Here is a 72,089-nt window from a genome sequence, read left to right on the forward strand (position 1 = left end):
TCCTCTGGTTGGTCGGGGCGCCCGTTCAGGGGGGGAGGGGAACTGGGGGGAATAGCGTGATCCTCCCACGCGCTTTGTCCCCCTGGCGAAACTCCTCACTGTCAGGTGAAAAGAAGCGTCTGGCGACACCACATGTATCGGAGGCAGAGGTGGCAAATCCAGGTCCAGAAAGTAAAAGTCCTAACCATGTATTTGCTCCACCCATGTGCTAAACCACTTGATTCTAATCAACCCCACTCGTCAGCTTGATAGGGGTAATGAAATCAGCTGATTTAGTACACGGGTGGAAGAAAAACATGGTTTGGATTTGTACTTTCTGGACCTGGCTTTGCCATCTCTGATCGGAGGAGGCATGTGGTAGTCTGCAGCCCTCCCCGGATCGGCAGAGGGGGTGGAGCAGCGACCGGGACGGCTCGGGAAGTGTGGGGTAATTGGCCAAGTACAATTGGGGAGAAAAGGGGGGGAAATAGCCACACACACAAAAAGAAAAGAAATGGATCTCAGTATTTTAGCTAAGATAACTTCACTGTAGATCAAGGAATGTAAAATGTTGAGTATGGCATAGGAAGATGAACTTGTAGGGGGGTGGAAGTTAAGTCTGGATGGGGCAACACTAAGGTGGTGAATGTATTGAAATGGCATCAAACTGGGTCCAGTTATTCTGTCAATTTTGGGGTTAGGATGAACGATAACTGGAACAGGCTGCTTCCTCTCTGTAAAATCGACATGCCCAACTGGACTATACTATGTGTTAATACACAGCACCCCCTAGAGGATAATCCAGTCGAGCCCTTGTGTTACATAGTATGTGTGTGTGTGTGTGTGTGTGTGTGTGTGTGTGTGTGTGTGTGTGTGTGTGTGTGTGTGTGTGTGTGTGTGTGTGTGTGTGTGTGTGTGCAGGCTAAAGGCTACACTAGGCAGGGTTGAGAGGGAGACTCAGTGACTTTATAGCCCTGGTAATCTGGATTAAAACCCACAGAGACAGCATTAAACACCACCAGCTGGACATTACACACACACACACACACACACACACACACACACACACACACACACACACACACACACACACACGGGAAAGGGTATGACTGTGTGACCATGTGTATGTTTGTGTGTGTGTGCGTGATTGCTTAATTAAGAAGTATATGGCATTATATGGATTTATAAACGTGTACTTGCTGCATATTTGTGTACTAATGTGGGCAGTTTTCTGTATTCCCGTGCTGGACTAAGAAACATTTGGCTCTTTTTTTTTTTTGTCCAACATCCCCTATAATCTGGATCATTTGGATGAATGAAATATGCGGTACGCTGAAATGTATTTAAATGTCATCTGAGGTTTGTTCAAAGCACGTACTGCTCACGCTGCCACGCACAAAGAATTACTGCAGGCTGCGTAATGAGCTGGGTGGTTTTAGTAACACCTGGAAACAGGGACGGTCCAACAGCCACCAACAGCCAAGAGTATTCTGCATGTCCGAAAACTCCACAAACAAGTTTCCAACGTTTGCGCGTTTTCTGCTTCTTGAGAAGCAAGGGGGGAGGGTGATGGCTGATGAAGGATGATGGGAAGGAGGAAGGGAGTGAGGAGGGAGAGAAGGATACGTGCCCAGCAAGAGTATTAGGTTTGATTGGATTGGGGTTTGGGATTTGTGTATTAAACTGAGATTACCATGTGATCCAGCGTTTCACAAGCAAATCCACACACAACAGTGGGGTAGAGAGGCGGGGGGGTTAGGAGCATACTGACCCCTGCATACTGCCACGTGGCACAAGGCCTGAGCAGAGACCAAGTCACTGACAGACTGTTGTCAGGCTGATCTGATCTGATCTGCCTGGCCTGTGTTGTGTTGTGTTGTGTTGTCTTGTGTTGTGTTGTCTCGTGCTGTGTTGTGTTGTCTTGTGCTGTGTTGTGCTGTGCTGTGCTGTACTGTGTTGTGTTATGTTGTCTTGTCTTGTCTTGTCTTGTGCTGTGCTGTGCTGTGTTGTCTTGTGCTGTGTCGTGTCGTGTCGTGTTGTCTCGTCTCATCTCGTCTTGTGTCATGTCGGTCATGCTGTGTTGTCTTGTGCTGTGTTGTGTTTTGTTGTGTTGTGTTGTATTGTATTGTGTTGTTTTGTGTCATGTTGTGTCATGTCGTGTCATGCTGTGTTGTGTTGTGTTGTGTTGTGTCGTGTTGTGTCACGTCATGGCGTGTTGTGCTGTGCTGTGTTGTGTCGTGTTGTATTGTGTTGTGTTGCGCTGTGTCGTGTTGTGTCATATCGTGTCGTGCTGAGTTGTGTCGTGTTGTGTTGTGTCATGTTGTGTCGTGTCATGACGTGTTGTGCTGTGCTGTGTCATGTTTTGTCGTGTCATATCGTGTCGTGCTGAGTTGTGTTGTGTCGTGTCACGTCGTGTCGTGTTGTGCTGTGCTGTGTTGTGTCGTGTTGTGTCATGCTGTATGTTTTCTTTGGTCACCTTTCACTGATGCTCTTCCTTGTTGTGTGATGTTGTAATCTGAAAGTAGATTTTGGCGTGTGCCATGCATCGGCATTAAGTGCTTTCCATCTGGGTGTTTTTATCTCAGTTTTGTAGTTTTGAGTAAAAAAGTCAACACAAGTGGTGCAATGAATTGTAATGGAAACACATTTGCCAAATAAAAAATGAAATGCCAATAGAATTTAATTGCAAGATCGGCTGTTTCTGCATCTTAATGTCGTGTGGACAGAGAGTTGAATAAAAACCTTTGTCTGATAAACAAAACCTAAAAACATAATATTATATGGGAAACAGCCTCGTAATGCAGCTAACTAGCAACATTTGGCAATAGGTATGTTAATTAAAGGTAATGACAAGCCTGGGACTATATGTGGACTACACCCTGGACTAATGTGGTCATCAGCTGACCTAAAACAGCACTAACAACCAGACCAGTGTTCCTCATAAAACGTGTTGTGACTCAACTCTTGACAGACGGTCTTTCTCCTGGGCATTGAACTGGGGATATGTGAGACACTAGGTCACGAGGGCCCGTGCGCTGGGTTTTATTTGTTTACACAGATCTGATGCAAACGCGCCTTAACTTGTGTGACTTTTGCGACATTTTATGATGTTTTTGAAGTTCCTCTGAACGTTGGATGAGAACACGACCACTGACGCACACATGCTTGAACATCGAGGTCGCCTGTGTCCCAGAGGAGTGTCACATTTGCGGACCCACAATGACACAGCAGTACATGAAGACATCTAGAGATGGAAACAAGAGAAACAAAACAAACAGAAAATCCTCAGTAAAGGGTGTCCGGGTAGCGTGGCGGTCTATTCCGTTGCCTATCAACGCGGGGATCACCAGTTTGAATCCCCGTCCTGGTTGCTGCACTAGCGCCTCCTCTGGTCGGTCGTGACGCCTGTTTGGGGGGGGGGTAGCATGATCCCCCCACATGCTACTTTCCCCTTGTGAAACTCCTCACTGTCAGGTGAAAAGAAGTGGCTGGCGACCCCACATGTATCGGAGGAGGCATGTGGTAGTCTGCAGCCCTCCCCAGATCGGCAGAGGGGGTGGAGCAGCGACCGGGATGGCTCAGAAGAGTGGAGTAATTGCAATTGTGGAGGAAAAGGAGGAAGAAAAGAAAAGAGAATCCTCATCATGTATCCACTTCTTATTTTCTGCTCTGTCTTCCATCTGGTGCTTTGTCTGTGTGCATATTGTGTCCGCTGCTTTGTTTCCGCTGCTGTTTGGTTTGGCGTGGCGTCACGTTAATAGGCAATCTTCCCTGCTCAGTCAGTCAGCAGTGATCATACGTATTACCGAGTGCAAAGGTCAATGCACGGCTGAGATTTTGGCGGTGTGCACATCTGTGACACTGCAAGCCTTTGCACGCCATGGTCTCCCAGAAATCTCCTGTCTAAGCAGCTGTGTGGAGACACCTTCCCAGAAGCATACCCAGACCTTAACTCGTTGCAGTGTGGTGTGAGACACTGCATTGCAATACAGTCCATTGTGCCAAGTAGTAGTGTCGGATAATGTTACAATGCATTGCCGTACTTTGCACCGTATTGTAATACACCCTGCTGTTACTCCGCCGTTATAACCTGCTCTTACTCTAGTTTCTCTTTCTCTGCCCCATTATTACCATTAGTTTGCCGCCATTCTATTCTGTGCCGTTCTGTTGTATCCACTGTAGCGGAGCCTTGAAAGTCCTCCTGGTTGACAGTAATCCCGCTGGCCCTGACCCCACTGTGGAGCATTAGGCTGGAAGTCTTTATTCAAAGGACCATAATGCATTTTATCGACCTAGAAATAGAAGTCAGCCAAAGCATCCGTTGGTATTTGTGTTTAAACATGCTTGTGTGAGTGAGTGTGTGTGTGTGTGTGTGTGTGTGTGTGTGCGCGCGTGAGCTTGTGTTTGAATGCGCAGAAGGATCGGGGAAACATAATGAACAACGGAAATCGAGACTCAGTGTAGGAGGTTGTGTGACAGCTCTCTCATAAGCCATTGAAATGAATCAGTCCATTGTGATCTCTCGCTCTCTCTCTCCTTTCATCAGGAGTAACAGTTTTGGACCTACAGAGCGGTATCACTGATGTGCTGTCAGTAATGCAAGGTCTGTGGGTATATTAGGCCAAAGGGCCAGCTGGACAGACGGACAATCAGACACACAGATACACTTCAAAGATAGACATAGATAGAATCTATCTATCTATCTATCTATCTATCTATCTATCTATCTATCTATCTATCTATCTATCTATCTATCTATCTATCTATCTATCTATCTATCTATCTATCTATCTATCTATCTATCTATCTATCTATCTATCTATCTATCTATCTATCTATCTGTCTATCTGTCTATCTATCTGTCTATCTATCTGTCTATCTATCTATCTCATACACACAAAGTGAGGCAGACGGTGGGATGATCGATGGTGCTCCAGGTGTCCATTGAGATGCTGCTGGTGGAAGGCTGTTGTCAGCTGTAGGCCACAAGATTACTTCCAGGGGCTTTCTGCTCCAACACCTTTCCCTTCAAAATCCTTGTGTGCGTGTGCGTGTGCGTGTGCGTGTGCGTGCCAACACAGACATCCACATGCCCATACAAGCCCTGTTACATTATTCTCCAGGCAGACATACAAAAATGGACGTGGTTCTTAATTTCTGATTTTTCAAACTATCCCGCACGTCTCTGTGTGTCCTCCCTCCGCTCCCTTTGTGCCTTCTTCCCCCTCAAGTTGACACCGTTAGGTCAACACTGCCACACTGAACATTAACTTCAGAAAGACTCCTGCCGGCCAAAGTTTGGTCAGTCTGTTGCCCACCTATTGACCTCCTGAATTCAGTCTCTGTGATGGTCCGCTTAGCTTTAGCTTCATCTGTCGCTTTGCCTAATCTCCAACTGTCTGAGCTGTTCAAATATTAACCAAGGGCGATTCCTGTCTCGTTCTCTGAAAGGGCCTATGTGACAGGTCTGACACCAGAGAATGAAAGGCAAGGTAATGCATTAAAAAAGTCTGGAGCAACGAGAATCAGCATGGCAAGACTGATTTCCACCTCCAGCCTACTCCCACTGGGGAGATGAACAGTTGTATTTCAAATCGTTTTATACTGTCTGTTTCATGAAATAACATAATTTCAGTGGATTCAGGCAGCGAGTGTTATCATTTCGGCGCTCATCGATGGGTGTTACAAAATACCATTCGAAAATCACCTCTTTTTTTTGGATCAATTGTTTCAACCCCTCTTTTTTTGTCCTTTCAAATGGTGAAGTGGTCTCTTGTTTTAAAATGAAACCCTTCAAAAGTTGTCCATGTTAGTCTCTTGGAAGCAGTAGTTAAAGCGATACTCCGGTATACTTTAACCTAAGCCCTACTTTGTTATCATTAGAGAATCGAATGGAGCAATTGGTAGCAGAATCTTTTATAAAAAAGACTCAGTATTGGGCAAGCTAGCATCAGCTGACTGCCGTGCAACCCAGCTGCAATGCCAAATAAGCGCTCACCAAATAATACACACTAAAAAGCGCTTTTTCTGGCGCTAACAGGCTCAAAATGTTTTGAAAAGTGTTTGAAAACACATTTCCATTATGAAAAGACAACCCCAGTACAGTCAGTAAGCATAGTGATAGACCTTTTTTTAAGCATTTATCTTCTTCTTCTTCTTCTTTTTTTTTCTTTTTTTTTGCACTTCTCTTCAACTCTCTCACGCTTCAACTGTTGTCTTCCTGCAGCAACTCCCTCCTCATGGGATTACAGAGTGAGACTTAAGCTCCGGGTTAGAAATAGACTGATATCTATATAATTCCATTATTGACATTATGGTTCAGGCTGTTTAGACTTGCTCTCATAACATTCTGAGACTGTTAGTGTCAAAATAAATATAAGAAAAATAAAGTCCTCTTTTAGAGGACGTTATTTGGTGAGTGTTATTGCCCCGAAGGATTACGTTGAAGCTCAGCGGTGGGCTGACGCTAGCTTGCTTGATGCTGAATTGGTTTAAGATATTCTGCTACCCATTGCCTGGTTTGACTCCTAAGGATAGGAAAATGGGGATTATGTTTAAAAAAAAAATATCGGAGTTTTCCTTTAATTGATTTCTGGTGGATGGACGGGACTGGGAGAACTGGTAGTTGGTAGGTAGGTACTGTAACCGGTTATTTTCTTGCCCGGTGCGGGATTTGATACGGGTTATATTGCACCACAAGGCGACAACACTAACCGCTCGGCTAAAGGGTCAGACTCGTTAGCTAGGGGGCTATCGTGTCTTATTAGTGGTTTACAATACTAAGGTAGATATAACTTAGACATATATACTTATCTATACAGGTAGATACTAAGCAGTAAGAAACCATTAGAAGGGTAGAACACTTTTACTGAAGGGCTTGGCTGGAAGACAGACTATTATGCCTACAAAGGTAAAAAATAGAGTAAATGCAGCCAGGTTGAAACACAAAAAGGCTGTCAGAAAAACTGAGAAGCTGAGGGGCAATGTCAGGCGACAAACAGCCCTAACACCTAACTGATAAAAAGAGAGGGAGAGGCTATGTATGATTAAAGGAGAGTGACAAAACACTGTATATATTTAACTCTTTACATTTTTATATTTTTCTTTCATCACTTATTTTTAATTGTTTTTATCATAATCCTCGTTTTATCAGCTCTTATTCTCTATGTTTTAATTATGCTCTTGTGATTTTATCCTGACCGTGTTTTACCTTTTTCTGTGGAGCGGATCTGGCATTATGTCCGATCAGTTTATTGTTTGCTGTGTGAACTATTAATAACACACGTTAGTCCCTAGGTAACGAATCTGACCCTTTAGACGAGCGGTTAGTGATGTCGCCTTGTGGAGCAATACACCCGCTTCGAATCCCGCACCGGGCAAGAAAATATCTGGTTACAGTTGTCTTTTTTTGTTTGTTTTTTTAATCATGACTATGTGCATTATTTTATCCTGTTGTGTAAGGCACCTTGTAACGATGTTTAGAAAGGTACGATATAAATAACATCTATTAATTATTATTATTATTATTATATTTTATTTTTTATTGTTCTGGAAAGTTTTTTGTGGTTTAATTTTCTACAATCAAGAAAGAGATAGTCATGAGCCACGTTTCCATTAATCGTCAAGTGAATTTTAATCGAACTTTCGAAATATCGTAACCACAAAAAAAAGAAGAAAGAAACAAACAAACAAACAAACAAAAATGCGAATTAGCTGCGTTTCCGTTAGCTGGTTTGGAGCAAATAAGCTAGGCTAACCATAGCGTAGTCTCGCCAGAGGGTGGCGGTATAGGCTACGTCACGCATGGCGGTAATAAACAGAGTAGAAGTAGATGTTGCGAACCGGAAACAAAACCAGTCGCGTTGAGCATCTACGAGAAAAATAAAATGGAGCGGTGTCTTTGTTTCATTTGAGAAAGTTGTTCTTTCATGCCAGCTGTAATTGGCCATGTTTCATGCTGTCCGGAGACGAAGAAGCAGAAACATACGTACGTACGATGTGGGAATATCCGGGAAGACGCCGACAGCAGACGCAGCCAATCAGTCACACGAGTCAAGTTAAATGTTCGCCACGTCAGAACTTATTCGGCAAAGGTGTTTGCGTATCCCATTTAGCGCATTAACGCTTTTTTGAAAAAGGCAAAAACCACCTCAAGCGAGCGTAAAAACCTTTTTCAATTCAGTTCAATTTATTGTCATTAAAAACAATGTGCAGGTGCAGGTTAAAAACGAAATAAGGGCTGCGGCTTCGCCAAACAGTGCAAGACAGACAAACATAGTATAAGATATATACAGATGAAGACTAAAAGCTAAAGAGTGGGTGGCCAGGTTCAGGGTAACAGCTTGGGGAAAGAAGCTGTTTTTGAGCCTGGTGTGCGGGCTCTGAGGCTCCTGTAGCGCCTCCCAGAGTGCAGGGGGGAGAACAGTCCATGGTTGGGGTGGGTGGGATCTCTGCTGATGCTGAGACCCCTTCGAAAGCAGCGTTTGTGATAAATGTCTTTTCTGGCTGGGAGCTGGGCACCGGTGATATGCTGGGCGGCCTTGACGACCTGCTGCAGAGCTTTCTGGTCTACTGATGTGCAGTTGCCGTACCACACTGAGATGCAGCTGGTCAGGATGCTCTCTATGGTGCAGTGGTAGAAGTTGGAGACACTTTGGGTGGATAGACGGGTGCTCCTCAGGAAATGCAGGCGTTGTTGGGCCTTTTCACAAAGGCCTGGGTGTTTGATGTCCAGGAAAGGTCCTCGGTGATGTGGACTCCAAGGAATTTAAAGCTAGAGACACACTCCACTTCCACCCCATTGAAATTGAAGTTTTTTCGAATTTTGCCCTTTCCATAAACCTTTTCGAATGTGATACTTCAAAATAAGCATAAAAATACGTTAGGACATGGTCAGACAAAGTGACCATTTAACTTGTTGCTTTTCCATAGCAAAGATGAAAAAAATATCCCATCCATCCATTATCCAAACCGCTTATCCTGCTCTCAGGGTCACGGGAGCCTATCCCAGCAGTCATTGGGCGGCAGGCAGGGAGACACCCTGGACAGGCCACCAGGTCATCACAGGGCCAACACAGACACACACACACATATTCACACCTAGGGACAATTTAGTACGGCCGATTCACTGACCTACATGTCTTTGGACTGTGGGAGGAAACTGGAGCACCCAGAGGAAACCCACGCAGACATGGGGAGAACATGCAAACACCACACAAAAGATGACCCGGGACGACCCCCATGTTTGGACTACCCCAGGGCTCGAACCAGGACCTTCCTACTGTGAAGCAACCGCGCTAACCACTGCGCCACCGTGCCGCGTACATACAGTAATGGCTCAATAATCATCTGAGGTCACAAATGCAATTCATTTTTCCTATTATAATTTTTCAAAAGTTGACTCTAGGTGGGTGTACATGGCAGTTTTGTGCAAAATAAAAGCATTTTTAAACAAAGTCGACAAAACACAAAGCTGGGTTTTCTCCTCTCATGATAAGGCGATGGATCTCCAAGACCTGATACTAAGTGTTGGCACGGTGCTTTCGATTGCATGCACTGCAATCGCCATGGTAGTGTTTAATCAAAGGCGACGAGGGCATGTGATGCATGCACTGACGGAAAGGCAAACCCTTATACCTGGCAGCGGCCACATATCAGGGATTTATGGGAGGTCATTGTCCGCAATGATTTTACAGAGGTCTCGTGGATCCAAAACTATAGAATAACTTGCTTAACATTTGGTTAGTTATGCAAGGCAATAGGACCCCTCGTGGCAGCTGCGTATCATGCCCGAGGTAGCCAGGTCCAATCGAGAAGCGCATAGCCATCGCTCTGGCCACCTTGACTTAAATGTTAAAAATATGTTGGGATAAGCAGCTTGGATAATGGATGGATGGATGGATGGATAGATGTTTCCATTTCAATTTTGTCAAATAATCTGAAAAACCACCTCATGCGAGCATATAATCGTTTCTGCAATATATGAGTGTTTTCAAAATTCACAATTCAATTACTTGTATTTCATTTCACAATTTCAAATTGTGCATCAAGCAGGTTAATGGAAACCCGCTTAGTGTGTGCTATAATAGTGTGTTTTATTTTTGTAGTCTTGACATAAATTTGGTAGACACAAATACATAAGTATACAGTATGTGGGTCATTTTGTAATCAGATAACCTGATTTGAGACCTCTCTCTCTCTCTCTCTCCCTCTCTCCCATTTGTCCTCTGTTCAATGTGCTCTTTATTTCCCCCCAACATCAATCCAGCCATTGAACCGTGATTCTTCTGGGTCCATCTTCTATCCCAATGGCAGGCGCTAATCCAAGCTGAGAGAGAGAGAGAGAGAGAGAGAGAGAGAGAGAGAGAGAGAGAGAGAGAGAGAGAGAGAGAGAGAGAGAGAGAGAGAGAGAGAGAGAGAGAGAGAGAGAGAGAGAGAGAGAGAGAGAGAGAGAGAGAGAGAGAGAGAGAGAGAGAGAGATGGAACATGAACAGAGAGAAATAGAAAGACGGATAAAGAAAAAAACCAAACGGACTCGGTTAAATGGAGGAGATGATGGAGAGATAGGCAAAGAATGACAGAAAGGGAGAGCGAGAGAGAGACAGAGAAATGGAAAGGAGACATACGGACTGACACAGTCCAGCAGACAGAGAGCTATGGGGACATTTGGAGGATACATGAGGTAGTTACGAACCTATTTGGGTTTCTTCTACAGGAGCGACCGAGTGTCACTAATGGCAAAGAGGGGGCTGGTAAACACATTTCTGTGTCGGTACAACGCTGCTGAAAAACAAATTAAACTCTCTCCTCACATTTCACACTCTCTCAACCTTTCTCCCACTATCTTTCACAATTACTCTTTTTTTTTCAGGCCACTCTCAACTCTCACTTCTCACTCTTTCTCAGTTGTCCTTTCTCTGGCCATCTCCCCCTCCCTCCCCCTCTGTATTGTATCTGTCTCGCTATCGCTCGCTCCTCGTTCATCTTCCTGCTCCTACTCTCTCTCTCTCTCTCTCTCTCTGCCACTCTGTCCATCTGAAACGGGGGGGTGGGTGGCCCATATGTGTGGGTCCGACTGGCTGGATCATGCTCCTGTTGTTGGTGCTAAAGCAGTACTGTATGAGCCCTGCCATGCCCAGCCTGGCCCAGCATGGCCCTGCCCTGCCCTGCCCACCGCATCCTGGGACATGCGGCCAGTTGGCGCAATGTTTTGGAGTTGTTGTTGAAGCTTTTGGGTTCTTGTGTGGACTTGCTGCCTCCTGCAATGAGGCTGTCTGGATTAGCAGTGCAGAACAAGAGAATAGTGGATGAATTCTACCTCACAAGACGGCCAGAGAGAAAATGGAAATGATTTGGAAAAAAAACTTGGTACTTGCAAAAAGTGGTTATGTCATATGCAACGAGATGCTCATGGCTGACCGAGGTGAAGTGTGTTCATTCATACCTGGAAACACGCGTACACACACGCCTCAGTGACACCCAAACACAAACAGACATGAGAGGAAGGCTGAGAGACAGAGAAAAAGAATGGGAGTAATAGAAAAAGAAAGCAAGGAAAACACGAGAGTGAGTGGCTAACCTTTAGTTTACACCCTGAAATAGCTTCAACTTGCTCCCTTCATGGAATGATATAAAATGGCTCCACAACGCCCCTTGGCCATCAAATAGAAGCATGAATGCTACGCACCGATTCTCCAGAGGCGTCCTCTAAATTGCGCATACATAGCTGCTTCTGAGTGTTTGCGAGTGTGTGGGCGGTTTGCCCACCTTTTCACACCAACATCGTTGAACTCATAGAAGATGAGGGTTGAGTATTACTTTGTGGGGTGAATGGAATGTCCTTTCACAGCATACAAAGACTCAGGGTCCCTTGTATGTATAGTATGTTGTGTTTTCCTTCAAAGGGGTCAGAACCCAAGGTCACCCATTGTCAAAGGCGTTTCTGGCAATGTTCAGCCTTGGCTACAATTGTTAAGTACCGCTGAGCCCATAACATAATAGCCCGTTAGACAAGGTAGAAAAAAGGGAAACTCAATAACATATCCTACAAGTTGTTAGGGTTTAAAGTTGGATCGCTCGAAAAAACACTGGGCCTCATGCATCAGTCATTCGGACACACATGTTTGTTCTTTCACATGCGTGGGGTTTTTTTTAGCCCTTGAGTTTGTCTCAGAGGCCAGTGTAGAACATGGGTAACCCCTGACTTTAGACCCCCAATAGGCTAACACAGGTCTTTGCAAGCCTGGGTGATGGGTTGCAAGAGGTAGCCAATAGATATTAGGGGGAAGGGATTACAAAACCCATCAGGCATTGCTTCTGCCCGTCAGACAAACTGGAGAGCTAAAAAAAATTCCATGGGTGTGTAAGAACAAATGTGTCCATACCAACGATTGATGGATGAGGCCCATAGATCTTTCTCAGAGACGTGGGCTGACCTCACTCTCGCTGAAAAAACCCTCGTCCAACCAGAAAAAACATGGATGGTCCAGTCACTTCCTCTGACACTGATACGAGATCTGTGCTATGTAGAGGAGAAGCAGATTTGCAAACAGTGTGTGTGTAACTGGCCCTCCTGACCTGCACATCCACCCTTCCAGCACCTCTCATTTGACTCCTTCTGTGGGGGAAGAGAAAGTGAGAGGTGGAGCAGTCTGAAGCAGTCAGGAGGAGATTATTTGGGTGGGAGTGAGTGAGTGTCCATGCATGTTTATGTGTGTGTGTGTGTGTGTGTGTGTGTGTGTGTGTGTGTGTGTGTGTGTGTGTGTGTGTGTGTGTGTGTGTGTTCAAAGAGGGGGGTGACATATTATAACTATTTGGGGGTGCCATGCCTTATTCCAGCGAGGCCTGTTCTACTTTTTCTTGCTTTGACACCAGGTCAAACTGATGTTGATGTAGCAATGTCACAAAGCCACCGTTAACATCATACCCAGTGCTCCCCTTCCTCCCTGCTCCACCCTCCCCAGTTCTCATCACACTCCAGATACATTCTGTTAACAGCAAAGGTGACAAAAAAATGCACTAAACACACAGCTAGGGAGGACTTTGTGTGTGTGTGTGTGTGTGTGTGTGTGTGTGTGTGTGTGTGTGTGTGTGTGTGTGTGTGTGTGTGTGTGTGTGTGTGTGTGTGTGTGTGTGTGCCTGTATTTAGCAAGGTGACACTTTGGAGTAACCATGCGCTTCTATGGGAGCTTATGGCTGTGTGTGAGGGGTTGCATGGGTCACTAAGTCACTAACTACTGCCTTGGGAAAGCCGGGAGGAGCTGCTGGTGTGTACAAGGTGCAGGCACCAACAACTACACTGTCACTGTATACTGATTTGCCAGCACGTGCATGAATGCGTGTGTGTGTGTGTGTGTGTGTGTGTGTGTGTGTGTGTGTGTGTGTGTGTGTGTGTGTGTGTGTGTGTGATACTAACCTCTTCTTGGACATTAATTCTACCAAGGAACATTAGTAACAGAGCAGAACACTCCCATCTGCCGGTACTCTGTCCTTAGATTCATCTCTCCGCCCCCAACCACCTCTCTCCCCCCTGTCTGTGTGTGTGTATGTGTGTGTCTCTCGCTCATTCACTGTCTCTTGTTCCTTCTTCCAAACTTGATCTTCACTCCGACTGTAGCCTGTGGCATTTCTGGCCATTGTGGCGTCCTAGGTGAGATCGCCGCCACCCCCCCCCCCCCCAAAAAGCACCATCTTCAGGGGAAATAACACTTTTTTAATTTGTCTATTATAAACGGGAAATAAATAAAAGTGCGACAGCAGGTGTGCAAAAAAGTAAACTAAAATGGAGATTCGACACATTGTATGCAGTTATATAATAAATAAGTAAAAATGATAAAATAATAAACGAAATATTTACTAATGTGCAGTCAAATATTTAACAGCTGCGTCTTTCACATTATCTCATTCATAACAAATAAGTCTTAATGTGTGTTACTTGTTTTATTTTTATAATAATCAAAAATACATATAGATTGAATTGCCTCCAAAATATTTTTTTTTTAAGGGGCGCAACCCCCCCCCCCCCACACACACACACACACACAGGTCACCCTAGGCGACCACCTCGGTTGCCTATGGCTGGAAATGCCCCTGCCTGTATGTTTTTACCATCAAGGTGCATTGCTCGCCTCTGCGTTTCATGCACTGGCATGCTGTCTGCTTCCTCCTCTCCTCATTCTGTCGTTCCTGCCACCTGTTCTTCTTGACTTCTCTCCATGTACTGTAGCCTCCCCAGCGGGCTGCCATCCTCCCTCACAACGCGCACGCAGCCACAGATTAGTGTTTTTCCGCCAAAACGCTGCCACCAACAATTCTCTCTGTCCTCATCCCCAGGCAACGGCTCTCTTTGTGCCTTTACTCCTCTGCCAGTTTGTCTGTCACTCCTCTTTCTCTCCTCCCCGTGTTTCCGGTGCGGGGGAACAGCCGAGCAAAGCAAAATAATAAATGTTATCACAACAGCCATTGAATTCTGGGAGATAAGAAATTCATTAGGAGCCGGCTTGCTAATGACGTGCAAAGAGAGGAAATTATGGGAAGGACAAAAGGGTGGAAGGAAGGGGGGAGGGGGCTTGCATGCTAACCCAATTGGCATGTGACCTAAGTCAAGGGATGAAACAAGTCAACCTTGGCATGACAAATCTCTCTCCCTCTCTTTCTCTCTCTCACGTTTAATCTCTGAATCGATGCTCCTTTCTCTCTTTCTTTTTCTCTCTTTTCCTGTCTTCCTCTCTTACTGAAATTAGTCATCATACACGTAAAACAAGACCACGGGGAAATCGAGGCGGTTAGTCGCAGCTCTCTTTCTCTCAGCCTCTTACGTGAGCTCACGGCTTGCATTCTCCTCAAGGTTGCTCAGAGAGCACGCCTCCATTGACTGATCGTGGAAGCTCACTGCCGACTTGCATTCATGGGACCAGACTCTGTGCTGCGGACGTGAAGACTGACTGCGCAACATGCGAGGACAGGATGGACGTGGGAAATTCAGCTGTGGGACCTCAGTTATCCACCTGTCCCCCGGAACAAAAGAGACGTTTTAAATTGAGAACAAAATAACACCAGTCCATCTGTGGCACATCAAAAACGGCATAATCCAAACGTCAGAGCCTCTGCACGCTTAACATTTCTCTTGCACACACACACACATGTGCACATGTGTATACACACACACACGTATCCACCATCTGGTGCCCGTCCATCCCATGTTATACACCCCCACCTACCGAAATACACACATGCACACACACACATGCAAACATACACTCAGGCCCCCAGCACATTGCTGGATTACCCCCTTTAGTATTTACATTTGCAAATCCAGCCAGGGCCTCTGATAGGGGCCATCTGTAATCTGAAGGTTATATCTGCAGCATGCGAGTGTGTGTGTGTGTGTGTGTGTGTGTGTGTGTGTGTGTCTGTAATTTGTTCCCGCTCAGCGCTGGGACAGTATCAGCGTCCACGACATCTGTTCAACACAGAGCCAACAGGGCCGAGAGCATCATCAGCATTATGAAGCCCTGGGACGATGGAGTCACACATGCACTCGTTGGCACACATGGGCGTGCACGCACACAGACACACATACATACACGCACATGTGCGCCCATACAAACATACATACACACACATGAATGCTTACGCATGTTCATGTGTGCTCAGACATATATGCTACTTTGTGCTCATGCACACGTGGATGTGGAACCACAAACACTGAATTCACACAGATTGCCGACATGTTTCCGATAAAGGTGTATGTGGAATCCACCTTCATGCATAAACGGGTGTGTACAAAGCTCATTGATTTTTTTTTTTGTGTGTGTGTGTTTGAGCGAGTGTTCTGTTCCTGCACAATCGCCCACAAGTCACTAACACACACACTCGCACACATCTATATGTTGTCAGCCACAATCGAATCATCTCCCTTCCACTCAAAGTGACACCGCACCAGGGAAAGGAAAGCCTCCCAGGGTAAGCATCGGAGTCTGACAAGCCAGCACGCTCAGCCAGGGGAGACGCAACTGAACAGGAGGGATCAAGCAGGAGAAGAGGGGGACAAAGAGAGACTAAAATGAATTTACAACCCGAACCCCTTCAGGGGCCGTAGCGCTGTCCCACGTGGCGGAGGTGGAGTGATGATTGTCTCCGTTCCCTGCGAAAAAAAAAGTGATGATTGTGAAGGAGCTGAGCGCCATTTCCTGTCTGGCACAGGAAGAGCCCATCTGTAGCTGAGTTCTGCCTCCTTTGTTGTTATTGTTACTGGGGCTATAATTGCTCTCGTTGCTGTTGTTGTTATTGTTGAAGTGTCACTTGTGCTGAGGAGGTGATGAGCGAGAGGCTTGAGAATGGCCTGTTCGAGGATCATTCCGACAGGATTTATTGGTGTTGATAAACATGCACTCTTCATCGGTCTGTGTTCTTGCCCTCCTCATCCATCTGTGGTCTTGCCCTTTCTTTTGGCATCACACGACGCACCTAATGTAACAGGATTAGAAACAAACACAAGAATGTGAAAGACACACAAATGGTCATTCCATAAGTTAGCTCGGCAATGTAAAATATTGAGGATGCAACTAATGGTTACTTGGCTCACAAAAAGATGAATATTCATGACGATAATGAGCTAACACAATGAGCTAATAAACACAAATGTTGGGTGGCCATGCAACCACAGACACACAGCACATCTCTTGGATTGAACACCCTGCACGGGGAGCGCTCGGGTTTTCTGGCTTTGAGAAAAATCAACAGACACGTTGAGGTTACAGGGCAGCCTCCCAAATGGCGGCGCTATCCCTGCCACCCCGTCACGGGGCAGTGTCGTAGTTTATCGTGGGTGCTGTGTTGTGGGTCACTGAGGGGACAGTTTGAAATGGCCGTTGACACGGGAGTTTACGACTTGGATTGGGAGGAAATGGGTATGAACAGTGGAGAGAGGACTGCAAAAGGGAAACTAGTGAGACCTAATCTGGCAGCCCGCCCCTACAACTGTTGCTGCCGATAGCCCGCTGGCGAAGCAGGAGGAAGCCGCTCTTCGTCACCATGACAACGGATACATGACGCAGGGAGAGAGAAAACGTGTCCGTCGAAACTTGGAGATGACTGCGTTGGCTCGTCTTTCTGGCATGAACGCACACGCACACACTTTTGTACGCACGCAAAAGCACGCACACACATACACACACAAAGACAGGATGTCATACTGACACTGACTACATGCACACACACACACACACACACACACACAAGCACATACTTAAGAAGCGCATGTTGACTCATCACACACATGTACACTGTGGTGATGCAATTGCACACAACATGCACATGCATTCATATGCACACACACACACACACCACACACATTCTCATGTACACACACAAGCATACAAAGCCTTCATATTTCATTTGGGTCATTTGGAAAATCTGTCTCCGAAAAGCAAATCTCTTGCTGAATCCCATGCTTGTTCGACTGAACAACATAATAACATTTTCCTCATAATGATGTGACTATGAGCCCCATGGGGCTGGTGCAACAGACAGCCTAAAAGCACAAGAGAGAGAACAGCAATCCAAGTGTAAACTTAAAAAAGAATACCCCAGGGCCAGAGACTGTCGCAGTGACACTCGAGGCGAGCGTCTGCATGTACCATAGGAAATACATGAAGGCATCCGAGGATATTGGAGCAGAAACGAGAGAACGCGTGAGTCTTCCATAACACACAGCAGTGCTTGACACATTTCCACTCAAATCAAGTGGTATGCCGGTACTGTCTGTGTACAACTAATCTCCCCAAACGTCAAAACTTATTGGCCCAAATCGCAAACCCCGGGTGTCCAGACAATGTTAAATATAATCTGTCTTGCTGGTGTGACCTTTCACACTCCCGTTCGCCGTTCTGCTCACTGTGGCCTACTTGTAGCACAAAAGTAAAAAATGATTTCCAGTCTGACAATGAGCTGTGCACTTTCAGAATAACCAATAGATACGCATTACGAGCTCAAAAAGGGGTTACCATACGGGTAACTCTGTTCTGCATGAGGCTCACAGGCAAGACAGAACATTGACCATGCGTTGCTGAAACCTTTATCCACCAAAGCTGAATCAGGAGAGCTGACGTATACAAGGGACTGAGCACCACCTAGTGGCGGATTATGCTCCGTTAAACCTTTCATATGACTTCTGTCACTGACAGCGTCTCTTGGCAAGGGGTTTACCTTTTTACAGGCTCCCAGCTGATATTTAAATCATCACGTACTCCAAGTTTGGTTCCAAAGTTTTATGTTTCATGACATCTAAAACTTTCATGGAGAAGAAATTTAAAAAAAAAACTCATTAAAGTGATGGGTAATACTTCATGACAGCTAGGGTAGATTTTAGTCATTTAGATTATCACCTTTTGACGTTATACAAGACCCCTAGCAGCTATGGGACCTGAGGCTGTGTGATTTGTAATGGATAAATCTCTGCCATCCCATTTTTCTTCTTCTTTATAACAGTGAAATAAAGTAGAGACTGTTAAGACGACATTGTTTCTGTGTCCACCTAACAAAGCAGCACTGACTTATTTACCACAGAGGTTATGGGCCAGTAAAGGCAACACTGGAGTTAGAAGTATGACATCATATCTCATCATATACAAAACAGAGCCAAGTGTAGGTTTCAGAGGTCACATTTGACCCTAGGCAAAATGCTGAGCACCCACTAGTGCTGTTCTGACTGCTGACCTCGTGCACAGGGGTAAGCCATAGAGAATTGTTCTTATGGGACCAAATGAAATGCCATGTTCAGTGTATTATTTGTATTTTTCTGAGTATGCCGACTCAAAGATGCATGCTGGATAAAACATCTGTGCATGCACATTTGCACGCAGGCATGAACACAGGCGCAATCACACATGGAAACAGACACACATATATACACATGCATGCACTTGCATATACAAGCAGACACATGCATACACACATACCACGTACCCATGCACACAAATACAGACATGCAAACAGACACACCCATATAAACAGACACACACAAGCAAATCACAAGTCTGATGGTGTTTTTCCACTGTCATCCATTGGCAGGGATGTCCTCACTGCCACAGGGGTGTCTGTGGTGAGAACCAGCAGGTGTGACCACAGTCAGTGGTCCAAGCAGAATAATGATTGCCTCAGAGGAAAGACCCATACTCATAACTCATGACCACACAAAAGACACACATGCTCGCGGACATAAGCAATATCGCAGTTTATCTTCTTCCCATACACACACATGCAGTGAGGGAGAGAGGGAGATAGGCAACGTGATGGGAGGATGAGGGAGACTGAAGGGTGTGAGAACAAAAGAGAGAGAGAGAGAGAGAGAAACAAAGATTGTCACAGTGCAAGCATCCCCTGTCTCTTCTGGTGTACACAACTTACATTAAGGGGCAGTTGTAGATTTCCGAAGGGAGTGTAAAGAAATAATACCTTTCATTTCCACCCTCAGAAATTGGAAAAGTTCAGTGGTAAAAAAAAGGGAACAAAAGATACACAACATGGCCAATAGTAAGTTGGCACCCCTTCAAATTAGTGGGTTCGGTTATTTCAGCCACATCCATTGCTAATAGGTGCGTAACATGAGGCACACAGCCATGCAGTCTCCGTAGACAAATAGTGGCAGTAGAACGGGTCGTACTGGGGAGCTCAGTGACTTTCAACGTGGCTCTCAGGATGCTGTAACGTTTAGTACTGTCGCGGTTTTTCTATAGCCCGGATAACTATGGATGGAGGCGGGGACTTTTAGGTGCGACAAACCGGGCTTCACCACCGTTAGCTAGATAGCTGCGCCAATGCTAGGGCTAGCCTGCTAGTTAGCTAGTTAGCCGTGTGCTAATGGGTTAGCAAGCTCACCTTGGGACCAGGGCTGGTGATGGAACAGGGTGGCTGAGCTCTAGGCGGGGCGGGAGATGGATGGCTGCTCTCCGGGGTGCGTGTCTCTCTCTCTCTGTACTCTGGCTCCGGTGTGACCGGGTGAATGTCTCTCTCAGTCTCTCTGGGGAAGCTCTCGGGGGTAGTCAGCTAGCTACAGGTACCGAGGCAGTCTGCTGCTAACACTACCACTGCTAGCCACCGTATCTACTGTCTAGCCCAGGATACGCTAGGTTTCCCTGCTCTATCCCACGCTAAGGTGACAGTCTACGATATGGTTACTAAAGAGTTCTGGCGCTTTGTCTCTCCCGCGGTGTCTAATATAGTTGCGTCTGTGACAGCGCGAGCTAACCTGTGATTGGTCCTCTAGCTGCACGAGCCCAGTGCAACATTCCAAGTACATCCCCAGGCATTTCCCACTACACTGCCCCCCTCCAGCACTGTTGAGTCCCTTCAACATAAATGAACAACAGACTACAAAGATCAGTCTGATTAATCTAACACGATAAACGGGACAGAACACCCGCGAAATGAACTAGGCCCGGAACAAAGGGCGTCAAACAAATGTGGGTGGTCGCTATCCATACTGGACTCTTGTGACTAGCCTAGTAACCCCCAAGTCAACTAGTCACGTCCGTCAAAGTTAGTCTAGGAGCCAGGCGGGCCTCCGGACTGGCCGGCCCCGTCTGGTGGTGTACGGGAGATGGGACTCAGCGGCGTCGGCTTCGTCTCCTTCTGGGCCAGGGGCGTTGGGCTGCCCGCCCGGAGCACAGGCTGCTGTCCCGCGACGTTGGGTGATTGTCGACTCGCCTGAAGAGTAGCTGGCAGCAGTGTGTTGGAGCGGCTGGAACCGAGCCGGGGAGCCTGGTGTGCTGGGTCCTCCATCGTCGTTTGCGTGGAACAGGTCCTCCAGCCGGAGATCAAGGTCTTCATCGATCTCCTCCTGCTCTGTCACTCCTTCGTACTCCTCTGTTCTCTGCGCCCCCGGCTCCTCCATGTCAGCAGCGGGAGGACCTCCTTCAGGTGTTTCCTGCGGCCCTATGGCTGGTGCTGGAGCAGACAACAGAGCATGGCGCCTCCGCTGATCCTCATCCAACCCTTCACTGGCGGACTCATACAGGGACGACAGATGGTCGGGCAGACCCATAGTTGGTGACGACTCCATCCGTCGGACTGTGGCTGGTTCATTTTTTCGGCTCATGTCGTCCTCTTGTGGGGCCTGAAGCTCCTCTTCCGCCTCCACTAGCACGCCGAGGCAGGCTCCTTTCTTCAGCCTAACTTCTTTCGGCATCAGGTTACACAGTCGCACAGGGACGTGTGGGGCAACGTTGACCAACACACTGCCAGATGAAACTCCCTCGGTGAGGCCAGCAGGCTCCAGGACGGCGGAGATACCTGCCTTGGGGCTTTCCACCACACCCCAGACATCCTGCTCGCTCTCCGCTGATAGTGTCAAAGAGTCCTGCAGCAGTACGCGAGAGACGGCGTACTCCCCCACGGACGTACCCACGATAACTGTGGCCACTGGCTCCCCTTCGACGTAGACCTGGCCTCCCCCGGATACAGTGACATGAGCGGCCAACATGAGATCTAGGCCCAGGAGGAAGGGGTCGCGGATGGGCGCGACGAACACATCCCATTCGATGGTCTTGGGGCCCAAGCGGATGGTCACCCTATACTTCGGGGTTTCAGCCATGTCTTTACCCTCTTCAGCGTTACGCAGAATGGCGATTCCGACGCTCGGCTGGTCGGCCAGATTTAATCGTTGGAATGTGTCTCGGGACATCACCGTGGCTTCGGCCCCTGTGTCAACGATGCACTTCAGCTGCAGGCTGTTCACGGTGATGGGAATGACGAGACTGGGTCCATTCCCCGAGGCTCGGCCGAGATTGACTGATGGCTGCTCGCTGACCTTCCTCGGAGCCCTCGGACTTGGTGACCGTGAGTTACACTCTCGCTTGAAATGGCCCTCCTCTCCACACTGGTAACAGGTCCCTTTGCTGCGGGAACTTGGGCTCGGGGACCGCTGCGCGCGTTGCCCCGTGTGCGCGTAGGTAGCCCGCTCAAGCGTCCTTCCCCGTTCCACTCCTACTTGTTCTTTGGCCATGTACCGCTCGATGTTTAAGAGCACCTTGTTAATGTTGTCGATGCCACTGGCCAGGGTCTTGAGCTCGGGGTGCTCATGCTGTCTCCTACCGGCGGAGGACTTGGAGAGCTATCGCGACGCCGCTCGTCTTCCCATGCTACTCGCCGGATTCTCCCTTTTCCTTCAACCTCTCGCCCCAGCGTCGCTTTAAAGTCATACTCGCGTGCCTCAACCTTCCTGATTGCTTCAGCTAGTGTTTTGGGTTCTGCCCCCAGGACTTCATACGCGATGTTTTGGTTCTTCAGCCCGCGCAGAAAGGCTTCTGCAGCGTAGGCCTCCTGCAGTGTAACACCAACCTGCGGGTATGCCAGTGTGACAAGTCTCCTCACTTCCTCGCCAAACTCATAGAGGGTCATCTCTCTGGCCTGCTTAACCTCGCTGAGTTTACGGCGCGCAGTTCCCTCAGGCAGCTCTTTACCGTAGCGGCGGCGTAACTGGGTGATGAGCGCGTGGTAGTCATCTTTTATCGGAGCCGGCTGCGCGATGACAAAAGACATGGCGTTGTCCCTCAGTCGGAGATACAAGGCGTCCAAACAGGTCTCGTCGGTCCAGCCCCTCTTTCTCGCCATCCGTTCGAATGGTCCAACGAAACTATCCCAGTCGCCCTTACCATCAAAAGTGGCGAGGAGCTTGATGTCATTTTCGTGTCCTCGGTCGGGACCTTGTGAGCTTCGGTTGCCGCTCCGACTTTGAAGGTCTCCTGTCTGGCTCTGTTGACCTCTAGAGGAACCTGCCTGCCCTCCAACGCTGTCATCCAGCAGGTTTCGGCCGCCGTTGCTGTCCAGGGACATTTGGCCACCCTGCATCCCGTCGGGGGGTGGTACTGCAGTCGCTCCATTTTTTCCACCATGACCGATCGGAGTGCTGGTAAGTGGTGCGGGCTCACTGGGTCCATTTCCTGTATAGCGCAGGGCTGCTGGGGCCGCTTTGCTGCTCGGCCTGGCTGGCGTCTCCTCGTTGCGCCGGTCGCTCAAGTTAGCCACTGCGGCCATAGCTGCTGGCAACAGGTGATCAGCGCCGTCTCGCTGTCTGGCCCCTGGGTTCTCCCGGGCCGGGGTGAACTGCGAGAGTAGGCTCATGTCTTGCACCGTTCTGCTAGTTCGTTCTCCGAGCACAGCCCCTGCCGACCCTACACCACTATCGCTTTGAGGGCTACTAGGAGAAACCCCTTGCTTCACTACTTGAGCGATGGGCGACAAACCGGGAGGCTCACCTTGGATATCTGAACGATGACGGGCCCAATCGGTGCGCTGAATGGGAGGTGTGGGGGGACGAGATCGCTTAGCCACCGCTTCCGCTAGTCCATCGATACGCGCTGTGAGGGCCTCCATCTGCATCTCTATCTGGCGTTGCATCTTAACCTGGGTCTGGCGTTCCATGTTTTCCATCTGGCGTTGCATCTGAACCTGGGTCTGGTTCATGGTTTCCATCTGCGCCAGGAGGAGCTTCATCCAGGCGTGCTCTCCGGGGTCTTCTGTCCCCACACCAGCACCATCCAGACTCAACTCAGACTGTTCTTTTACATTTTCTTTGTCCTGTGACATTTTTATTTTTCCACTGATTTACGTGACTACTGAAGAAATTACAGTGCTTCACAAAATGGCTGACTCACTCAGTTGCTAGCTAGCTATAGCGATGCCGCCAAAAAGCTGCTAAATGCTGCTTTGAAATGCTGCAGAATGTCAATGCTAATTAGCTAGCGCCACTGGACGTCCTTTTGTGCACTTTCAGGGTGAAACTCGGTGAAAAACAATATCCTCACAGTGTGAATGGCGTTGAGAAACTAATGAGTCTTTTTATTCACTTTTTCGTTTGGGTTCCACTTCATAAAGAAGTTTCTTATTCACTTTTTTCGTTGGGGTTCTACTTCACGAAGAAGTACAAAATGGCTTCTTGCTAGCTGGGTCAGCTCACAGTGTGCAGGCTGAATTATGCCGCCATGTGACCGGGGCAGGATCCTCCGGTGTTGAGATTATGGCGAATCCCAACCTTTTATCCCACTTCTGACACCACTTGTCGCGGTTTTTCTATAGCCCGGATAACTATGGATGGAGGCGGGGACTTTTAGGTGCGACAAACCGGGCTTCACCACCGTTAGCTAGATAGCTGCGCCAATGCTAGGGCTAGCCTGCTAGTTAGCTAGTTAGCCGTGTGCTAATGGGTTAGCAAGCTCACCTTGGGACCAGGGCTGGTGATGGAACAGGGCGGCTGAGCTCTAGGCGGGGCGGGAGATGGATGGCTGCTCTCCGGGGTGCGTGTCTCTCTCTCTCTCTCTCTGTACTCTGGCTCCGGTGTGACCGGGTGAATGTCTCTCTCAGTCTCTCTGGGGAAGCTCTCGGGGGTAGTCAGCTAGCTACAGGTACCGAGGCAGTCTGCTGCTAACACTACCACTGCTAGCCACCGTATCTACTGTCTAGCCCAGGATACGCTAGGTTTCCCTGCTCTATCCCACGCTAAGGTGACAGTCTACGATATGGTTACTAAAGAGTTCTGGCGCTTTGTCTCTCCCGCGGTGTCTAATATAGTTGCGTCTGTGACAGCGCGAGCTAACCTGTGATTGGTCCTCTAGCTGCACGAGCCCAGTGCAACATTCCAAGTACATCCCCAGGCATTTCCCACTACAGTACTACCGGGTGAAGGGGCGACTGCTACATTATCCATAACGCACTAACGGGATGAAGCGGAAGTGGTTAATCTAACGGGACCGCGCGGTCTACCGCGAGTGTGTGTATAGCAAGACGAAATAACCGCGCAGAGGAATCAAACTCCCAGACAACTGAGTGCGCCTAGCATTCTTTTTTATTAGACAGGCAGCCACAACAGATGCCACCTTTCCAACGAGTCAGCTGGTCAAACTTCAGCCCTGCTAGATCTGTCCCGGTCAACTGTAAGTCTTCTTAGTGTGACGTGGAAACGTCTCGGAGCACCAACAGCTCAGCCGTGAAGTGGTAGGCCACGCAAGACCACAGAACGGGACCGCCGAGTTGCAACACTCACCACCGAGTCAGCAGAAGAACTGTTCATGAAACCCAGCTGAGACCGAGCAGCCGCTTACATTTCATATACGTAGGTGTAGTAGTTTGGTCTAAGAAAAATAATTCCTGGTCCGCGGTGGTGTAGTGGTCTAAGCATCGGCTTTGTGTCGATGCAGTTGCCCACCGGGGACCGGTCTCGTCAGATCCGACTATGGCCGGACTCGATGAAGCAGCAATAGTCGGCAACGCTGTCTTCGGGAGGGGGGCGGAGTCGGCTTGTGTTCGTCACATGGATGCGTCTGTGTGTGTGTCGGAAAAAGCAGTGGTTCGGCCTGGAGTCGCCTCGCCACTTCTTCGAGACTGCCGGCCGGAGAGATGCAGCTGGCGAACGCATGCAAGACGGGGGCGGGTGTTTGAGCTAAAATAGGAGATCGATTGGCTACTGAACTGGGAGAAAAGGGGGAAAACATTCAGAAATAAATAAATAAAATGGTTCCTACACGAAACTGCTCACAACAAGGTCTGTGGATTATCTTGAGTAACCGGGTCATGATTTATGGAAAGAGACATTGCTGTTGAGTTTTTTCTCAATGTTATTTCCCCGCTTTGAGCAACACAACCCGGGCGCCATCCACTTCCATTGCATTGGCGAGGAGGCAGACGTCTCCACAGCCGATATCTCCGAAACTCGGCAACTCGCACCAAAACGATCTAGATGGATATACAGCACTAAAGAGGTAAGAGGAAACACATACATTTTTAAAAATTATTTTTGGGGGTGAACTTTCCCTTTAAGATCTTGATTACATACCACGTGAGCAACAACCACTTCCTCGCGCATATCGTTTTGATCTGGTGGGCTATCAGCGGCTTTCTCTGAAAACAGCATGCCGCGTTTGCAACCGTGAGAAAAATGATTTAAGTATTCAGATTAATAATGAACACACCGAGACAAGTGACAGCTCTTTAACGAGGTGTGGGGCGCAGATTGAAGGCCCGGGTATCTCAGGAAGTACTTTTACACACATAGTCATCCTCTCCTCCGTCTTGTTTCTGCAGCTCACATGCGACGTGTGTGCAGGTCTGCACGCCAAACGGTTGCTGCAGTTTAAGCAGTAGTGCGCACTCTCTCTCACCCTGATACGCATCTGAAAAGGAATAGGATGAGGAGGGAAGCAACTGGCGGGAGGCAACTGGTTATCAAACATTTTGCTTATCAACTGTCAAATCTTGTTAACCGGTTTATGCTTCATACATTTATTTATTGTACCGCCCAGCAGTCTTATGAAATAAATACATACATATGACCATTCCATCATAAGTCAGTAATAGTATCGCTTACACTGACTTATGGTTTCATGTTGACGTCCTCACAAGGTGCAGAGTGCTGAATTTTATGATAAAATATAATCTATATATATAAATTTATCTACAATACGTTTACCATGTAAATTTAATCACGCGATTTAATAATAGATACAATGTATTTGAATGTAATCATATGCACAACACAGCCTATTTCATAGCTTGCATTATCCCCTTGCAATGAATGTAAGTAAGGTCCTGTTTTCCCTGCAGTGTCCCTGTCTCCGTGGGTGTTAAATAAGCAACGCCAGCCATCGTTTCTTTGTTGCTATGATTTAGGATGAGAAGTTAAGACATTTGACTGACAGTATGTACACCGCCTACGATCTGTCTTAACGTAGGTATGTCATGTGTTGACGTGTGGGTCAAACAAACTGGCAACGACAGTTATATCAATAGCTTCATACATCTAAGTTCACAATAATAGGGGTCGTCACGGTGCAGGTCAGCTCCAGTACAGCACAGCACAGCTTTGGTGTGTGTGTGGGGGTGGGGGGTGGGGCATCTACCGACTAGTCAGAGGCTTCCTGGGACAGCTGAAAAATAGACCTGTTCCCCATGAGCCGTCACGAGGCAGATCTGGGCTAACAGGGGGCTGTAGTCCCCGGAGGGGGTAGCGCTGGTGTCAAAATGTCCAACAGCACCAGTCTCAGCTGATATTGCAGCCAGAGCCCGGAGGTGACCACTCCTGAAGATATGAAAAGTATGGAACCGCCTGTGTCAAGAGCCCTTTAGATATGCCTGCTGGCTCCACAATTTAAAAAGCAATCAAAAGGTCTGCGACTCAGGTTTGAAATCTGCCTGTCACAAAGTGGGTGTGTGACTTCAGTGTTTGTTGTGAGCTGAAACCTTAGGTGGAGAAGATTCTACAGTCATTTCAGTCAATGCTATTGTTTTTTCAATGGATTTTTTTTTTTTACTGGGGGGCGGGGGCAGTATCCATCCATCCATCGATTATCCAAGCCGATTATCCCAATTTGGGTCGCGGGATGCTGGAGCCTATCCCAGCAGTCACTGGGCGGCAGGCAGGGAGACACCCTGGACAGGCTGCCAGTCCGTCACAGGGCCGATTCAGCACTGCATAATTTATTGTGTGCAATGATAACATCACAGTGAATAGAATTACTCGCTGTCGCTTGACCCACATAAAAACTCAAGAGGAGGGAAATGGTAGACATGCAATCAGTGTATACGCAGGTGTTGTTCAGCAGGATTTTGAGAGGAACTACAGAGACGGAAGCAGATGCTTCCTATCAATTCAGTTTCCCATTTTCACATTTGGTTTGATCCTAACATGCATACCTTTTATACCAGTTAGCCTGAAGTGACTGCAGCTTTTACTAGTATTTGTCAAAAATATGTTGCTTTGGACTTTTCTTAGTTGCTTTTTATCTCTGAGTGCAGGTAAGGACAATTCCTTTGGTGGATATGATAATGGAGACCACTTGGTCATATGCAGATCTGAAATGTAGGCATAGCATTATTCATCATTTATGTGTGTCTTGGAAAGGGCATTTCCACAACTCCTTAAGAAAACAATATAACATTTACGCTTTACAACAAAGGTTACACATTTGATCTGTCTTTTACAGGTCAGGAAATAATGACAATGCTCAGAAATCAAACCGACCAAATTCATGATCTTGGTGCTTCTGGTAAGACAGAGGTCTTATTCTTCTGTGGCTCTGATTCTTCTGTTCATTGCCATCAAAGGTTACAATGTGCTGAACATGGGGATCTGAATGTTATACTCGTACAACTCATCCCTTCCCCACACTCTGTCCTTCCTAGAAATGCTATCTTCTCTGGAGGTGGTGGCCACACCTTGGTACCCAATTGTATTTGAAGGTCAAAGTGTAAACCTGCATTGCCGTGCCTCCACCCATCCCCCATCTGTCAACTGGTCCTGGCACAGGTTGGACAACCAGAAGGGCTGGCAAGAGGTGGACACAAGGAGGGACCTGACCCTCACCAAGGCCGAGGAGAGTGGGCAATATCATTGCTGTGCCTCAAGCAGTATAAAAGGGGTCTGGCAAGAAGAGCAAAGCACCAACCACACAGTCTATATAATCCCTCTGCCCAAAACTGGTTGGTAGTCTACTTTCATTTGGTGTGATGAAATCTCAAATGCATAATGTCATGTCAAATAATTCTATGCGCATAGATAGAATGCATTAGCATATGTTCGGTCAGTTTTTACCAAGTGATTTTAATCTTGATCAGGCTTGCCATTACAGCATGTTTCCTGTGATATTTTTTTTCTTTCTTTCTTTTTTTTTTTCTTTTTGGTCTCCTTACTTAGTTGGTGATAAATTAGGGGAAGCAGCTTTCTATCTGTCTTTGTTGGCTTGCATCATCCTCTTCACCTTTGCCCTTTGGCACCTTTGCCCTTTGGTGTGGCAAAGACTCAATGGGGGAGTACCTCTACAGTCCCTTACTGCCACCAATAACCCCGCTAAAGGTGAGGGACACCAGACCGGGTTTCCATGTTTAGTCATCAGTTGGGATTTGACAAAGGACTTTTAGTATGTTTACAGAGTCCCTTGTTTTCCCTTGTTTCCCTGATCCATCCCATCTCATCCACAGGTTCTGGTGGACCTGCAAAGGCACCAACGTAAGTATGTCATAGTGAGTACCTGGCGAGCAGGTCAGCATGTTTAACATCCTTCCGGTCTGATGAAGTATGTGTTTTTGCCACTAGAGGGAGCCTGGTGCACAGTAGGGGTGCAGCAGAGGTGTACATGAACTACACAAGCAGCAGCAAAGCCTACGCTGACCTGGATCCCAACTGCATAACCGAAGAGAATGCGTATTCCATCCTTTCCTAAAAACAGCAAGGTTGTGGAAATGCTATGGAGGAGCGGAGAGAGGACACGAGAACATATTGGTGCTCACCAACAGTCCCTGGTCAGATAGTGTATAGATATAATATGTGACATTTTGCTTTAATCTTCTTTGAGTGGCAGATGGATGGCGTTTGTATCATAGATCATGACAAGGAGAACTAGAAAGACTACTCCAGTGCTCAAGTAGAGCACAAGTAGAGAGATGAGTCAATTAAAGGTACAATCCTTAATTCAAAAGGGCACCTACTCCCAAATTGATTGACAGGTCTCGGTTCAGGGACAACACTAAACAACGGCAAAATCTAAGTTTCTAATGTTTTCTTAAGCTGTAAAAGGTTTGTTTACATCTGTATGTGTGCAAAAATTGGAGAAAACCAATTACAATTGGTTGACAAAGACACAAAATGCTTGTTTTCCATCTATAACTTAAACGCTTCAATTATATAATCCATTATCCGAACCACTTGTCCTGCTCTTAGGGTCGCGGGGATGCTGAAGCCTATCCAGCAGTCATTGGGCGGCGGGGGGGAGACACCCTGGACAGGCCGCCAGACTAACGCACAGGGCCGACATACACACACACACCCCCACACACATTCATACCTAGGGACATTTTAGTATGGCCGATTCACCTGACCTACATGTCTTTGGACTGTGGGAGGAAACCAGAACCCCCAGAGGTAACCCACGCAGACACGGGGAGAACAAGCAAACTCCACACAGAGGAGGACCCGGGACGACCCCCAAGGTTGGACCACCCCGGGGCTCGAACCCAGGACCTTCTTGCTGTGAGGCGACCGCACTGTGCGACCAGGCCGCCCTCAATTATATATAATAATAATAATGATAATAATAATATAATAATAAATCAAACTTATATAGCACTTTTCTAACACTCAAAGTCGCTTTAATAAACGGTGAAACAAGACAACATAAACACAACAGACATACAGGGGTGGATGGGAAGGGGGGGGCTGGCTAGGAGAAGCGGCAGCCACACATGACACCAGCAGTACTCTCCCACTTAAACACATACAAAACAGTATGTAAACAAGCCCATTTCAGTTTTATGTTGCCAAATAAATCACATAATGGGCATTTAATGATCATTTCTTCTAGTAGATGAAAAGATTGCCGACACTTTTTAACTACCCTGATGCTTCTGATGAACGCCACGTCTCTCACACTAACTAGGTTTACACGAAGAGAGAGATATCAAAAATAGATTTCTTTAGGAAATAAGACCCAGTACATCTCTTACATTGTGTGTGTGTGTGTGTGTATAAATCTGTCCAAATAAGAAAAAGTTGATAAAGTGTTGAAGTTATTAAAGAAATAAATAACTTACTGAAGCAACTTTTGCACAATGTTTTATCAGTGTAAAAGGCATACAGTTTAATCAAAGCAAATACGTCGGTAAGGTAACAGGCCCATGATAGCAGGTCAGGTCCATCGTAGATTAGCTCAATTACAATACACTGTACAAAAAACAAAAATCACAATGCTATACAACCTCAGGTAAGAAGAGAAGAGAAGATGAGAGAAAGAAGAGAAGTGGAGAGAAGAAGAGATGAGAAGTAGATAGCTCGTTCATAACATGAGATGTCGTACAACATCTCCTACTATAAAGCATTGATGATACCACAAGCTGAAATATTTACTCTTTCGACCCTTTTTGATTTTGTCTTTGTACTTTTAAATATTTCATTCCCAGCACCAACACTGGGTCATGTGTTTGAGAATGATAAAACTGATTATGTACTTGAGAAGCAATGTCACAATGTCTGAGGAAACATATGACCAAACATTAACTGCTGACACTAGCTCCCCAACAGTGGTTAAAACACACCCTGGCAAAACCATTTCCAATGCAACGTCTGAACAGAAAAATATCGTCTGTAAACCTGTGTATGCCACTGACTACACAGTGGATTACCTTGTACAGGATGATACCTGTAGTACTGGAATGGGCAACAGGTGGTGCAGATTTCTCATCAGCTGATTCCGATGTGTGATACAATAATTTGTGTTCCTGTTTTGCCAATGCTGCAAAAGTGTTCAGTTCAGTACTTCTGCAATAGAAACTTCTGCTTTCAGTGGAACATTTTTCTGATGTAATAAACTGGTGCAATTCATACCACTCCCATTTTTCAACAATACAGTCTAGCAAGATGTTTGGGAGGTAACTATGTACAGCTTAGTTCACATAAACACAGTGAAGCTCTCCAGAGCTCAGCTGTAAATGACAAATAACAAATAGCTTGCACTAATATGACAGAAACCAACATTTTTAAAGCACTTAAATATCCTGAGACTTTTCAGATATATTTTCAGATAATAAATTCAATATAATGGCCAGGGTGATTAAGCAATATTAAGCATTTTACGGTCATGGATTTACCTCTGTTGCTATACCCTCCAAATGTTTCCCAGTGTAAAGTACATGTTGTAACCTTCAAAAACTGCCAAAATGAGAGAACAGAGGAATCTCTTTCACATACAAGAGAAAAGACGGTTAGACTCTCTATACATCCTGCTCTGTTCGACCGCTTTGCTTCTTTCTGGCTCTATTGGTGTCCACTGGCCAACTTCTGACTTTGGCCCTTGCTCTCCATGGATATCTGAGCAGTCCCTGTGTTTGAGCAAGAGTCCTGCTTCATAATCTTTCTAATGTGGGCCAAAAGGAACATCCTAAATTTCCTCGTGGCAAAGAAGTAAACCACAGGATCGAGGATACAGTTGACTCCCATGAGAACAAGTGTGATCTGATGGGCATCACTGAGGGCCTGGTGAGTCTCCTGGCTCCATGTCGTGCTGCCCCAGCCCTCCTTGATCTTTAGCACTGCCAAGGTCCAGGGGCCTTGAATGATGTGGTGAGGAACGAAGCACACGACAAACACTCCCACCACAGCGCACAGCATTTGGAGAGCCCTCCGTTTCACACCTCTGGGTCTAGTGGAGGAGAAAGCCCTGCTCTTTTTGCGTTCACTGGATAGAATTGTTGACGACCTGATTACTGGCTGAGCTGGAGACTGAGCTAGCAAGGCGCGAGCAATGAGGAGGTTAAAAACCACTATGATGAAGAAGACTATGAAAAACAATCCAATTATAGTGAAATGTGTGGCTGCCACGGCCTTCTTACTCCCGTCGCTTTTCCTCTGGTACCCCTCAAAACAGCGCGTTACATTCATCTCATCCTTATTGATCCCCGGATTCAACAGGAAAGGCACCGATGCCCCCAATGTCAGCAGCCAGATGGTTGCAGTCACGACAATCCCACGGCACCTGTGGTCTGAAGAGGCTGCATCTAGTGGCCGTGTGACAGCCCAGTAGCGGTTAATACTGATGGCTCCGAGGAAGAGGATGGAACAGTAGGTGTTGATGAAGAACATCGAGCCGGTCACTCGGCACAGGAAGTCGTGGTAGATCCAGTCACCATGGCGAGAGTAGTAGTCAATCCAGAAGGGAAGAACACAGACGAATAGGAAGTCCGCTATGGTCAAACTTGTCATGTAGATACGGATCTCGCCCAAGCTTCTGGCCTCACGGAGACGGCGGAGGACAAACAGGACATAGCAGTTTAAAAAGAAACCAAGGATAAAGATGACGCTGTAGGAAATGGAGAAGAGTCTGTAACGAAATTCAGAATCCAGAAAGCTGCTGTTGCTGGAAGCTGTGGGATCTCCTGTTTCACCCAGGGATCCAAGCAATACTTCTGTGGCCTCAAAGGACTGGTTTTCACGTAAATCCAGCATTATTGTCTGTGGGAGGTAAAGCACATCATAAACAGTAAACAAAAAAAGAAAAAGAATAGTGTCAAAATGTCCTGTCACATCAAAGCACTCTGGTGGCTCTGTCCTGAAGTGGGCAGTAATTTCTAGGACAAACTCATTCCAATGATTATCAAAAATGGTATATAATTTTTTTTTTTAGCTTTAGTATTAGCTATAATAGATAAACTTCATCCCAAGATGCAATCTTCTGAACAAGAACTGCATCCTCCATGATGCCAACGCTGCCATAAACATGCCACAAGTAACGATCTGGCAGCTGTAAAGAGCATTGTAATGGTGTCTGCCGGAGGCAACAGCTTTATCTGTAACAACGCGTCATCCTAATAGGAGATACAACGGAGGAACCTGCAGCCATCAGAATCAATACAACTAGTGATTATCACGCACATAAACATGGACCTCTATGACCATGTTTATGTGCGTGATAATCGGTCCGAGTAACATGATCCTCCCACGCGCTACGACCCCCTGGCGAAACCCCTCACTGTCAGGTGAAAAGAAGCGGCTGGCGACTCCACATGTATCGGGGGAGGCATGTGGTAGTCTGCAGCCCTCCCTGGATTGGCAGAGGGGGTTGGAGCAGTGACTGGGATGGCTCGGAAGAGTGGGGTAATTGGCTGGGTACAATTGGGGAGGAAAAAGGGGGGGGATCCACACACACACACACACACACACACACACACACACACACACACACACAAAATCACTCCTTTCTAAGCCCGGTTGTTTTTGTGTGTCAAAGGGTGTCTGATGATGGCTCAAAACTGTAATACCGAGGAACACCAATTAAACACTCTTCAAAATAAATTCCCAGCCCTGCAAGTGTGGCAGAGTGCAAAATTCAGTTCATGTGGTAAACTGCGCCAGGGTGTTGATCACAGGAGTGAGTTTTGACTCATCCAACCCCACCACTCATTACTCGTTCTTCTTTTTCGCATTCACAAACAAAACATTAGAGCACAAAAGGATGTAATTTGGATTTGTGAACGCCCACTACCTACCCAGCCAATGGCTCACCGCACGTCACTGCTACGGACGCAGTCGGCCATGTCTGCTGGTGGGAAGCCTAATGCAATCTGGAAAGTATTTAGTCTTCAATCAAAAGGAAATCAGACACTTGCTACAGTTTAGAGGAAAGCTCACATGACAGTCTCACTTGAGAATTTGTTACCTGTTATGTGAACCGTCAACAATCACCTATTCCTACACGCCACTGTGTTGTCTCGCTCGCCTGTCCATCCTCACAGAAGGATCCCTGCTCCAATGCTGTTCCTGGGCTTTCTCCCATTTTTCTCCCAACCATTGTGGTTTACTGTATCTACCTGTGTCTCCCACTGTCTATGTAGAGCCCTCTGAGGCTACAATTAGGATTTAGGTTGATCCAAATAAACTTGATTCCACTCACGTGATCTTAGGTATTAGGACAGTCTGGATCATGAATCACTGCACTCTGTATTGTTCATTTATTTGACCATATCTGAACCACTGTGTGGAGGTATGGGGTAATGCATACAAAACCAACTTACAACCATTATGTATACTACAAGAAAGAGCCATAAGAATAGTTAATAATGTAGGGTATCGTGAACACACCAAAAAAGCCATTTTTAAAGTCAAGTGCCTTGAAGTTCAGTGATTTAGCAGAAGTTTTAACACAGCACAAATAATGTTCAAAGCAAGAAATAATCTACTACCGAATAATATACAAAAATATTCTCAGATAGAGAAGGGGCATATAATTTGAGAGGGAAATCAAACTTCACAAAACTATGTGTTCAAACAACTTTGAAGAGCATGGGCATTTCCATTAGTTATCCTGCTCTCAGGGATGCTGGAGCCTATCCCAGCAGTCACTGGGCGGCGGCGGGGGGGGGGCACCCTGGACAGGCCGCCAGGCCATCACAGGGCCCACACGCACACACAAACATTCATACCTAGGGACAATTTAGTATGGCCAATTCACCTGACCTACATGTCTTTGGACTGTGGGGGGAAACCGGAGCCCCCAGGAAGAAACCCACGCAGACACGGGGAGAACATGCAAACTCCACACAGAGGACGACCCACCAAGGTTGGACTACCTGGAGCTTGAACCCAGGACCTTCTTGCTGTGAGGCCACCGTGCCACCCTGGCATTTCAATATGTAGGTGAAAACTGTGGAACAGTCCGAACATGGAACTCAAGCAAAGTCTACAAACATTACGCAGTTCAAGAAGAAGTACACAGGACTGATTATCGAGAGATATAGGGATGACGAGGAGTTGTGTCTATGTTTTATTTATCCTTAAACATTTCTTATTACTTTTTTTTTCCTTCATTTTTCTTTCTATGACACTGAGTGGATATTTGGGTTGTACGTAGCATTGAGATCTGTTTATTCTTGGTACGTGACATTGGGACGTGTTTTTAGTTTTCGTTTTTCTCATTCTCTCGTTCTCTCATGTGGGTTTTTTTCTCTCTTTTTTTCCCTCCTGTTGTTCACAGTAGTTGAGTTTGTATTGTGCAGCACAACTTGCATTGAATTTGAGCTATACAGTACAGCGGGAATTGAGTTTGAAATGTATAGTAGCTGAATTAATGTAAGAGTAGGTGAGAAGGAGTAGGAAAAGAAATGTGTGTACTTCCTCCTACTCCTTTTCAAACATGTAACAAATAATCTGAGCATACAGAGGTCTGTTCGCTGAGTTTGATGTGTGAATTTGTTGATCACTTCAGATTATTGGCAATGGCTTATCTGTATGTTATATCCGGCTTATTAAATCATCATTCGTTCGTTCGTTCATACATGAATCTGTCGCTCAAAAGTTTGGTAAGACCATGACTGTGCACATCTAAAGAATTTAAGGAATTTAAGTAAAGTTCTAAGACGACAACGTTGTGTAAGCAGTGTCAAAATTTCCAGCTAGCTTATCATTTCACACTATATGTGGTAAAAAAAAAAAGAAAAAAGAAAAAAAAGACTATGACTGACCCACATGTCGTGTAAAAGACCTCTCTCTCTCACAGAAGCACTGGTGTTGTGTCATTTTACACAGTGCTGATAGAAATGCACAACCCTTTAGTATCCTATACACAGGGTTAGGGAGGGGGCTTTCAAAGCCAAATTGCTTGCAAAATGTGAAGGATTCAACTTCAAGATTTAATGTCCAACAGTACGTACAAAAATGCAATAGCAGATGTACTGATAACAGTAGCTGTCGTAGAGGCTGGACTGACTGATGGTTGACTGCTGTCGTAAAGTGAGTTGTAACATGATGAGACAGAGTAAAAGCTGCACAACCGATTGTGAGACTATTATTTACATATAAATCATTATAGCAGACTTTCAGGCTTTGCCTATGTCATTGACGGCACACCTGATGTGATAAAGTCAAGTCAAGTTTATTTATATAGCACATTTAAAACAACCACAGTTGAAGCAAAGTGCTGCACAAGCTTAAAATACTGTAAGGTGCATGGATAAGTAGACACGCTAGCCCTTGGCTAATGGGTCGGACCCTTTAGTCAACTGGTTAACATTGTGGCTTGCGGGGTGGGAGATATGGGTTCGCGTCCCGGCTGTGGCGGTTCTCGAACTGCCCCCTGAATTCTCTACAATATAAAATAAGTGACACATATGAGTATAAAATATATATGTAAAAAGGACATAATAAAGGTGCTGTCATGCCAATACTACTAGATAGAGCTATTGTTACTTCATCTCATTTTCGTTTTGTATATCTTAAATGTAATCCATTATTATTACAGCCGCTCCCTCTCTTCATTCACTCTTTACACTGCTCTCTGTCGCTACCCGATCTAAGTCAATGGTGCGCAAGCATGACTCACATCTACGGTTGACTTAGATTGGGCAGCGATGGTGAAAACATTATGTATTCAGGTATGAGACTTGAAAATAAACAAGAAGTCGAGCTTGTTTCGCAAATCAGCAAATCGTTCACTGCTGATCTCGGCACAGGAGACCTGGAGGAACACTGGATGAACAAAAAATAATAACCTTTGTCAGGGACGGTGGATAATGTAGGCTAAAGAAAGCTAAGCCTTCCCTAACTGCTGGTTATTGTAAATCCTACACAGCCATGTGTCCCCCTTTTACAGACAGTCTGGTTTCTCAGCTCCCTGTCCGGCATTCGGCGCAACGTCTGGACGGACGCCTATTTGTCCTCCTTTTGATGGTATTGAATAAAAATCAAGCACGCTCGTAAATTCCCTCTCAGAGTGCACTTTGTTATACTGTGTCTTATTGGCTACTGTGAAAGAAGTCTGCGTTTTTATTGGCTAATGGTGTGTGCGGCCACTCTGAAAGTACGTATTTACAATTACAGTTATTTTCAACATCAATATTATTATTTTGCACGTTATTGGCTGATGTACCTGTCAAATCAATGATCTTGTATTTCATTGGTTTAATGTGTAAATGCTCGCATTAATGAGTAAATGCTTACTGAAAAAGTCAGTCAGGTAGGTACAGCTTTGTGCTGCGCACTGCGACGAATACCCACACGGCCAATAGAAGCAAGGCAGCCAACCAGGCATAGGAGGCGGCAAAGTTAATATTGTGTGTGTCAGAATTTCCTGAATTGCACAACACAAGTTTATGATTGTATAGAGATATCGGGAAGAAAGCCCTTGGTTGGAAATATGTTTCCAACCAAGTAGGCATATCAGGTGTGTTTTAATAGTCAGATAGCGCGTATCCCACTTCTGACACCAATGTAGCGAATTCGGCGGGCAACCACAGGAACTGCCGCAGCCGGGACGTGAACCCGTATCTCCCGCACCGCGGGAGACAACGTTAACCAGTGGACTAAAGGGTCCGACCCGTTAGCCAACGTGTCTACTTACCCATGTACGTTACACTACCCCCCCTTCGAGAAAGCGCGTATCCCACTTCTGACACCAATGTAGCAAATTCGGGGGGCAACCACAGGAACTGCCGCAGCCGGGACGTGAACCCGTATCTCCCACAGCGCGGGAGACATCGCTAACCGCTTGACTAAAGGGTTGGACCCTTTTGTCCACTGGTTAACGCTGTCGCTTACGGTGTGGGAGACACGGGTTCGCGTCCCGGCTATGGCGGTCCCGGGCTGCCCCCTTAATTCGCTACAGTATCAACAATAAAAATATCTCATAGGCTTGTCCATATTAATCTGGGGGAAATGACCCTTTGTTGACAACTCGCCTGCTGAACTGCCATCAGCTGAGGAAGCACTTTGGGCAGTATCAGGGGCAGGTGTTGTTGCTGCTGTTCCTTCAACAGCGCTCCTGGGGAAATAGTTGATGGAACAGGATAAGTTTATTTTATTAACATAACTTATAGCAAACTCAAATAACTCAGAGCAAATAATCAAAACAGCACCCAAAACAACAAGTCTTGCTAATTAAGTAAATTAGCTAATTGAGGTGCAATGATGATGGAATATAACTGCAGACCGCAAAATGATAATGTACATAATGGAAGGCTGTTATCAGGAGCAGGTCTATGAAACAGAAGTTCTATTTCATAATGGAACCATGCTAGTCACATACTAATGGAATATCATTCCACCTGGTGCTAGGATAGGTCGAGGATCAAAGGATAGGCTATCCCATTAGTATGTGACTCAACAATGTCTTAGTTCATAAAACCATGGTTATGTAACCTTCGTTTCCATTAATTACAGAAAAAATAGCCTAATCAGCAACAAGTTATTTCGCACAGAAGAAAAATCTTGACAGTCTAACAGTAAGTTGCATTATAATATGTTGAAAACTATCAAGGACGTGATTCAAAAAGCCATGTCATCACAATTTCGTGGAGATATGCAGGCTAACTCCAAGGCAGTGGGAGCTGAAAGACCAAGCACGTGGAGATGTTACAAATGTGGGAAAGAGGGACATATAAAGCGCGACTGTCCAAGTTGGAAAAAGAAAAAGAAAACCCACAAGGCCAAAAGAATGATGTGTAAAGATGCAAAAGATTCGTCTGAAAGTGCCTTTGTCGCTAAAGAGGCGACCCCGACTGAGAGGCCACAACAGGTTGAATGGTTGATTGATTCAGGAGCATCAAAGCACATGACATGTGATAAAGAAATTCTTCAAAACTACCAGCAATTCTCAAAAGCACAGTCTGTGAAACTCGATGACAGCAGTGTCATTGACGCCCTAGGACTTGGCAATGTCAAAATGAGAATGACTTTCAAAGTAAGTGATGTAAAAAATTTCACAATGTATGGCGTGCTGTATGTTCCAAAGCTATCTGGGAATCTATTCTCAGTGGGAGCTGCTGCCAGAAAAGGAAATACGGTGCAGTTCAAGAAGTCTCGCTGAACTCTTCAAGGAATGGGAACACAAAGATCTGACGGGCTGTACAAGCTGGACGTTGAAGGAAGTTCGTCTGTCTGTCATGGTGCATCAAGTGCATCGGTAGCAGCCAACCTGTGGCACCAGCGCCTGGGTCACACCACCAAGCTGAAGGAACTAAAAGATCTGGTGAACGGAGTGGACTTCTCTACAGAGAAAGAGGTTCCTTTCTGTGAAGGATGTATGGAAGGCAAGCTGTCTAGAAAGCCATACAAGCCAGTTGGAGAAATCCGTTCCAAACGCAAGTTGCAGCTCATCCATAGTGACTTCTGTGGTCCCATGCAGACTGAATCTATAGGTGGAGCAAAATATTTTGTGACTTTTATCGATGATTACTCTAGATGCTGCAAGGTATACTTCTGAAACAGAAGAGTGAAGTCCTTAGCAAATTCAGGGAATTTGAGAAAACATTCTCCAATGAGTGTGGGCAGAACGTCATGAGAACAGACAACACATCAAAGGAGTTTCAAGAATATTTGAAGACTCAAGGTATCCACCATGAGATGACTGTACCTCACTCACCACAGCAAAATGGTGTCGCAGAAAGAAAAAATAGGACATTAATTGAAGCAGCTAGAAGTATGCTGTCTCGTGCTAAGTTGCCAGAGATGTAATGGGCAGAGGCTGTAGCAACCGCAGCTTACATACAGAACAGGCTGCCCACATCTGTCCTGAAGCAAGAGACACCGTACGAGAGATGGTGTGGCAAAAAGCCGGACATGAGTCACATGAGAGTGTTTGGCTGTGTTGCTTATGCACATATCCCAGATATAAAGAGAAGAAAACTGGACAAGAAGGCTGTGAAGCTTCGTTTCATGGGATATGCAAACAATGCCAAAGGCTATCGCCTGTTTGATGAAGAGAAAAGGAGGATTCTAATTCGTCGTGATGTCATCTTTAATGAATCAGACTTCGACTGGAAACAGGAAGTGGAAGTGACCTGCTCAGAGAACGAGGTAACCATGAACACAGATGAGAGTGGAACACCAGATGACGAGGTCACTGTCGATGAAGCTGCTAGAGAAGGTGGCAGAATCAGAAGGGCTCCTAGGAGATGTGAATATGATGAGTTTGCAGATATAGTGACTGTTTTTTTTTAATTTAACCTTTATTTAACCAGGAGGATCCCTTTGAGATTACAAACCTCTTTTTCACGGGAGACCTGGCCAAGATAGGCAACACAGTTACACTATCATGTTGATCATTATGCCAAGCACACTGAAAGAAGCAATGATGAGTACTAATGCCCAACAAATGACATGAAGGCAGATATCTTGACCAAGCCACTGACTAAACAGAAGTTTGAATATCTTAGGAGAGAGATTGGGCTTTTCCCTATGTAATTCTGTTTACTGTAATAGGCACTGTTTTTCTGTTGAAAATGGTAAGAAAGCTGTAAGCAAGGTAAAAGGAGTAAGAAAAGGAATCTTGCAAGTTTTTTTTCAGTTTAAAGATTTATTATCTTGACATTATTTGTGAAGGAGAGCACGGCTCTTAGTAATATAATTTAGTGTGAAGTGCCTTAATGCCCTTGTAAAATTTAGTGGGAGTGTTGTAATACAGTAATTTGACAATGGCTGTCGCTAATGCGCTGTACTGTCTAGTGTCTGCTTGTAGTTCCGGTTTGACTGTCTGAATAAACACGTGAAATAACAATATCCTGTCCTCTGTGTAAGTGCTTTCCTAAATATCCCCTTTAAGATGGCTGATCCCAGCAATCTTTGATTAATTTTGATGAACTCCCTTCCACCTTTGAACACATGATGACACTTTACAGCAAGAGGAAGTCATTATCAGGAAGGTGGGTTTTTTTTCCCAATGCACATTTACAAGATTTAATTCTGTGATTTTTTTTCAAGCTTTGAGTAAAGAAAGTTGTTTAAACTGTTCTTGCAAGGTTATGAAAATGTCTGAAGTGCACTGTAATATTTGCTAGTAAAATTTGATTCGCTAATGTCCATTACGGCTTTCCGTAGTGCCACAACAAAGTCACGTGATGTACGTAACAACGTCAGTCGAATCCGGTCGGTGAATAAACACCCAGCACGAGAGAAGTCGTCCTTGCTTTATTGATGTTATAAGTTAACATAGCCAGAGGGCACAGATCATTACATGGTGTCAGAGTAGCGGAGTTTAAATACCCAATATGGATTCGTACGGCGTTCCAGCTCCACGGATGGACTGGGAATCGGCGAACTTACCTGAAGCATGGAGACGATTTCGACAAACAACGGAGCTAATGTTCAAGGGCCCCCTGCGCGGGAAGAACGAAGAGGAGAAATGCAGCTACCTCTTGCTCTGGATAGGGGGAAAAGGGCGCGATGTGCACAACACTTGGACACTCAGCAGAGAACAAGCCAAGAAGCTAGAAACGTACTACGATAAGTACACTGAGTACATCACCCCCCAAGCAAACCCGATTTATGCCAGATATACATTTCATGAAAAGATGCAGGGAGAGAGTGAATCTTCGAACAATTTGTAACTGAGCTAAAGCTTCTAGTCAAAGACTGTGGCTACCCAAATACCGACGAGATGGTCAGGGACCGCATCGTGTTTGCCACCAACTCACCCAGAGTGAGAGAAAAGCTACTTAGCCAGGGAGCTGAGCTAACGCTAGAAAAAGCCATAGATGTAGCCCGCTCACACGAGCTAGCAAAGCAACAGCTAAAGTCTATGGGCCAGGGCAGCACGCATGAAACGGTGCACGCAGTAGGCAGAAAGACTTACAAACCGAACGCACCCAAAGCAGCTAACGCTAACTTCAGACAAAGGGAGGGTAACGTTAGCACCGCCGCTAGGGCGTGTAGCTATTGTGGAGGGCTACACGGCGCTAAAGCCACTTGCCCAGCTAAGGGTAAACAATGCATTAAATGCAAGAAGCTCAATCATTTTGCTAAAGTATGCAAGTCTAGCTCCCAGGGACAGACAAAGTACTACCGCGGCACAGTACATGCCGTCGGAGAGAACCCAGAAGAGTACACCACTGACAGAGAACAGGAAGAACTGTACTTCGACAACATTACAGTGGAGAGCACCGCTGTGGGAGAACAGACAGAGCTGTACATAGACTGCATCTCAATAGAGAATAACGGGAAAAGCAACGAGCAGGCCTACGTAGAGGTTGGAATAGGCACACTTCCACAGAAGGTAAAGTTCAAACTAGACACTGGGGCACAGGCCAATACTATTCCCACCAACCTGTTCCAGGCGCTGTTCAAAAATGTGACACTGAAACCAGCAATACACAGACTCACTGAATATGGAGGAGGCGCGCTGAGCGTGAAAGGCACATGCAAACTCAGATGTAAGTACAGAGACAATGCAATGATGCTGGACTTTTACGTCATTGACACAAACCCCCCACCAGTCATGGCAATGAAAACATGCCGTGACCTAAACTTGGTAAAAATAGTGATGGCTGTGAGCGAGGAAAACAATGTCACATCACAGAGCATAATGGATGAGTATGCAGATGTTTTCCAGGGAATAGGAGAGTTCCCAGGCGAGTGCACATTCCGCGTCACACCAGATGCAACGCCGGTCGTCTGCCCGCCACGCAGAATCCCCATCGCCCTACGCAGCAAACTGAGGGACGAGCTTGACAGCATGGAGAAAGGCGGTATAATCTGTAAGGTAACAGAACCCACAGAATGGGTGAACGCACTCGTCGTTGTTGAGAAGCCAAAGACAGGCAAACTTAGAGTGTGTTTAGACCCCAGAGTTCTTAACAACGTGATACAACGACCTCACTACCCCCTCCCAACGCTGGAGGACGCCACCACAAAGCTCGCTGGAGCTGAGTACTTTAGCGTGTTAGATGCGCGGTCAGGCTATTGGGGCATCAAACTGAGCACTGAATCCTCAATGTTGACGACATTTAACAGTGTTTGGCAGGTATCGTTTCCCCAGACTGCCCTTCGGAATCGTGTCCGCCCAAGACGAGTTCCAGAGATGCGTGGATGAAACATATGAAGGACTGGACGGTGTGACGGCCATAGTGGACGACATACTAGTGTTTGGCAAGACTAAAGAGGAACATGACCAGCGTCTCAGAGCGATGCTGAAGCGCACAAGGGAGCGAGGGGTGAGGCTCAACCCCGACAAGTGTCACATATGCGTGTCTCTGGAGGCCTCTGGAGGCAATACTAAAAAAGCCACTGGCAGCAGCACCACCCCGGCTGCAACGGATGATCCTGGCGCTCCAAAAATACGACATCCAAATCATCCACCGCCCCGGTAAGGACATACCGGTGGCCGACACACTGTCACGCAAGTCAATAGAACACGACAGTGACCTACAGGAAGGGATGGAGGCCCAAGTGCACACAGTCCTCAGCAACATCCCTGTGAGCGACACAAGACTCACAGAAATCAAGCAGGAAACAGCGCAAGATCCACAGCTCACCGCACTCAGACGAGCCACACTCACTGGCTGGCCAGACACAAAGAAAAAGTGCCCGCCCAGCATCCAGGAATACTGGAACCACAGAGCAGAAATCTCAGAAATGGATGGTATCCTGTTCAAAGGTGACAGAATCATTGTCCCCCAAAAGCTTCGCAAGGACATGATACAGTGCATCCATGCCGGCCACCTCGGCGTGGAAAAAAGCAAATGCCGAGCAAGAGACTTACTGTTCTGGCCTGGCATGGGGAAACAGATCGAGGATGCGGTAGCAGACTGCAGCATATGCCAAGAACGGCGCAGCACAAATGCAAAGGAACCAATGATGTCACACGTCATACCCGAGCGGCCGTGCCGAGTGATAGGCACAGACCTATTCACATGGAACTCACAGGACTTCATAGTCACTGTAGACTACTACTCCAGATTCTTCGAGCTAGAGAGCCTTTACAGCTGCACCTCATCTGCCGTCATCATGAAGCTGAAAGCAGCAATGGCTCGACACGGAATCCCCGAGACTATCATCAGCGACAACGGTCCGTGCTACAGCTCTGGTGAGTTCCGCAACTTCTCACAGACATGGGGTTTCTCACACACCACCACAAGCCCCCACTACCCACAGAGCAACAGCCTCTCCGAGAAGACTGTCCAGACGGCCAAACGCATCCTGGACAAAGCCAAAGCTGAGAACAAAGACCCCTACATGAGCTTACTGGAGTATTGCAACACACCGGTGAACAACCTGAAATCACCAGCACAGCTACTGATGAGTCGGAGGCTGCGGTCCATTCTCCCATCAACAGCAAAACACCTGCAGCCACAGATTGCCAGTCAGGAGGATGTTCACAAAAGGAGAGAGGTATGTCAACAGCGCCAGCAGGCGTACTACAACCGAACAGCCAAACCTCTGCCCCACCTGCCCGCAGGCACACCAATCCGCTTCCGGCAGGAGGATGGATCCTGGAGACCTGCAACTGTGGAAAGACCAGCGAACACAGACAGGAGCTACCACATCCAAACCAAAGAAGGTCAGATCTACCGACGCAACCGTCAACACCTGCGACAAAGCAGAGTGAACACTCACACTACACACACACACACTTCACAGCAGACTGTTACCAGCGCTAACAACAACACACAAGCCCATCAGCAAGAGCATGCTGAACCTCCAGACACGAACAATCAGCGACAACCAGACACACAGCCTGGTTACACCACGAGGTCAGGTCGCACGATCAAACCAAGACAAGTCCTTGACTTATGAATGTTAAAAAAAGAGAGAATTATACACCTACCTGTACTCTTCCTGAAATGTTAATGCACTACTAGTGATGGAAAAGAAATGTTCACACTTATGTAACGGGGGCAGTCCTATGCTGTTCTCTGCTGGTCAGCCTGCTGCACGCCCGTCACTCTCATCATTAGCTCTGCGTTGTGTTCTATTTTCGGTGGGATCCCAGGTGTTGTGGGGGGCCCTCAGTCTCTCATCATCATCATCATCATCATGATCAAGGAAGGAGGGGGGCACACAGGACTCTATTTGGCTCACCTTGCCATTTATTTTGGTTTCAAACCCTTCGACAAACGTCCAGTCCTCCAGCGGGAGCGGTGTTTCTTACGGACGTGGGGGTCTAAGTTCAACCACTGCCCGGACTTCACTCGTGTGCGTTAGAAGGAGAAACCGTCCACGGGACTCCGATGTAAGAAAGGATAAACAAGTATTTTATCCCACAGCTTGCAGTATCTTCTTACAGGGATACTCAAGGTTACGTTCTCCTCAACCAGCAAAACTGTCCTACGGTAAGAAACACGCGTGGCTCGGCTCTATCGCTGCTTGAGACTCCTCCCACAAAACAAAAATGGCCTCTCCCGCGTTCCCTCTTCCGTGTACCCACAAGACCTCTCTCTTAAAGCGACAGTACATGTATATGACGGTCGTTGGAAAACATACATAAAAGTAAATAATGACATAAAATAAAATGTAGTAAACACAAATAACAGCACACAGACAGGATTTGGTGATATTTCATACTCAAACAAAATAAAATAAAAACATTAATTTTAACCTGGTTACACTTACCTCTTCCAGAAATGTTCATGCACTACTAGTGATGGAAAAGAAATGTTCATACTTACCTGTTCCTGAAATGTTAATGCATTACTTGTGATGAAAAGAAATGTTTACAGCGTTCACTTACCTTGTGTACCTACCTGCTATGTTTTGAAAAGAAATGTTTACAGCGTTCACTTACCTTGTGTACCTACCTGCTGTGTTTGCAGTTACCAGTAATGAAATGGGAAAAAAAAGAAGAAATGTTATTACGGTGTCACATTTAGACAGTGAAGGAAATGTTTTGCACTACTTTGTTGCAGTCCAGTTATATAAGAGTTCTACTTTCATATTCTTTCTTATTAAGATTATTTGCTTATAAACGTGCTCAACGTGGTCTGTATCCCTGCAGAGAAAGCAGCACTTTTCAGAAAAAGGGAGATGTCATTTTTGCTAGTAATATTTGATTCGCTAATGTCCCTTACGGCTTTCCGTAGCACCACAACAAAGTCACGTGATGTACGTAACAACGTCAGTCGGAATCCGGTCGGTGAATAAACACCCAGCATGAGAGAAGTCGTCCTTGCTTTATTAATGTTATAAGTTAACATGGCCAGAGGGCACAGATCATTACATGTACCAACATTAATGCCTCCCAATTTGTAATAATTGTACACTATTGTAACAGGTTATTTTCTTGCCCGGTGCGGGATTCGAAACGAGGTGTACTGCACCACAAGGCGACATCACTAACCGCTCGGCTAAAGGGTCAGACCCGTTTGCCAGGGACTAACGTGTCTTATTAGTAGTTTACAGTCGTCACCCTCCCCGGAAGCGCGCCCTCGCGCTTTGTCATTCCGCGCTCCGAAGAGACTTCTGAAGATCTGCACATTTCCGGATCCCACCGCTGCCACCAATGGAACCGGTTATTTTCTTGCCCGGTGCGGGATTCGATACGGGGTGTACTGCACCACAAGGCGACATCACTAACCGCTCGGCTAAAGGTTCAGAAATCTGAGATTAGCTCCCATGTAACAACGCCATTCAGAATGTAACATGTAGCGTTCACCGCTATTAAAGATCACACTTACAGAAGTTATAGCCGAACGTTATCTTTATTCTCGGCTGTCGTCGGCCGCGGCCACGCCACACAGAACGCCATTGTCTAAACAACTCACAGGTCGTCTCTCTCTAACGAAAAACAACAAAACCAAAAATATAGCCGTAATAGGCGATTGACGGGGTCAAAGCTTGTAGTGCCCCTACGTGTCCGATCTGTTTCATATTTGGTACATGGCTTCTATGTGCCACAAAGAATAAGTCTGTCAAATTTCATGAAGATCGGCCATTCACACTAGAAAATATTAGCTACTGGATTTTGATTGGCTGTTTGGCGGCCATTTTGGTAATCTAGCCAATCGGCACTTTAGGCAATGTAGCCAAATGGGTCCAAGTATAAGTATACCAAATTTCAGATTTTTAGTTCAAGCGGTTTTTGTGATACTGACATGTGTCAGTTGTAGCTCCCCCTATGGACGAAATTTCACAAAATGTGGCGTGCTTCCAAAGAATGTTGTGATTGTGCGTGACAAGTTTTGTTAAGTTTGGACAATCACATCACTAGATATCGGCAATAGAATCACTATTACATTACAGTCATTTAGCCGACGCTTTTATCCAAAGCAACTTACAATAAGTGCATTTAACGTAGGAAATCAGGAGAACTACTAGTCATCAGAGGTCATAAGTGCATCTAAACAACCATCTAAGAGCAAAACCAGTGCTAAAGTAAAAGTGCAAGGATGATATTTTTTTTTAAAAGAGTGAATACAATAAGTGCTAAGAACAAGTAACCGGGTAGTAGTTCTTGAAGAGGTGAGTTTTCAACCTGCGCCGAAAGATGGACAGCGACTCCACTGTACTGACATCAGTGGGGAGTTCATTCCACCACTGTGGGGCCAGGACAGGAAAGAGCCGTGACCAGGTTGATCGGCAGCAAAGGCCTCCGAGCAATGGGGCAACCAGGCGTCCTGAGACAGCAGAGCAAAGTGGTCAGGCGGGGGTGTAGGGCTTGACCATGGCCTGGAGATAGGAAGGAGCTGTTCCTTTCACTGCCCTGTAGGCTAGCACCAGAGTCTTAAACTGGATGCGAGCAGCTACTGGGAGCCAGTGTAGGGACATGAGAAGGGGAGTTGTGTGGGAGAACTTAGGGCAGTTGAACACCAGACGAGCTGCAGCTTTCTGAACAAGCTCCAGAGGTCTGATGGCCGACGCCAGGGCGCAGGCAAGGAGGGAGTTGCCGTAGTCCAGCCGGGAGATGGCCAGAGCCTGGATGAGCACCTGTGCCATCTCGTCGGTGAGGAATGGGCGAATCCTCCTGATGTTATAGAGGAGAAATCTGCAGGAGCGAGCAACCGATGCAACGTTTGCAGCAAACGACAGTTGGTCATCCAGGATCACACCCAGATTCCTCACAGTCCGAGTTGACGTCACCACGGTGTTGTCAATGGTGATGGCAAGGTCTCGGTGCGGGCAACCTTTCCCCGGGAGGAACATAAGCTCTGTCTTGTCCAGATTGAGCTTCAGGTGGTGTGTCGCCATCCACTCCGAGATGTCAGTCAAGTACGCAGCAATGCATGTCTCTACTTGTGTGTCAGAGGGAGGAAAGGACAAGATCAGCTGGGTGTCATCAGCATAAAAATGGTAAGAGAAGTCATGCGAGCGAATAACAGAACCCAGGGATGTGGTGTACAGGGAGAAAAGGAGAGGACCCAGAACCCAACCCTGTGGAACGCCTGTAGTCAGTCTGCGAGGCTCCGACACAGATCCCCTCCATGTCATCTGGTAGGAGCGACCCGTCAGGTAGGTTGCAAACATTGAGAGTGCAGAGCCTGTGACACCCAGCCCCTCGAGGGTAGAGAGGAGGATCTGGTGGTCCTGACAGGTCCAGGAGTATCAGAACAGAGGAGAGAGAGTTTGCTCTCGCAGAGTGCAGCGATTCTGTCACTGCAAGGAGGGCCATCTCTGTCGAGTGACCCACCCTGAACCCAGACTGCTTGGGGTCCAGGAGGTTGTTCTGGTGGAGGTACAAAGAAAGTTGGTTAAAGACAGCACGTTCGGAATTTTTCGATTGAAAGGGTAGAAGAGAAACTGGTCTGTAGTTTTTGACATCAGAGGGGTTAAGTGATGGTTTCTTGAGAAGGGGGGTGACTCTAGCAGTCTTGAAGGCAGATGGAAAACATCCTGCCTGGAGGGAGGTGTTGATGAGGTGGGTTAGATAGGGGAGGAGTTCAGGTGCTATAGACTGAAGAAGAGGGGAGGGGACCGGGTCAAGGGAGCATGTGGTGGGGCGACTGGATGTGATGAAGTTTAGAACCTCATCGGGGGAGAGGGGAGCGAGGTGGGATAGGGTGGGACGTGGAGAGGTGAGGGAGGGTAAAGAGGGTGGGATAGTGCAAGCAGCACTAACCGGGTGGTGAGAAAAGGAGGATCTGATGTCGTTTACCTTCTTGTCAAAGAAGTTAGCGAAGTCATCAGGGAGAAGGGAGGAAGTAGGAGGAGGAGGTGGGGGTTGAAGAAGTGTAGAGAAGGTTTCAAATAGTTTCCTAGGATTAGAGGCAGAGGATAGGATTTTAGAGTGATAGAAGGCAGCCTTAGCAGCAGAAAGGGAGGAGGGAAAGTTGAAAGAAGAGATTGGAAGTTGAGAAGGTCATCTGGGAGTTTGCCTTTTCTCCATTTGCGCTCTGCCACTCTCAGGCTCCGTCTGTCAGTACGTAATGAGTCGGTCAGCCAAGGGGCAGGTGGAGTTGGACGTGCAGGTCTGGAGGTGAGGGGACAGAGATTGTCCAGAGAAGAGGAGAGGGTAGAAAGAAGAAGATCAGTAGCAGTGTCAGGGTGTAGGAGAGAGAAAGATTCAGGTGTAGGGAGGATAGAGGTAACAGAGGAAGAAAGATCAGTGGAGGAGAGAGAGTGGAGGTGTCTACGGGTGGAAACCATGTGGGTAGGGGAAGGGGCTGAGGTGGGTGAAGAGAGGGAGAGAGAGTATGACATGAAATAGTGGTCAGAGAGCTGGAGGGGAGTAACAGAGAGATTGGAAATAGGACAGTGTCTAGTAAAGATAAGGTCCAGCTGGTTGCCAGCCTTGTGGGTAGGAGGAGAGGGTGAGAGGTGAAGGTCAAAGGAGGAGAGGAAAGAGAGAAGATGATCAGCTTGTTAGTGTGGATGTTGAAGTCACCGAGAAGGATAAGTGCAGAGTCATCAACAGGGAAGTGCGAGACAAGCGTGTCAAGCTCCTCCAGAAACTCACCAAGGGGGACTGGTGGGCGGTACACAGCAAGATGGTGAGTTTGACTGGATAAGGGACAGTAACAGCATGAAATTCAAAAGCGGGCAGAGAAAATTGTGCAATGGAAACAAGAGAGTATTTCCATTTCAGGGAGATTAGCAGGCCAGTACCGCCACCCCGCCTCCCAGCTCTGGGAGTGTGAGGAAAAAGAGTACACATCAGACAGAGCTGCAAATGTGGTAGTGTTTTCTGGCATGATCCAGGTCTCAGATAGAGCAAGAAAGTTGAGGGAGAGCAAGGATGCGTAGCCTGAGATAAACTCAGCTTTCGGCACTGCAGACTGGAAATTCCAGAGCCCTCCCGTCACCACTTGCTCAACATGGGTGGAGAGAGTGGGATAGATGAGATTGGTAGGGTCACAGCGCCTAGGAGTGACCCAACGTCTATGCCAGCCCCGGGAAGAGGAAAGGACAGGAATGCGAAGGAAACACATAGTCTATACTAGGTACACAAAATACAGAAATAATACAATATACTGTGGGCCACACCTTGAATTTTGATTGACATGTTACTTCGAAATGGAATGACATATCAAAATTCTTTCGACAACTTTTTATCACCATTATCTAGTCAGCCTCAGACTACTTCATTTTACTTTCACTTTCGTTTTTTTTTTTTAATGGCAGGAAATTTTGGGCCGGCGGAAATTGGTGGGAATTAGTGCGTCAGGTTCGGGAGCTTCCACGGAATTAGAGGAAAAAATAATTTCTCAAAGATTCCATACAGAGCCCGAGATATGATCCAAAACGTAAATGTGCTTATTGTAGCGTCTTGCAGAAACAATAATAATAATAATAATAATAATCCTTAGGAATTAAGGGGTTCCACAGCCGTTGCTGCTTGGACCCCTAATAAGTAACCAGCGGGCCAGCCCCCCACCCCCCGCAGGCACGCACACTGACAGACATAACATGCATTCCCGTGATTGGCAGATGGCAGAGAGCAGGGGGACGATAGACTGACACCGTTCTTCGATGGTGTTTTAAGCCCCCAACGTACTTTTCCAGGCAGCACTGCATGGAAGACACTCCCCGCCCCCAACAGTTTCATCCAATCACAGCACTGGTTAGGGTTAGGGCCAGTGCTGTGATTGGCTGAATCTGTAGGGGACGGGGAGTGCCTTCCATGCAGCGCTGCCTTGAAGAGTACGTTGGGGGCTTAAAACACCATCGACCGACACCGTTAATCAGAGCTCCCAACAGCAGTACAGGGTCGCTACGCTATTTAGTAACATTTAGAGTGGAACCAAGAGCCTGTGATGTGTTACGCTTTAATGGTTGACCCTGTCAGATCGCTACAGTAGTTTAGTCATTATAACCTCTGGTTCACCTCCCTCTCACACATTCCACCCCACCCATGTGTCCCGTTTTTAAGCCAAACCTACGCCATTATCTTTTTTATGTTTATATTCTATTTTATAAACGTGTTCCCTTATTTACATGCGCCAAATGTGCGTGCGCAGATTGTTAAGTAAAAGGGGGCCACTGCATTCATTTCGAAGAGATCATCACGGAGAAATTGATTTAAAACGAAACAAAATGCTTCGCAGTTGTTGCGCTGTCGGTTTTACAAATCGTGAAGATGGTAAAAACAAGCATCTGCGTTTTTATCGCATGCCTGAAGGGAAAACTCCAATCGAAAAACGAAGACAGGCGTGGATTCATGCGATCCGTCGGGAGGACTGGAAGACGTGGTCAGAAGAGGAAATATCAAACGCTAAGATTTGCGGAGAACATTTCATATCTGGTATGTATCCGTTTCTTACCCAAATAAGTATTGTGATTGAACATACTGTAGCGAATTAGGGGGGGGGGGGCAGCCGCGGGAACCGCCACAGCCGGGACGCGAACTCGGCTCTTCCGCCCCACGGGTGACAACGTTAACTAGTCCGCTAAAGGGTCCGACTAACGTGTCTACTTATTCGTATATGTTACACTACCCCCCCCCCTTTCAGGAAGCGCGTCCGCGCGCATCCCACTTCTGACACTAATGTAGCGAATTCGGGGGGGGGGCAGCTCGGCTGGACTGTCACAGCCGGGACGCGAGCTCGGATTTCCCGCTTATCCGTGCACGTTACACTACCCCTCTCCTTCGGGAAGCGCGTCCCCGCGCTTCAGCATATCAGCTCCCTATGCCCTCACGCCTCTGGGCGCACGCGCTTCCGATGGCCTCACGGTCTCACCATCCCATTTCTGACACCAATGTAGCGAATTGGGGGGGGGGGGGGCAGCCGCGAGAACCGCCACAGCCAGACGCGAACCCGGCTCTCCCGCACCACGGGCGACAACATCCGCGCGCATCCCACTTCGCATCCCGGCTATGGCGGTTCCCGCGGCTGCCCCCCCTTAATAATGAATTCGGGGGGGGGGCAGCTCGGCACGCCGCATCCGGGACGCGAACCCGTGGCTCCCACACCGCAAGCGACTAAGTTAACCAGTCGACTAAAGGGTGCGACCCGTTAGCCAAAGGCTATCGAGCCTATTCATCCGTGATCGTTACATTGTTCTTCCATTGTGCTGTGTTGGTGTTGTCACGTGATGGGTTAGGGGTTAGGTGACACAATGCGTGCCATCCTATGCCGTACCGTACTGTATAGTGGAGAAACGGCATAATATACAAAGCGTATTTCAATGAATGAAACAGTTGAATGCACTGCTGGTAGGCCATCTCTCGCCAATATAATGCTTGTTTTCTATACTAAATCAAGTTTTCCGCTGTCAATCACAGGGAAAAATTAGATTTTTGTGTATGATTTTGTTGTTGACTGTAAAATTAGCACGCACTAATGGTGTTGGATAGCTGCGTATACCTCCACTACACCACTGACTAAGATCTATCTATATGTAGCCCGTGGAATTAGATACCACACAGGACACAATTACTTCCGGGGTTCTTGTAGCTTTAATTTTATTGTTTGAACCTCCGAATGCAGATCGTTTTACTGAGTGCATAAATTCCTGTGTCTTTCGAGCAAACAGCTCATAAATGTTCACAGATGTGGCAAGTTTAACAGAAAAGATTTTAAAAGGAAAATAATTAATGCTGTAACCGGTTATTTTCTTGCCCGGTGCGGGATTCGACACGAGGTGTACTGCACCACAAGGCGACATCACTAACTGCTCGGCTAAAGGGTCAGACCCGTTGGCTACGGACTAATGTGTCTTGTTAGTAGTTTACAGTCGTCACCCTCCCCGGAAGCGCGCCCTCGCGCATTGTTATTCCCGCGCTCCGAAAAGACTTCTGAGGATCTGCAAACTTCCAGATCCCACCGCTGCCACCAATGTAACCGATTATTTACTTGCCTGGTGCGGGATTCGATACGGGGTGAATTGCACCACAAGGCGACATCACTAACCGCTCGGCTAAAGGGTCAGACCCGTTAACTAGGGACTAATGTGTCTTAGTAGTTTACAATACAAAATACGGTGCAAAATACGGCAGTGGACTATGTATGTTAAACAGGGTTTAACAAAGACATGTGGAACTTCCTGAAGATTGCGCAACTTCTCACTCTGTCAGGTACCTTTAAAATGCATATAAAACCTTTAAATTTCCCTTACTACCCAAATACAATGGCATGGTGTGGCTTTATGCACGCCAACATTACCTTGTCATGCATGCAATGGCGAACAGTGGTCGACGGCTCGCGCCCAAAATCACCGAACATCAACTCCAGTAGCGTCTAAATCAAACCATCTTGTCAAATTACCGACATACAATATTGTTTGGAATAATGTTACAGGTATATTTCACAAGATATTTACACCTACTTACTACGGAGTCAGAGCACCGTCACACCGCAATCTCCAGGTGCTTCACACGTAAAAAAGAAAGAGTACCCAAGATGCACTTGGATAACTTGCACGGAGTTACAATAAAAGTCCGCAACACTGCCACTTACTGGTCAAAACATGCAATGACAACAAAAACTATAAAAATACACTCACAATCTGCTTCACAATTTAAATACATCAAATGACATTTTACATGGCTTGACAGTGTAACAATTACATATATTAACAGTTAAACTATACTAAATTTAAGTGGAAAATCATTTAACATATTTAACAGATTTACCACCCGGCTACATATATGTTTACAGATAGGGAAGCAGGTCAGGGTGACCCACAAGAACCCAGGGAAGGTCAGGGGGATGCAGAACCCCTCAGGGACGGTTAGGGGGATGCAGAACCCCTCAAGGAAGAGCAGGGTGATCCCCAACCCCAGAAGGGTCCACAATACCTTGGGGCACGTCAGGATGATGAGATGTTCAGTGACCTAGGATTTTTCATTCAGTCCACAAAACCAGTTGAGGAAATCTTAGAGAGTGTGCGTAGGATGTCTGAGGGCCAGAAATAGCATTTGCTCAGGAACCACGACAGGCCATCAAATCACTTAATTTTCCCAACACAATTCCTTGGTGACTACAACAGGGCTAGAGGAGAGGAGAGGAGAGAGAGAGAGAGAGAGAGAGAGAGAGAGAGAGAGAGAGAGAGAGAGAGAGAGAGAGAGAGAGAGAGAGAGAGAGAGAGAGAGAGAGAGAGAGAGAGAGAGAGAGAGAGAGAGAGAGATTGTGTTGTGTTGTTGTTGTTTTACATGCTTTGGCAATATGTACACGAACGTATGTCATGACAATAAAGCACATATTGAATTGAATTGAATTGAATTGAATTGAATTGAATTGAGAGAGAGAGACAAAGAGAGAGAGAGAGAGAGAGAGAGACTGTCCAGAAGAGATAGACAGCAACATGACAGGAGAGGAGGAAAGACACTAACAGACATGGAACATGAGAGGAGAGACACTAGGAGAGAGGAGAGGCGAGAGACAGCAACAGAGATGACAAGGAGAGGAGGAGCAAAATAGAGGGAGGAGAGAAACAGACAAATACATGCACAGCAAAAAGAGAGGAGAGGCATTGACAAAGATGACCCCAAAAAAATGGAGAGGAGAGAGAGACTGTCCAGGAGAGATAGACAGCAACATGAGAGGAGAGGAGGAAAGACATTAGTAACAGACATGGAACAGGAGAGGAGAGACACTAGGAGAGAGGAGAGGAGAGGAGGAAAGACATTAGTAACAGACATGGAACAGGAGAGGAGAGACACTAGGAGAGAGGAGAGGAGAGGCACTGTCCAGAAGAGATAGACAGCAACATGAGAGGAGAGGAAAGGAGGGAAGACATTAACAGACATGGAACAGGAGAGGAGCAACACTAGGAGAGAGGAGAGGAGAGGAACAGCAACAGAGAAAGTGAATGGAGAGGAAAGAGACAGACTTGACATGCAGCAGAAGAGAGGGAGAAACAACAATGATAAAGGAAAGAGGAGAAACAAGAGAAGAGAGGAGTGGAGAGAGAGCAAAGAGATTTGTAAGATGTTGTGGGAGTGCAGGAATGAGGAGATGGAGAGAGACTGTCCAGCAGAGATAGACAGCAACATGAGAGGAGAGGAGGAAAGACATTAGTAACAGACATGGAACAGGAGAGGAGAGACACTAGGAGAGAGGAGAGGAGAGAGACAGCAACATAGAATACAAGGAGAGGAGTGGCAAAATAGAGGGAGGAGAGAAACAGACAAATACATGCACAGCAAAAAGAGAGGAGAGGCATTGACAAAGATGACCCCAAAGAAAATGGAGAGGAGAGAGAGACTGTCCAGGAGAGATAGACAGCAACATGAGAGGAGAGGAGGAAAGACATTAGTAACAGACATGGAACAGGAGAGGAGAGACACTAGGAGAGAGGAGAGGAGAGACACTGTCCAGAAGAGATAGACAGCAACATGAGAGGAGAGGAAAGGAGGGAAGACATTAACAGACATGGAACAGGAGAGGAGCGACACTAGGAGAGAGGAGAGGAGAGGAACAGCAACAGAGAAAGTGAATGGAGAGCAAAGAGACAGACTTGACATGCAGCAGAAGAGAGGGAGAAACAACAATGATAGAGGAGAGACAAGAGAAGAGAGGAGTGGAGAGAGAGCAAAGAGATTTGTAAGATGTTGTGGGAGTGCAGGAATAAGGAGACGGCGAGATCGAGAAGATTCCGTTTACTCGCCACACAAAACAACACCGATACAGCACAATCTCTCATGGCAACCAGCTGCAAACATGGCTCCACCCCGGAAACTCTAAGCAGTGCCTAATTTAAAGTTTCATACTTAAAGTTTTATCATTTAAAGCTTTATAGGTACGCACGTTGTTTCTTGGCCGTGTTTTGCCACGCGTTCTGCGCGCGGATCTTGTCTATGGTCCAGAGCAGGGGTTGGCGACCTTACCCAGAAAGGACCGGTGTGGGTGCAGGTCTTTGTTCCAACCAAGCAGTTGCACACCCGTGTCTCCTAATCAAGTTCCTCAGCAAAGACTCTACTGGTTGATTAGTGGGATCAGGTGTGTAACTGCTTGGTTGGAACAAAAACCTGCACCCTTTCTGGGTAAGATTGCCCACCCCTGGTCCAGAGAGATTAACGCCTTTTAACTGGATGAGCACGATCATGTTCAAGCCTGACTCACTGAAATCATGCGTGGAGACGTTTAAGACAAACCACGGTGTTACGCTGAGGGCGAGGCTGGTCAGCCATAGCAGAAACAAACAAGGGATATGAGCAGCACCGGTGTGTATGAGACACAGAAAAGGTGGTTTTCTGGTTTTTATCTGGAATGAAGTTTTCATTTGGACTCCATTCTTCTTCTTCTTTTTATCCCTTTTCTTCAACAACATACCAGCTTTGTAATACCTTCAATGTCCATTCATCCATCCATTATCCAAACCGCTTATCCTGCTCTCAGGGTCGCGAGGATGCTGGAGCCTATCCCAGCAGTCATTGGGCGACAGGCGAGGAGACACCCTGGACAGGCCGTCAGTCCATCACAGGGCCCACACACACACACACACACACACACACATTCATACCTAGGGACAATTTAGTATGGCCGATTCACCTGACCTACATGTCTTTGGACTGTGGGGGGAAACCGGAGCACCGGGAGGAAACCCACGCAGACACGGGGAGAACAGGCAAACTCCGCACAGAGGACGACCCGGGACGACTACCCCGGGGCTCTAACCCAGGACCTTCCTGCTGTGAGGCGACCGCGCTAACCTCTGCGCCACAGTGCCGCCCACGTGCCCCCGTACCGTCAATGTGAAATACCAAAATACAAAAGTTTGCATGTTTTCCATTTTTATACCCCCGCCCCCAGAAAAACAAAAAGACAGGTTGCACAGAACAGAACTAACATGAAAAAATAAAATCAATTTAAACGCACATAGGCAAATGGCAAAATAAATCAAAAAGTAAACATAACCAAAAAAAAGAAAAAAGAAAGGATGTAGCGTTATGGAGGAGTGCACAGTTTTCGTGTTTTCTGGACTCCGTTCTTGATTGTACACCCTGAAACAAAATCTCCTGGCCATGTCAGCTCGCCATTCTCTCCATATTAGGGATGGGAAGCATTTCTATTTCCCTTCAGGCTGACCTGCGAGATCACTTACAGGACTATTTCTATTTTTCTGTGCTTACATGCAAAAAAAAAACACACCTGCAAGTCCCAATTTATCTGAGCTTTATCTGATTCGATTTTACAACGGCAAAAAAAAAGAAAAGAAAAGGTCATTGTACACCATGCAACATGCCCAAAACCACTGGACCAAACTAAATACACGTCCAGTACACTTGTCCCTGTAACAAATGAAAGTTTAGTGCGCTTACCAACCACAAGCCGGCTATCCTGTCTTCCTCCGCAAGGCTGGTGTAGGAACCAAGTCCACCACTCACCAGGAAACGAGGATGTCAAAATGGAAGGAGGTGTGTCCGGAAACGCAGCAGTGTCAAGGCCAGAGATACTTGGGCTGTTATGCGGGAGTGTTCATGGGAAACCCCAAAATAACGCAACGAACCCCCTCCCCCTCTGCTGACGTACGTCTGCAGCCCCCCCCCCCCAGACTGTGACGGAGCTGTGCCGCGTTACAGGTGGAGGGGTTATCTAGCTTTCTATCTATCTCTACCTATCTGCAGATCCAGCACCGAACACCGACAATAATAAAGCCACAATAAATACTACAGCATGACTGGGTTGTTGTTGTTGTTGTTGTTGTTGTTGTTGTCTCGTTTCCACACAAACACTACAGCCAATAGTATTTCCTGTGCTTGTTTTCTTCATATTACTACAGCCAGTACTACTATTCATATTACCATAGTATAGTATTTTGTTTTGTGTGTGTGTGTGTGTGTGTGTGTGTGTGTGTGTGTGTGTGTGTGTGTGTGTGTGTGTGTGTGAAATTGCGATACACGTACACTGTGGTAGTGCTGATGTGTACTGATTCTAAATGTTGTAGCACACGGCAATAGTGTTTGCGTAATCATATGACCAAAATAAATAAATAAATATTGCCCATATGGGTGTGTGCTCGTCTCAGCATGTCGCCATCAGCATTGAGACATCAGCTCTTCCACATTTTTGTTGCTGTAGGTTCATGATTATAATAATAATAATAACAACAATGCTAATAATAATATTTTATCAGCACTTTTCATACGTGAGATGCAGCTCAAAGTGCTTTATATCAGAACGAAGTGGATGAATTAAAACAGGGGACACCAAAAAGGGCAGTTTGAACGTGCCTATAGAATTGAATATAAAAGATTAAGAAAACGAAGAGCATAAGATGCAACAAAGATGATCCCTGGTGGATACAGTGGCTTGTGGTTTTCAGGGAATCCTTTATTTTGAGGAGGTTCTGCTGATGCATTTGGATGCTGGTTGGGTACGATGCAATGCAGCTCAACATCACATCAGCTTTTTGTCGTTGAAACAATGGAAGAAGCCAAACTGGAAGCACTTAAGGCGCAAATATGTCAAAAATTATGCTTTTGTTTTTTTGTTTTGTTTTTTTGGCTACCATGTAAAACAAGCTGCATACTCAGCTGCCTTTTCGCGACTTCCCTCTTGACGCGCCTTGTCTTACTCTGTGTGCTGCAGAGAGCATGAATGTGGCACATGTGTGTGAAAGTAATGAACTAATGAGATGAAAACCTATGCCCCTGTAATTGACTTTCTAACACGGCAAGGCATTTCTTTGTTTCTGTTTTTTTTTCTGAATTGATAAAGCTCCCTGAGCAATTTGACCCCTTCTGCTAAAACTGCAAAGTCTCCTTAATGCAGCCTATCTCTCTCCATGGCCATCTTGAGCAGGTGGCTGTGTGTGTACGTGTGTGTGTGTGTGTATGTGTGTGTGCGTACGTGCTTGCGTGATGTCACAGTCTAACCACAGTGGTTTTAACGCACAGTCTATCACAGGTGGAATCAGAGGGTTTGGACAATCTTCTGTGTGGCTAAGAGCTGTGTTGGGACCTCAGTACGTGAGAATGAGGACATGAGAGAGTTTGAAAATAAGAAAAGGAGGAGGAATACATCAGATTGTCCAAGCGATGCTAGTCAGTCATTGGAAAGAGAGAAGTATCTCGTTGGGATGATGGCCGTGATTTCCAAGGACCCACATGAGGCCAGAAAGTTTGTAGGAAGAAAACTTGGTAATGTACGATCGATCAGGATAACCAGAAGTGGGATGGTTATCATTAATTGTATCTCAAAGTATCAGAGAGATAGAGCCTTCAAGATTAGTATAATTTAAGATTGTGGCTGGGTGACTTGCTCCCCACGGGGATTAAAAGCAAAGAAGAAGGGAAGGAAGTGTGCCACTGCCAGTAGAGGCTGAGTCATTTCGGCATGTTGAAGATATGCGTAAGGCAAGAAGAATGGCTAGATTCCGAGAAGGATGACAATAATTCTGTGTGCTTGATGTTTGAAGGGGGATTGCCAGAATGAGTGTACATTGATTATGTGAGTTACAAGATGGGGCCATATGAGAGAGCTCCTCTGAGATAGTTTTGTTGTCAAGAATAGGGACATGGAGCTGCAGTATGTAACTGAGTCCGAAGATGTAGGAGATGTGGGGAGGAAAACTGCAATGGGGTCAGCACAGTGTCCAAAAACAATGAAGGAAGTGAAAGTGAATAAGACCTGAGCAGAAAGGGGAGTGTTGTATGCTGAAGCTGCTAAGAGAATGGAGAGAAACAATGAGAATTATGTGAGACAAGAAGCTAAGGAGGAAAAGTCAGTCAGAAAGCATGCTGAGTTTTGCTTTTGTAAGGATCAGATGAAAATCTTCTCAGAAAATCTGAGAAGATTGGTGTAATCATAGATACAGCGAGGACAGTTGTGAGAGCTCCTTGAGAAGGTGTGCAGCAGCTATTGAGGGAGACTTTTAGTCTCTCTCAGAAACCTAAGAACTATAGAGACTTTACAGCAAGTGGCAAATGGGTGGGAAGGGCTTATTATTATTTTACTTAGCAGGAATTTTAGTTTAAATCAAGTAGATGGTGGTAATGTAATATTGTGGATGCCAGCCGCCACTAAAACTAAAACTAAAACTAATAATAATAATAATAATTAGGAGAACAAGAATGAGTAATAAGTAATGAGTGGTGGGGTTGGATGAGTCAAAACTGACTCCTGTGATCAACACCCTGAAGCAGTTTACCACGTGAACTGAATTTTGCACTCTGCCACACGTTGCAGGGCTGGGAATTTATTTTGAAGAGTGTTTAATTGGTGTTCCTCGGCGTTCCAGTTTTGAGCCATCATCAGACACCCCTTGACACACAAAAAACAACCGGGTTTAGAAAGGAGTGAATTTGTCCAGCTTCCCGAAAACAGATGGGCATCCCAGTTGCACTCAGTGAATGTTCTGCTTGAAAATCCCACTGCTGTCTTAAGTTGCCTGGAAGGGATCTGCAATACCTATGGTGGTAGAACTGCTGTCCAAACTCTCCGGGTTTCCCCATGTCTACATGCTGATGCTGGCAACGTTCAAGAGTACACTGTCCACAAAAGTAGGGCTCTATAAGTATAGCTTGTGGACTCGCCTGACGCAACACTCTGCAAATATGCATTGAGATCAACGAGGAGTGATTATAAATGGCAGATAAACTGTACAATGAGATGAAAGCCGTTTGTGAGTCCAATAACATCGCAGATGGATCACCACAGGGCCTCTCATACAAATGTCTTAATGAAACTTTACTGAAACCTTACGTGAGACTCCCCGTCTCTGTCCCTCTGTGTGTTAATGCTATTGCCCACAGATTGTTTTACTGTTGATGTCTAATGGGACAAGTCTTGAACATTTGTATTAGCCCTTCACTCATTTTCTGAGGACTTTAACAACTAGTATTTGTAATATTACAGGGGTCTTCCTACTTACACAGTGGCGTTTTGAGCATGCAAAAAAAAAAGTCCTGATGTCCACCTTTTTTCTTTTCTCTGCCATGGTTTGGTAAACCCTGACCTGGCTCACAAACACACATACACACACACACACACACACACACACACACACACACACACACACACACACACACACACACACACACACACACACACACACACACACACACACACACACACACACACACAATCAAGATGCAGGTTAATTATGGAAGGAATTATTATACTTTAACTTAACTCTAATATATGCCATAACTAACAATGGGTGTTAATGTGGGCTACTGGAGGCTATAACATTAGCATAATAATAATAATAATAATAATAATAATAATAATAATAATAATAATAATAATAATAATAATAAACACCATGGCCAGCAGCAACTGCAAAAAACCTGGGAGGACAAAGCAATGCACGGGAAGTACCCAAAAAGAATGAGAGATGTGGACCAACAAAAGACACACCAGTGGCAGAGGAGCACCGGATTGAAAGCAGCGATGGAGGGCCTGATAATCACTGCACAAGACCAGAGCCTGGCAACCAGATCCTCTCACCATCGCATCATCAAAGATGGAACAGACCCAAAATGCAGAATCTGTGGAATGTGCGAAGAAACCATCGACCACGTTGTCTCAGGTTGCCTGGAACTGGCAAAGACCGAGTACATATACAGCCACAACAAGGCAGCAGCATACCTGCACTGGAAGACCTGCAGGGGTTACAAGAACAAGACGACTGAGAAGCGGTACGAACATCAGCCAAAAACGGTCGCTGAGAACAATGACGTCACCATCCTCTGGGACATGCCCATCCACACTGGCAGAGAGATAAAAGCCAACAAGCCCGACATCGTTATCAAGGACAGGAAGCAAAAGAGGTGCATGCTCATCGACATGGCAATACCATCCGAAAAACAACACGTCAGTGAAAGTCACAGAGAAGCTGACCAAGTACAAAGACCTGGAGATTGAAATCAACAGGATGTGAGGAATGAAGACCGAAACGACACCAGCGGTCATCGAAGCTCTAGGACTCATGAAGAAGGGAATGGAAAAGTTCACCAACCGTATCCCAGGCAACATCAACATCCATGCAGTCCAGAAGATCGCCCTACTCGGAACAGCCCACGTATTACGACGAGTACTGTCAATCAAGTGACATCTGCCCTATAGTGCCTCAGGTCCATAGTTTGGACCCGGCTCTACAGGATGTAAAACAGGAAACGCGAAAGAAATAATTAATAATAATAATAATAATAATAATAATAATAATAATAATGTAGGTGCTGAGTTCTGAGTGGATGATGATGCCTGGAGTAGGTTAGCGCAGGCTTGTGGCGTCAGAGTTGCGACAACCTTGTGGTTTGAGATTTCTCGTGGTAATAAAGTTTCTTGGCGCTCCAAAAAATAGGTTCCCGAGTTTTTGTCCTGTTTGTGTTTGGAGTGTGTGTGGCGGTTTGTTTTTTTCTTTTATTTTTTTTGGTTGCTTTTTTTTTTTTTTGCTTCTTGATTTTCTCTTTGGACATTTACGGAACTTCTACTCGGCTCCGCTGGCTAGCTGTACTCGTGCGTCGTGTTTGGAGGAAAGAAGTGGGAAAGTTCAAACGAGGATATGGATGAGGATTACCACAGAGATACTGCTTCGTGGACTGGTTCCGTGAGTGATGGGAGAGTGAGAGTGGAGCTCCCACGACCGTTTCGTGGCGACGGTCAGAAGCCGTTTGCTACGTGGATTAAACAGTTTGAAGCCGCGGTGCGGGCTCAGACAAGAGGGGCGAGAGGTGCTAGCTACACGGCTACCTTAGTGAACATTCTCCCTACCAGACTTGACGGGGCAGCTGTCATGCTGTGGGACAGTTTTCCCGCGGATGTACAATGTGATTACGAACGTATGAAGGAGAAGCTGAAGGAGGCGTTCGGACAGAAACGGTTCCTCCTGTACTTTCCGACGTACGTGTATGCGCGGCCCCGCCAGGCAGACGAGAGTTTGGAGGTTTGCGCAGCTGACATTTCCAGGCTCGTGGCTGAAGCGTTTCCTGAGTATGACCGGGCTGCAATAAATGATGAGAAATTCAGGCGTTTTTTTGCTGGCCTCGACCCTGCTCTCCAAGCTAAATGACATGAACAGGGAGCAACTGATATGGAGGAGGCACTGATAATAGCAAGCCGTTGTGAGCGTGCCAGGCAGACTATGAAGGCGAGCACCTCTGGTTTAGCCTACTCTCTCCCACAGCCTACTGTGGTGGCCACTCTCCATTCGCCACCGGCTCCTGTCGTGGATCGTGATGCTGTCGCGACGGAGAAGCTCATTCATGTCGTGGAGCGCCTCACCTTGAAGGTGGACAACTTAACAGAGTGAAGTGAGGGACTTGAGAGCGCGTGGCCATGGGACTGAGAATGGCAGACGGAGCTCCCCCTTTTCCGGGGAGCGTTGGCATGACTCAGGGGCACGCAGAGAGCAACGGCATGCCTGTCGCTGCGACTGTGGTGAGCATGGCTGTAGATCTACCGCCGGGGACTTCCAGAGGACGACCGCAGCACAGCCCCAGCGCAGGACACAGGTAGGACACAGCACCAGAGAATGGTCCCCACGTGAGCGAGGGACCATCGTGATGCAGAGGAACGGCAACCAAGGCGTGGGGTGAGGCTTCTATCTCCCTCCAGACGATCAACATCTCCATCCCCGCACGGACAGAAGCAGGGTCAAGATGGCAGTTCGGGAGTGATAGTGTTATGTCTGCACACATCGACAGTGCTGCATTTGATTTGGTGCTGTTCTATTGTGCTGGGATCGATTGGTGATGCCTGCGGGCTCTGGGTTGTTTGACCGGGTCTGCCTGTGATGCTGTGTCAGTCTAAATAAAGAATGCAACGTAGCGGTTGTGTCGAGCGACAGCGCTGTGTCCTGACGTGATTTCTAAATACAATATTGGCGACGAGGATGGCTGATATCTCTCTCCCACCAGCTGCCCCTTCCTGGCGAGCCTCCGGGACCATGGACTCGCTGGCTACATAGTTTTGAAAATTACATCATCGCCTCAGGGCTCGACGACGTGAGCCAGGCTAGGAAGACGGCTCTGTTGCTACACTGCTTGGGAGCAGAGGGTCATCGTGTGCTCTGGACTCTGGGGAACGTCACAAACTTTGACGAAGCTGTGGGATTTATGAGCACCCATTTCGCTGCTCCACAGAGTACCCTCCTTCGGCGATTTATATTCCGTCAGCGACACCAGCTGCCTGGTGAGTCTGTGCAGCAATATGTAGCTAATTTGCTAGGGCTAGCTAGCTCATGCAAGTTTGGCGCGGTTCAGGACGAGATGGTTCGCGACCAGCTAATCGAACACACCAACAACACAAAGGTGCGTGAGACTCTCCTGCTGGAAAAAGACGATCTGCTGCTGTCCAGAGCAATTACCATCGCACTACAGGTTGAAGGAGCAGCGGAGTGTGCTGCTATGCTAAATACACAGCAAGTGGCCACCTCCAGTCAAGCTGCCAACGACTCCTCCCTCTACTCACGGCTGCCCCTCGGGACGCAACCCAGCCAGAGCGAGGCGGGCGCCGACTCCACTGGGGACGTCTTGCAACTGCAACGACGGCGTTCTCGGCCCCGCCCTCAACAGTCCTGTGGTAACTGTGGATCTCGGTCTCATGTTTCAAGGGCTCAGAACTGCCCTGCCCGTGGCCAGACATGCCGTAGCTGCGGTAAGCAAAATCACTTTGCCAACGTCTGTCGATCTTCCCCGGCTGGGTCAGAGGGCCACACCCCCCAGTCTTCAACCGCCGTCATTCACAAGGTGAGCTCTGGGCCAGTGTCATTCAAATCATGCACAGTCAACATTAATGATGTGTGCATCCCCCTGCTGTTGGATACCGATGCAGGTGTGTCTCTCCTGGATGTTGATACCTACAGTCAATTTTTCGGTTCACTGCCACTGTCCGCACCCTCAGCTGTCCTCTGTGGGTATGGTGACTCCAAAATCGATCTGGTTGGCTCTCTCCAAGTGACTGTCCGCTATGGAACCAAGCTGGTGCCCAATGCAGTTTTTCATGTGGCACGCCGTGGGGCCAACCTGATGGGCCTGGACCTGTTCTCCGCTCTGGGGTTCTCCCTCTTAGACACAAGGGGGGCAGCAATCCTGACTGTCGCCACACCTTGGCAGCAGAAGTGGCCATCGCTGTTTATGGGGCTGGGCTGCCTCTCCGCCTTCACCCATCAACCTCTCCTCAACCCTGCTGTGAAATCTGTCATCCAACCACTGCGCCGCATCCCGTTGGCTCTCCGTGATGGGGTCTCCGCCGAGCTGCAACAACTGCTGGAAGCTGGCATCATTGAACCGGTGGACGCGTCACCTTGGGTCTCAAACCTCGTGGTGGCTAAGAAGAAGTCGGGGGGCCTGCGTGTCTGCGTCGATCTACGTGCAGTAAATAAGGCAGTGGTCCCTGATAAGTATCCACTGCCCACCTCAGAAGAACTCACTGCTCAGTTCTATGGCTCTGAGGTGTTCTCCAAGCTCGACCTCAGACAGGGGTACTTACAGGTGCCCCTCCACCCCAGCAGCCGAAACCTCACAGCCTTTGTGACACATGCAGGAGTGTTTCGCTACACCAGGATGCCTTTCGGTCTCAGCTCCGCCCCTAGCTGCTTCCAGAAAATCATGGTCTCCGTGCTGGCTGGCATACTGGGCATGGCCATTTATCTGGACGATATAGTGGTACACGGGCCCACCAGTGAAATCCACGACAAGCGCCTTAACATGGTCTTCGCAGCCCTGTCCAAGCACAAGCTAACTCTCAATGCTAAGAAATGTGTCCTCTCTGTGCCAGCCATCGACCTGGTGGGGTTCCGGCAGTCAGCGAGCGGTGTAACTCCACTACAATCCAACGTGGACGCCATTCAGGCCATCCCTGAGCTCAGCTCGGCCGCCCAGGTCGCCTCCTTCCTGGGTATGACAAGTTACTACCTGAGGTTTCTTCCCCAGTACTCTGCGACCACAGCCCCCCTGCGCCAGCTGCTGCGTAAGGACGAGCCATGGGTGTGGTCAAAGGCATGCAGTGACGCTGTGCGTGATCTCAAGACTCAACTGACTTCACCACCAGTGTTGGCTCACTTCGACATCTCCAGCTCCACCTTTGTGACCTGTGACGCATCAGCCACAGCGATAGGGGCTGTGCTGTCTCAAACCCAGAACGGTGTGGAGAAGCCCATCGCCTTCGCCTCCCGTGCCCTCAACCTATCCGAGCAGCGGTACTCCGTGGGTGAGCGTGAGGCGTTAGCCTGTATCTGGGTTTGTGAAAGGTGGCACCTCTACCTCTATGGCCGCTCCTTCACCCTCAGGACAGATCACCAGGCCCTGACAGCGCTGCTGTCCACATCTGGGACAGGCCACAAACCCCTGAGGCTGCACCGCTGGTCTGACCACCTCCGCCAGTACAACTTCAGCCTGCAGTTCCCCCCAGGCAGAGACAATGTTGTCGCCGACCTGCTCTCTCGCTCTGTCTCCACCCCAGCTCCACAGATGGACACTGACTGTGTGGAAAAGGACATTGTCCAAATGCTACACACACGCCTTCAGGCCACTGTCTCTCTGCAGAAGCTGAGGGCAGCCTCCGAACAGGACCCTGTCCTCTCCCAGCTCCGCACCTACATCCAGAACGGCTGGCCTCACAAGGTCCCAGAGGAGCTGGCTGCGTTCGCCCGAGTCAGACAGGAGCTCTCCTGCTGGAACGACACCTGCGTGGCACGTGGGTTTTGCACAGTGGTCCCAGCTGCTCTCCGTGCACGTGTTTTGAATACGGCGCATGAAGGCCACCTGGGCATTGTGAAACTGAAACAGCGCTGCCGAGACCTGGTGTGGTGGCCGGGGATAGACAGAGATATTGAGGCTCTGGTGAAGGACTGTTCTGCCTGCCTTGTGAGTGGCAAGACTGGCCACCAGGCTCCCCCACCCCTGCAACCTCTCGCCTGGCCCTCTCAGCCCTGGGAACACCTGCAGTTGGACATTTGTGGTGAGATCCATGGAGTTCCCCACCACCAACGCTTCATGGTGGTCGCCTACGATCTACACTCAAAATGGCCTGAACTCACCACTTCCGGCACTGTGACCTCACAGATCATCATCGACTTCCTGGACTCTCTTTTCTCTCGCTGGGGCCTCCCAAAGACCATCACCACTGACAACAGCCCTCAGCTGGTCTCTGCTGAGTTCACTGCTTATCTCGAAAGCAAGGGCATCCGTCATATACGCACTGCGTACTACCACCCCCAGGCCAATGGCGGCGTTGAACGTTTTCACCAGTCACTGAAGAATGGCCTCAGAGCACACATGGCCCAAGGGTGCTCTTTCACGCAGGCCATCCGTCCCACTCTGCTGCACTATCGGGCCACACAGCACTCGACCACAGGCGTCTCCCCAGCCTCTCTCATGCTAGGCCGGGAACTGTGCATGCCCCTTGACAGGCTCCGCCCCTCCACACCCCAGGCACCTCCCTCTGGGGTCAGAGCCTCAGTCACTCGTCAGCAGACGCGGATGAAGCAACGGTTTGACCAGTCAAAACGAACCAGGGTGCCAGACATCAATGTGTCAGACTGGGTCAGGGTCCGCAGGCCCCACAGGGACAATAAAATGGCTTCATACTGGTCCTCTCCTCTCCAAGTCACCCGTCAGCTGGGCCCAGTCGTCTACGGAAGGTGTCCGCTCTGCCACACACAGCTGGTGACACAACCTTAGCCATTCCCTCAGCATGGCGAGACGCCCCGGGGCTTCATGCAGCTGCTACACGGGCCCCAGACATTCCTGGGCCTCAGCTTCCCCTGCCTTCTCCCTCCCCACCTCGGCCTGCCCAGCCTCAGGCCGCCCCACGACCTGTTAGCACACGTTTACGCCCTGGCCACCTAGAGGACTTTGTGTCAACCTTTCATGTTTGAAATCCTGCCGGGGGGGGGGGGGGGGATGTTATGTCTGCACACATCGACAGTGCTGCATTTGATTTGGTGCTGTTCTACTGTGCTGGGATCGATTGATGATGCCTGCGGGCTCTGGGTTGTTTGATCGGGTCTGCCTGTGATGCTGTGTCAGTCTAAATAAAGAATGCAACGTAGCGGTTGTGTCGAGCGACAGCGCTGTGTCCTGACGTGATTTCTAAATACAATAGATAGCTCCTGATCCTTTGATGGGCTCATGTTCGGTAGGTGAGTCCAAGCCTACAGCCTACGTTGACTGGTAGAGGGTGTTGATGTGAATGTGCTGACTGACTCTGGTTCTGATGTTTCACTGATTTCTGAGGAGTTTAAAATGTCCATTCCAGCCTTACGAAAACGTGTGTTAAACACGCAGTACATCTATGCATGGACAGTAAATGGACAAATGTTGGACATTTTAAGTACGGTGACCCTTCCCATAAGGTTGGGTGGTGAATGCTGGGAACAGGTTGTTCATGTAGTGAGGGGAGCAATGCAGACAATCCTACTGGGTTTTGATTTTATGCTACAGAGTCATGCAGTCATGCTATGAATGTGACTTACTCAGAGATTTTTACGGCAGAGATTTTTGAGTCTCAACAGGTGGCCACTTCTCTGCCTGACGTGTCTAACTGTCCGTTGCTGGCTGAACAGAGGCAACAACTGCAAGCTTTGCTGGCGAAACATCAGAGAGTGTTCCACTCCAGACAGGGTAGGGCAGAGGACCCCAGTCTGATCAAACATCACATCGACACAGGTGACCATGCACCGATAAAGCGACGGGCTTACAGTACTTCCCTCGAGAAAAGGAGGGAAATAAACAGACAAGTGCAATGCCTTTTGGAGGATGGCATCATCGAGGAGAGCTGTAGCCCTTGGTTGTCTCCCGTGGTGCTCGTCTGGAAAAAGAATAACACATGGAGATTCTGCGTGGACTACAGGGGCCTCAACTCTGTGACAGTAAAGGACTCTCATCTGCTGCCGCGAGTGGATGACACGTTGGATGCCTTATCAGGGACCACCTGGTTCCACACCCTGGACTTCTCTGATGGCTGCTGGCAGGTGGAAGTGGTATAGGAGGACCGTGAGAAGACAGTGTTCACCACCGGCCAGGGCCTGTATCAGTTCAAGTCCATGCCTATGGGCCTTACCAATGCACCGGCCACCTTACAAAGGGTCATGGAGCTGGTGTTAAGGGGGCTGCCATGGCATATCTGCATGCTGTATCTTGATGATATACTGATATACAGCAAGTCTTTCGAGGCCCACCAATCTGTGCTGGAGAAGGTCTTCACTCGGGTTGAAGCAGCCAGGCTGCGATTGAATGCCAAGAAGTGCCATCTGGCCCGCGATTACGTGGTCTTCCTTGGTCATGTCATCTCTGCTGAGGGGTTTAGCCCAGACCCCCGGAACATGGAGAAGGTGAAAACCTGGCCCGTCCCATGGTCTGCGGTGGAGTTGCGTGCCTTCCTAGGGCTCTGCTCGTATTACAGGAGCTTTGTGAGGAGCTTTGCCCAACAAGCTGCACCCCTCCATCATCTCACAGGAAAGGATGTCCCGTTTCAATGGACAGCGGACTTCCAGGAGGCATTTGAGTTCCTGATAAACACCCTGTGTGTGGAGCCCATCATGAGCCACCCGGACTTCACCCAGCGTTTCACACTGTACACAGATGCATCACAAATCGCTGTGGGGGCGGTGTTGGGACAAGAAGTGGATGGGCTGGCGAAGGTGGTGGCCTATGCTAGTAACTCCCTTATGGTGACTGAACAATGATGGTACGTACGACAGGGAGTTGTGGCCGATAGTGTCGGCTGTTCGTAGTTTTAGATTACTTGGTTCTCTCCCGTTCACCATTGTCACGGATCACCGGCCGTTGTTGGGCCTGTGACGGCTGCCTATCGACAATGACAGAACAGGGCGTCTTAGCCGCTGGGCTCTGGAGCTGGACCCGTACGACTGGGTGATCGTGCACAAGAGTGGGGCCCAACACACAAATGCAGATGCTCTTTCATGCAGGCCTGACCCCTTTGCAGTGCAATTGGACTGCGATTCACCAGATGCCACCCACATGCTCGTGAACACAGGTACTCAAACCGTGATGGACACTGAGCCCAGTGCTGTGTGCACCATTGACACACCTGACACAACCCCTGTCACAGACCTCACCTCCAGCCCCGGTTCTCCTGTTCTCCACGCCCCTACGGACCCTTGCACCGGACACTGATTCAGTTGATTCCCCTGAGTCTGCCCCACCTAGGTTCTCTCGGGCTGGGAGGTCAACGCGACCCCCTGTGCGCTTTATGGACTATGTGCTGGATTGACTGTAATACGTACACATGTTTAGGTGCTTCTTGCCCGTGTTCAAGTAAAGGGTAGAGTGTGTGTATATGGGGTAAGTTGCTGTTATACTGATTTTTTTTTTTCCCAGGGTTTACTCAGATGGGGTCTGGGCTGTTTGCTACTTGACTGCATATTTCATGGCCAGGTTATGTGAATGGGGTTTACATGCATACTTTCCCCCCCCTCCCAGGGTATTCTGTTGACATGCATGCTGTACATCTTGTATTTGTTTTTTGTTTTTGACTGATGTGTGATTATCTGTTTGCATAGAATTGCATTGTGCATAGAAATGTAGACATTTCTTTCAGTAAAGGGGGACGTATGTAGGCACTGAATTCTGAGTTCTGAGTGGATAAAGATGCCTGGAGTAGGTTAGCGCAGGCTTGTGACGTCAGAGTTGCGACAACGGTTGTTGTAGTTTGAGATGTCTCATGGTAATAAACGGAGAATTTCTTGGCACTCAAAAAGAGTATAGGTTCCCAAGTTTTTGTCCTGTTTAAGAGAATATTCTTTAGTCTATACACCTCAAATGCTACAATAATAATAATAATAATAACAATAATAATAATTGCATTTATATAGTCCACTTTGAATGAGTCTCCAAATTTTATATTAATATAATTGCGATATAAACACCTGTCTCAAATAACGGCCTGTCTCTAATATAGACCAGGTGCACTACGCTGTTCAAACAAATACAAACCCGGGTCTATTACTGGAAGTTTTAGGGGTATGATAAATGTAATATTAGCTAGCAAGCTAGCTTAAATATGGATGTGGATAAGTTAATTCAGTTGAGGTGGTAAGCATTGTCTGGTTATGTTTTTAAACCCTTTATTCTGATGATGGGTAGACTTCATCATTTCCCAAATTCCTACTTACTTCAGTTTAAGCAACGGTTCAGACCACTGAGCAGAATATATGGAGGGAACAAAACCTTCAAAAAGTGTTGTGTATATGTGTGAATTATTTCAAAAGTGGAGTCAGCTTCTATTTCTATTTCTGTTCTATTTTCAATTACAGAATTTATTTAGAAATAATTTATTGGGGGGAGACAACTTCATTTTTTTTCAGAAGTTGGATGGGACACTCCCCCATGCCCAGGCACACAGAGGAATTTCCGGTGTATTGTGGCACAGAAGACAAGTTTAGACATGATAAGACATGATAAGTGAGCTGTACACGAGATTTGCTGGTACGGGGGTGAGGGTAGAGCCAACGAAGAGCATACACACTTGTAACCCAGGAGCGGAGGACTTCCTCATGAAGCTTCTCTAAGTCTTATTGCGACATATTACAACATCACAGTTGGAAAGAAGAAACCAGGAAGCAAAAGACGAACTGAAAACATAAGCAA

At 47.2% G+C, this 72,089-nt stretch overlaps 2 protein-coding genes across 3 annotated transcripts; one reads left to right on the top strand and one right to left on the bottom strand.

Moving 5' to 3' along the window:
• Positions 1–27,963: 27,963 nt before the first annotated feature.
• Positions 27,964–30,555, top strand: LOC130126579 (uncharacterized). The gene is made up of 5 exons (XM_056296164.1): positions 27,964–28,016; positions 28,153–28,449; positions 28,664–28,822; positions 28,948–28,975; positions 29,063–30,555. The coding sequence occupies exons 1-5, from the start codon at positions 27,965–27,967 to the stop codon at positions 29,187–29,189; spliced, it is 663 nt and encodes a 220-aa protein (XP_056152139.1). The 5' UTR covers position 27,964; the 3' UTR covers positions 29,190–30,555.
• A 30-nt stretch (positions 30,556–30,585) lies between these two features.
• On the bottom strand, positions 30,586–57,904 carry ptafr (platelet-activating factor receptor). Of its 2 annotated transcripts, XM_056296165.1 has the most exons (3): positions 57,852–57,904; positions 54,387–54,579; positions 30,586–32,968 (listed from the first exon to the last, which is right to left on the bottom strand). In XM_056296165.1, exon 3 carries the CDS (start codon positions 32,960–32,962, stop codon positions 31,775–31,777), a length of 1,188 nt encoding a protein of 395 aa, XP_056152140.1. In that variant the 5' UTR covers positions 32,963–32,968; positions 54,387–54,579; positions 57,852–57,904; the 3' UTR covers positions 30,586–31,774. The 2 variants fall into 2 exon arrangements, with proteins under 2 accessions (XP_056152140.1, XP_056152141.1); XM_056296166.1 differs by lacking the exon at positions 54,387–54,579 and having other exon boundaries at positions 57,852–57,870.
• Between the last annotated feature and the right edge of the window lie 14,185 nt (positions 57,905–72,089).

Source organism: Lampris incognitus, chromosome 16 (genome assembly GCF_029633865.1).
Source record: "Lampris incognitus isolate fLamInc1 chromosome 16, fLamInc1.hap2, whole genome shotgun sequence".
Classification (NCBI taxonomy): Eukaryota; Metazoa; Chordata; class Actinopteri; order Lampriformes; family Lampridae; genus Lampris; species Lampris incognitus.

Coding starts and splice junctions, on each gene's coding strand:
- LOC130126579 (XM_056296164.1), top strand. CDS start 27,965: ATGACAATGCTCAGAAATCAAACCGACCAAATTCATGATCTTGGTGCT. Junction 28,823..28,947: donor CACCAATAACCCCGCTAAAG/GTGAGGGACACC, acceptor TCTCATCCACAG/GTTCTGGTGGACCTGCAAAG. Junction 28,976..29,062: donor GGACCTGCAAAGGCACCAAC/GTAAGTATGTCA, acceptor TTTTGCCACTAG/AGGGAGCCTGGTGCACAGTA.
- ptafr (XM_056296165.1), bottom strand. CDS start 32,962: ATGCTGGATTTACGTGAAAACCAGTCCTTTGAGGCCACAGAAGTATTG.